The following is a 57,923-nucleotide window of genomic DNA, read 5'->3' as shown; positions in this document are numbered from 1 at the left end:
CATGACCATATTTTCATTGGGTTCCTATTGAATTTTAATGAGAAATGAAACATTACATTTAGAGTTGAAGGCCCTGTGCCCTCCCTCATCCCATCACCCTGCTATCCTTCTGAGGTGACCACTGTCAGCGTTTGGTGTTTATCACTTCCAGACATGTTTCCATACTTTTAAAATACATGGCAGTATACGCAATATGTAATGTTATTTTGCATATCTGGAAATTTTATTCAAATGATATGTTGTACTTGTCCTTCAGCAACTTCCTTTTATTCACTCATGATAGATATTTGGATCTTCCCATATTGATCCAATGTGTACAAGTACCCAAGTATCTTTATTCTAGTTTTTAACAGTGGAGCTTGTTGCCAATTTGATCAGTGCTACGAAGAATGTTCTCATAGGTGAGAGTTTCTCTAGGATGAGGTGCAGGAGGTGAATTTCTGGACCTCAGAATTGGGTATCTTTACTTGGATGAGATATTGGTAAATTGCTCACTACTGACACTTCAGTTGAGAGAGGCTGCTGGGTGTTTGTGTTTCCTCTGTGAGTCTGCCTGATCATATCCTTTGCCCATTTTCCTACTGCATTGTTTACCTTTTTTTTTTTTAAGATCAATTTGAAGGAGTTATTTATTCTTGATACAAATCCTTTTTCAGTTATATTTGTGGAAAATACCTTAGATTAGTCTGTGGCTTTCCACTCTCTTCAGAAGAATGTTTTGTTGTACAGAAGTTTACAACTGTAATGTAGTTATTTGGGCTAAATGACTAATAAGATCATTACATTTAATAATCATTTCCATTATGGTTTTACTTTTTGTATCTTGCCTATAAAATTTTGAAGAGCCTGAGATAATAAAGATATGCTAAATATTTTCTATAAGTTTTATTTTTATTTTTAATATTTAGATCTTTACTCCATAGGAATTGGTTTTTGTGTATGGTATGAAATAGAGATGCCATTATATATTTTTCATATGGATAAACAATTGGTCCAGCACCATTTATTAAGTATGACATCCTTTCTTTTTTTTGTTTTGTTTTGTTCTTATTTTATTTTTTATTTTTTTTGACATCCTTTCTTGACTGATATCCAATGTCATTGCCTTTGTACATTTTCAAATATACATAGATCTATTTCTAGACTCTCTATACTGTCCCACATTTAGAAAGAATTTAAAAAATTTTTTTTGATATTTTATCCCAAAATAAAAGGCTAAATTTTTTTAAAGTCCCAAAAAGAAACAGTTAAAATTATTAATATACTAGGGGCCCAGTGCATGAATTCATGCACCTTAGAAGAAACTGTGAGTCACGAGGCTGCAGTAGGCACAAAGGCGAGTCTCGGCCCATCCTCCGTGCCCCCACGTGGCCTCTCCCGCTGCAGTCCCCGGTCCCCTGTCTGCCAGCAGCCCCACTTCCACCACCACTGCTCTCACACGCTGACAGCACCAGCCCTGCTCTCACCCACTGATGGCATGGAGTGATTGGGGCCAGCGCCAGCAGTGAGTGTGAGCGACAACTGCTGCCCCAATTGCCCCTCAGGAGCGGGGGAAGGTGGAGAAGCCCTCAAGGGCGATCAGGGCTGGCAGCCACCACTTGCACCTACCAATGGTGCCAAGTGTTTGGGGCTGGCACCAGGCACAGGCAGTGGGTGCAAGTGGGGCTGGCGCCAACAGCAGGTACAAGCACCGGGCGGGACTGTGGTGCACAGGAGCAAAGATTTTTCAGTAACCACCAGAGGCTTGCCCTGATGACAGCGACCTGTGCCGGCCTTAGTCTGGCACCCCCTCTCACTTGCTCCACCATCCAACTGTGGCCAACGCCCACCATGTTCCGTGTGCACCTCCTGGTGGTCAGTGCATGTCATAGTGACAGGTTGTTTGGTTGTTCCAATGTTTGATCTATTTGCATATTAGGGTTTTATATATATAGCTATAGCTATAGATATAGATATAGATATAGATATAGATATAGATATAGATTGTATTTAACCCACTAAATTTAAAATGTTATCATTTCAACATCTGCTCAATAAAAATAGAGATATTTTTCATTCTTTTTTTATACTAGATCTTTATAATTCGATGTGTGTTTTGCACTGTTAGCAAATCTCAATTTGAAGTAGCCACAAATCAAATGTTCAATGGCCACTGCACTGTACAGTAGTTACCATATTGCAGTTATAGCTTCATATATTGTAGAGCATGTCCTCCTCATAGTTGTTCCTTAACATCATCATGGCCATTCTCTCTGCTTATTCATATACATTTTAGGGTGAGGTTGAACAGAGGAGAACCAGGTTTGGAGATCAATGGCATATTTATCTCCTCCACTGTATTTCAATAAAGTCATCTACTCTTGTTATTTGCCAACTGGCTTTGTCTGCTTAGGTTTTTAACTGGAATGTCATTGAATTTATTGATCAATTTAGGAAGAATTGACATCTCTACCTAGTGAATCCTTCTGCTATGAAAATAATACATTTATATAGGTCTGCTTTTACGTTTTTCAATAAAGTTTGGTAATATTTTGTTAGGTTAATTTCCAGATAAGTTATAATTCTTATTGCTGGCATGGCTTTTTAATTGCATCTTCTCATTTGTTAATGTTAGTGGATACAAATCAAATGCTTTTAACACGTTAAGCACCAAGCCTGTTTTGTCTTCCTTTCTGTTTAGCCCGCGATATCCAATTTCACTGATATGCTGGTGGCACCAGTGACTGACCAGTCCAGATGGAAAGTATAGTGTCAGTCACTGGTGACTGACATGGCACTTAAAGTGTTAATATATTGAAAATGTACTCAACAACCTGGCTAAATTATCTTTAGTAGATTTATTTTTATTTTCTTGTCTTATTGCATTGAGAGGGCCTCCAGTCAAATGTCAAATAGAGGCAGTAATAATGGGTTTAGTTTGTCTGTGAGTAGCTGAGACACAAAAATAGCAAGAACTTAAGACAGAAGCTTATTCTTCGTTATGTAAAAGTCCAGCATGGCCAGACTAAGGTTAGTGTGGCTGCTCTTCCTCATAGCAGTCCTCAGGAGCCCAGGCTCCTTCCAGCTACTGCTTTTCAATCCCATGAGGTTTTCATCCTTTGGTCTAATATAGCTGCCAGAGCTCTAGCCATCCACCCATGTTAGAGGCAGAAAGATGAACAAGGGACAAAGAAAAAAAGGGAGCAAAAGTCATGTTCCAGTTGTCTTTTGAGGAAAATTCCTGGAAACTGCCAATAGCTCACAGGGCTATTGTGAAAGTCAAGTGAGATTAATATGTACTTGGTGAGAAACCAAGATGGCGGCATAGGTAAACACCTGAACTGCTGCCTCACATAACAATTTCAAAACTATAAATAAAAGACAAAACAAACATCATCCAGAACCACAGGTAGGCTGGCTAAGTGGAAATTCTACAACTACCCTGTTTCCCCGAAAATAAGACAGTGTCTTATATTAATTTTTGCTCCCAAAGATGCGCTGGGTCTTATTTTCAGGGGATGTCTTATTTTTCCACGAAGAAGAATACGGTACACATTTATTGTTAAATGAAAATAGAGGAAATTTATTACCTGTATACGGTATGGTAGTACGGTAGTTGTCAACACAAACCAGACAAACTGTGAATCCTACAGTATCAAGAATTTACTCATTTATTCAATGACAATCATGTCATCATCTTCTGGAATATCATCATAACAATCCAATTCCTGAATTTCCTGGTGAATTTCTTGTGACTTCATTTCTTTCAGAATCAGTGGACCAAATCTCTCATGTTTAGCCTAGGGGGGGCCTTATTTTTGGGGGATGCCTTATATTTCACTCAGAAGGAAACCTGTAAGTAGGTCTTATTTTTGGAGGATGTCTTATTTTTGGGGAAACACAGTATATTTCTGATTATATTTTACTAGAGGCCTGGTGCACAAATTGGTGCATGGGTGGGGTCTCTCAGCCTGGCCGGCAATGGGGGACCAATGGGGTTGGCTGGCCAGTGCAGGGGAGGAACCATGGGAGGTTAGTTTTGGGAGCACGCTGACCACTAGGCGGTAGCTCCTGTGTTGAGCATCTGCCCCCTGGTGGTCAGCGTATGTCATAGCTACCAGCCAGTCACTTAGGTTTATATATATATATATATATATATATATATATATATATATATATATATATATATATATATATATATATATATATGACAGAACATATTTTCATGCCTGATCTCACTTCAAAGGCTTGAGATAAGTCTTTTTAGAGGTGTCCATAGAAACAGAGATTTTAATATAAGGAATACAGGAAACTAGATAATATAGAATAACTGACAGCTTCTGTCACAGTGAGCAACTTTATTCTTGAATCTAAAGGGATACTTTAAGCTTAGGGTTTTGGTAGGTAATATTATTGAGTTTTTAAAAGTTTCTTCTAAGTAAGCTAGAATTTTTGTTTGTTTTAAAATCATAATTAATGCTGAGTGGTTATAACTGCTTTTTCTGTATCTATTGAGATAATCCCTTTTTTTTTCCCCTTCATCTACTAATAGATTTTCTAATATTAAACCACTTTTTGCATTCCTGGATTAAACCAAACTTAGCCATGATGCAGTATAAACATTTTATGCATTACTGACATTTTAAAAATTTTTAATAAGATATGGTTAGCCATTTCAAGGGTATAATTCAGAGGCTTTAAGTACATTCATTGTTATACAACCACCACCACCATCCTTCTCTTGAATTTCTAAAATCTTCCCATACTGAATCTCTGTCTTTAGTAGAAATTACCTCTTCATTCCTCCCTACATCCAGTCCCTAGCAACCACCATTTTATTAATACTTTCTGTCTCAATGAATTAGACTACTCTGCATACAGTATGTAAGTGGAATCATAAAATATTCACTTTTTTGTGACTAGTCTATTTCACTTAGCAGAAAGTTCTCAAGGTTCATCTATATTGTAGCAATTATCAGAACTTCCTTTCTTTTTTAAGACTGAATAATATTCCATTGTATATTTATATCACATCTGTCATTTGACACTTGGCTTGCTTCTAACTTTTGGCTCTTATGAATAATGTTGCTATGAAAGAAATGTAAAAAATATGTATTTCAGACCCTGCTTTCAATTCTTTTGAATATACTAGTTATGTGTATAGTAAATACATGAATTATATTTTTAAGGAACTGACAGACTATTTTCCATTTCTCACCACAGTGCAAATCAGTTTCAATTTCTCAACATCCTTGCCAACACTTGTTTTTATCTTTTAAAAAAAAAATATTCATCTTAATGAGTGTGATGTGGTATCTCATTGTGGTTTTGACTTGTATTTCTTAGTGATTAGTGACATTGAGCATCTTTTTATGTCCGTCCTAGTCATTTGTATATTTTCCTTGAAGAAATCTCTGTTCAAACCCTTTGCTGAGTTGAAAATTGGGTTTTTTATTTTTTGTTGTTTGTGAGTTATAGGAACTTTTATATATTCTTGATATTAACCCCTTATCACATATATGATTTGCAAATATTTTCTCCCATTCCATGGTTGCCCTTTCACTCTGTTGATAATATACTTTGGTGCACAAAAGTTTTAAATTTATATGTACTTTAGTGTATCTATTTTTTTTTCTTTTGTTGGTTGTACTTTTGGTGTCATATCCAAGAAATTATTGCCAAATCTAATGTCATGAATATTTCCCCCTATGTTTTCTTCTAAAAATTTTATAGTTTTAGCTCTTATGTTTAGGTCTTTATTCCATTTTGTATTAATTTTTGTATATGGTATAAACTAAGAGTCCAACTTCATTCTTTTGCCTGTGGATAAGCCAGTTTTTCCAACCATGAATTTGGTTCTGATTGTATTTTATTTAAGACTTTTGCACCTTGCCCTAGCCGACTTGGCTCAGTGGAAAGAGTGTCAGCCTGCGGACTGAAGGGACCCAGGTTCGATTCCAGCCAAGGGCACATTCCTGGGTTGCAGGCTCAATCCCCAGTGGGGGAGTGGGGTGCAGGAGGCAGCTGATAGATGATTCTGATTCTTTCTCATTATTGGTGTTTCTATTTCTCTCTCCTCCCTTCCTCTCTGAAATCAATAAAGAAATATATATATATATATATATATATATATATATATATATATATGTATATATATATATATATATAATTTTTTAAAGACTTTTGCACCTGGGAGATACTACTTTGGTTCAACCTCTGGTCCTTTGCTGGAATTTTGTCACCTTCCTCCCTGACATTTAGCTTGGGCCTGATACTCCGATGACAGGATGCTCATTACTTAATAAAGCAGCTTTTCCCCTGGTAAGAACCATTGTTTCTGGTAGAAAAATTCTCTCCCTTTTGAGTACAAACCTTGTAGCATCCATTTGTTGGTCCTGGATTGTCTTCTGGGGCTGTAAGAATAGGTCAGCACTCTTTTAAAGGAAAGTACTTTGAATTCAGTAAATAACACAACTACATGGTGGGCAACTGCATGCTGGGTTTCTAAGGTTCATCACATTCACTCCACAATGCAACCTATAAAAAGCTCCCATTATTAATTCCTATTTTGCAGATGAAGCAAATAAGGCTTGAAGGGTTATAATTTTCACAAGGTCAAACAGTTATGTAAATGGTGCCACTGAAGTTTCAAAGGCAGTGGCTTTGACCACTCTGCACACTGCCCGCTCCTCTTCCCCAATAGACAGCTCAGAACTCTTCTGGATCTTCAATTATTCTCACCCTGTCCCATTTGAGGAAGATTTTAAGTGTTCCGATTAAAGTTGATATCAAGCACAGTTGTTCTTGTTTGGTGCTGTAAGGGTAGAGAACAGAAGGCTCTTTCGCTCCTTTGACCTGAGCACACGTCCCACTAATGGCACATGTGATCGGGTTAGCAGTTCGGGCAGCTGCCACCAAAGAAAACTTCTAAAACTTTATCATGTCTCCTGCTGCTAAAGCAGCTCTCCCCATCCACAATGTCCAGGTGATTTATTTCTAATCAATGTGAAGGACTTTTCTTTCCTCCTCCCTGAGTTCAAACATCTCTCCAAATCCACCTGGATCTTGATTCTGCCGTTATTTTATAGCTGACATCTGTATAATACTCACTCCGTGCCAGCACAGACCTTTCTGTATATTAACACAAATAATCTTCACAACCCAATGACATCCACACATCAGCCCCATCTTGCAAAGTAATAGAGCAGTTAAGTAACTCACCGAAGGTCACACAGCTTGTTTATGGCAGAACCAGAATTCAAGCCTAGAAAGTCAGGTTCCAGAATCTGTGCTCTCACCTCTATAACTGTGCTGCCACCAAACATCTGACAATCTCAGACACTTTTCTGGAGCCCAAAAGATTGACACACTTAGGAACCTCCTTTTTTGTTGTTTTTGTTTTTTAACAAAGAGAGAACAGATCAAGGACACAGAGGCTTTGAAAGATAACAATATTAAGTCAGGATATACTATAGCAGTTTATTTCACTCTGTTTATTTTCCCTTTGGCTTCTACTTATAATACTGGTGTTTCATTTGGTAGTAATAACATTTCCTTCTAAAATAGGTCTAAGTTAAAATAAGTGAGTTGATGTTAAGGAGAGTGTTAATGGCATGAGTGGTTTTCAGATATGACAAATCGTAATGGTCATAGGAATATCTGTGAAGCTTTGGAAAGAATGTGTTCAGTAAAGACAGGTGAGGCTATGCCACAGCGACCAAAACAAGCACATGCCTCCGTGGCTAACGCAGCGGATACTTATTGCTCACGTGTGGCACACATCCTCCGGCATGGGCTGGCAGGGCGCTCTTCTCTCCCTGCTGACTCCACATCTGTATGTGCTCCCACAACAACCTCAGCACTGGCTCCTAACCCTTCCACTCAGGTGTGACACAGACGGTCTCTGTTCACGCTTCATTGGTCGAGACCAGTCCCATGGTCACATCCAACTTCGAAGGAGGCGAGAAAGGGTAATCCTGCCATGTGCCTGAAAGGAGAGAGGTGGAGTTGAGAACAGCTCACAGAGACCCCGAGCAAAAGAGCCTGAAAAATGGGTCTAGAAAGGTAGGCCAAGTCATGGCTCCTTGGATTGTCCTGTCCCAGCACCTGTTCCCAGAGGAGGTGGTCCAGGAGGGGACAGGCTGACACCACCATCTGTGAAGCTGACACTTCTCCCGGGCAGCAGCACCTCAGGATTCATTTTGATTTTCTAAGTGGATTCAGCTGAGCTGTGTGGTCAGTTTTCGTTTCTTCCCTGAAGGTAAATGAGGCAGTGTGGGCTTTGGCTGAGCTAGGATTTGGTTCTGTCACTGTTGTGAAGAGATGGCCAAGGATGGGTAATTAGAAAGGAGAGCATTCAAGGATGGGGCTGGGGAGGAGTTCAAGGGAGAAGGGAGCATCACCCAGTGCTCGGTTATCTGATTATTGGGAGGCTTGCTGGAGGCATTTGCAAAGTGAGTTCTGAGGGCTCCATGCACTGGAAGCATCTGGAAGCTCATCACACAGGTGATGCCTGGGCCCACTGGGGAGCCTTGAGGTGGGACCTGAGGCATCTGATTTTTTTTTTTTTTAAGATATCCTAAATATATTTTTATTGATTTGGGATAGGAAGGGAGAGGGAGAGAGAGATAGAAACATCAATGATGAAAGAGAATCATTGATCAGATGCCTCCTGCACGCCCCCTACTGGGGCTTGAGCCCGCAACCCAGGCATGTGCCCTTGACCAGAATCAAACCTGGGACCCCTTAATCTGCAGGCCAATGGTCTATCCTCTGAGCCAAACCAGCCAGGGCCTGAATTTTTAATAATTGACCACAAATGATTCCAATGGACACTGAAAACCAAGACACACTGAATTTAGGGGAGAAAATTTCCTGTAAGTCCAGAGGTCTAACACAGTGGTTCTCAATCAGAGGTTATTTTGAACTCCAAAGGCCATATGGCAATGTCTGGAGATAATTCTGGTGGGCATACCTTGGGGGAGCGAGTGCCACAGGCATCCCGTGGGTAGAGGCCAGAGATGCTGCCAAGCATCCTGCCATGCCCAGGACAGTCCAGGCCCCATAACAAAGAATTATTTAGCCCAAAATGTCAGTAGTGCCAAGGTCAAGAAACCCTGCTTAACAAGAGTTGGAGCCTTCCAAATGAAAAGGCACAGATGATTTTTAATCTTCTCTCTTAATTTTACTTTCCAAAATTTCTACTCTAAGCACAGAATCCTTTTCATTGAAAATATAGTATGCACCAAGCATTTCATGTACATTATATCAGTTTTTCCTAAAAAATCTTTTCAGTCATTCATCCAACAAATATCTATTAAGCACCAATTATTTAATTTTTTAAAAAAAATTTATGCTTTTAATTTTAAACTGTTCAAGGTGTGGGGTGCACCCTGGGGAATACAGTAGACAAGAATCTTCTCCTTAATGGCAGAAGAGACGTATAAAAGCCCTGAGACAGGAAAGAAAAAACAAAAGCTAGTGTGGCTGCTAGTGTAGGGTGGGGTGCGTGAAGTGAAATTGGGTTGGAGATGTAGAGATACAGGAACAAGGTGAGGTAGGCCTCAGTCCATGGAAGACTTGGATTTTCTGAGTTTTGTTATAAATGCATAGGAAGCTGTAATCATTTAAGAGAGGGACCTGATCCAATCTGTTTTATAAGATCATCCGCCTGGACTCTGGGAAAAGAATGGGCACGGGGCCCAGAGGGGAGGAAAAAGAGAAGTGAACAGACTTTTACAGACCTGGAGAGATGATGGTGTTGTGGGCAAGGCTGGCTGTGGTGGAGATGAAAATTTGAGATACTGTTAGAGGTGGTAAGAACTGGATTTCTGATGGGTTGAGAGGGATGGGAGGAAAGAACCAAAAGTAGTGACTCCAGGAGTTGGGCTTGAATAACTGAGATGGGGTGGGGTGATGGAATATGACAGTTAATGTAGATATTATTATTATTATTATCTTTTTAAAATATATTTTTATTTTAGAGAAGGAGAGGGAGAGAGAAATAGAAACATCCATGATGAGAGAGAATCATCATCGATCAGCTGCCTCCTGCACGCCCCACGCTGGAGATTGGGCCCCAGACCCAGGCATATGCCATGACCAGGAATGGAACCGTGACCTTCTGGTTCATAGGTCGATGCTCAACCATTGAGCCACACTGGCCCGTCTTTAATATTATCTTTTTAAGACTAAGGAAGAGAAGTGAATTGTGCTACTTTACGAAACTAATAAGTGGACTCAGATTCAGTTGTCTCTAACTCCAAAGATCATACTTTTCCCAGTCTTCCGGACCCACACATTAATTTTTATAATAGTAATATGAAAATTTAAGATGCATAAATATCCCTAAATGCAAACGAGGGATTCCACAGGGAGCCAGCACAAAACCTGGGGCCCTCTTTTAAAGGCACTTGCACGTTGCAAACGGGTGTGGGGAATATAAATTTCGTAGATGGTGGAATGCAGCGTGGTACCGCCACAGGGAACCGGTTTTAAACTCTTGCCTCTTATAGGGGCAGTGGCCAGGTGTTGGTGTGTGACAGGAGATAAATTGGCTTTCGCTAACTAAACCCAGTGAGTTGTGTTGACCTGTCTTTCGCTGAGTTTGGAGTGAGTTGTCTGTCTGTGGTTGGTGGGATTGTAATGCAACTTTCACTGTGAATGGTGAAGCTCCTGTGACTATTTGTTTCTGAGAGCCAGTTCCTGTGTTGGCCACTAGGAGGAGCCTAAGACGCTCAAAGCGCGACGCTGCGGTGCCTCTGGGCTGCTTTCTGATGGACGCCCTTGGGCTTTGCGCGGTGTCCCAGGGCCACTGTGAGACAGGTGGCCACGCTTCTTTGCACAGCCCCTATGGCCCCTTCGTCTGGCTCAGCCCCGCACAGGACATTGGCTGACCGAGGGTTGGGGCCGCGAGCTCGCGAAGGTTTGTGAAGATCCAAATTACGTACAAAATTGTGGAGTCTTGTCAGGTGAGACTCAGCAGCTCCCCTGAGAGAGCTCAGACACCACTGACTCAGCAGTCTGAGCCTCCATTTCCTCACCTGGGAAGGGGGTAAGAATCCTTCCTCAAAGCTTGCTCACAAATGCTGTGGGAGAATCTGCAAGCTCTCCTGTTAAATGAGCGAGAAAGGTACAGAACCGTGTAAGGGGCGCGGGTGATGATAGATGACCTTCTATGCTGCCTCAAGAAAACCTGGAGAATCACAGGAGAGGAAGAGAAGGGTTACCTCTGTGAAGAGGGGAGGGGACTGGAGGACAGGACACGGGGGAGGAAGCAAGACTTCGCGAAGTGCATCTTTGATATTGTTGTGATTTTTGAACCACCTGGAGGTAGTACAGATTTAACAAATTAGGTAAACTATCAAATCGTCATCATCGCACATACCTCATTAAGATGACAGGCGTGTGGCCAGGATGAAGACCCATGCACTAGGATTTGATTAAAGGAACAGAGAAAGCCTAACTCCGAGTCTCTGGATTCTTGTGCCCTTTTCAGTCAGTCTCATGTTGCCAGTAGCAAAATAATGGCCATGGGTACTGTGGACCAGAGCTTCCTACTTGCTGGCCACAGTGCCAGGCACTGTCTGAACGTCCTCTCACTGAACTGGCAGAGGAATCTGCTGTCATTCCCATTTTGCAGATGGGCAAACTGAGACTCACTGAAGTTGCAACCAGTAAGTTGTTGAACTTGAATGCCCAACGAGGCCTTTTCTGCTCCAAATTTCAAGCCCTCCTACAGTGGGTCTCAATCTTGGCTGCATATCAGAATCACATGAAAGCTTTAAAAAATACTGATACCTCAAGCCCACCCACCCCATCCCAAGATTTGATCATTGGTCTGTGGTGGAGCTTGCACATCGGTATTTTTTAAAGGCCCCAGGCAATTCTAATTTACTGTCAGGGTTGAATCTCTGCTTTATGCTAGACAACTTTTCAAATGGGAAACCAAGACCAGGGAGGGAAATAACCTAGTCCAAGGTCACATAGTGGCTGGAAATAGAGCCGGGGCAGGCCTGACATGGAGCCCCTGGGCAGGCAAATCCCCCTGGGCACTTGGCTTGGTAAGTGGCAGAAGGGCTGGATTTCACCTCCATTTGCCACCTTAGCCAGAGAACCTTTGTGCAGTGAGCAACCGGTACCCTGTATGCAGTGACCCTGCTCTGCGTCTCAGGATTCACAACCACTTCACTCCAGCCACCTCCTGGAGCCCTTCAGAATAAGGGTGCAGGGAGACCAACGGTGTTGTGTGGGATGTGAGTTCATCCCTCACCCCAAGAGCCAGGCAGGGACTTCCCATCATCCTTCAGGGCCCACAGAGGTTGGGCAGGCCCCATCTAACTCCCAAGGTCACTTCTGCAGATAAAGTCAGGATCATAACCAGGAGAGAGAAACATAAACAGGATAGCAACAGCCTCAGCTCAGAAGTCACAAGCCACCTGGCAGGAGACCGCCTGTGGGGAGGCCCCGCCCACACAGATCCAAGTCCTCCTGGCTTCCTTCCTGACCATTTTCCAGACCACATTCTCTACCCTGTGTCTCCCACAATGCCCTGCTCTCTGGCCGCGGCAGCCCCCATGCCCTCCCACCATCACCCACTGTGTCCTCCACTTCTAGACATTTTCTCTGCCCAGGATGCTGCCTTCTGCAGGACCCCATCCCCAACCACCCCAGCACAGAGACTGTCTTTCTCCTCCCGCCTTCCAGCCCAGGCATAAAGCCCACACGTGTCTTGGGATGGAGATTCTCTTATCCTCACACTGGACACTCGTCACTGAGCACTTGCTGTGAACCAGCCCTGGAAGGGTGGGGTGGCCTTGGAGCTAGGAACACAGACTCTGGAGCCACACTGTTCGGGTTGGAACTCCAGCTCATAAGTGGTGTGAGCTTGGCATAGGACTCAACCTCTCTGTGCCTCCGGTCTGGGTGATAGAAACATTACCCATCTCACAGAGCGGCTGTGAAGATTAACGAGTTAAACACATATGTCAAACACAAGGCCCGCGGGCCAAATCCAGCCCGCCAGGCCTTGCAATGTGGCCCGCACCGCGCTGTCATCACTGCACTCCGCTGACAGTTTATGAAATTGTCAGTTTATGACTGTTCAGTAAACCATTCGGCCTGCGATTTAGGCTGGATTTTAGATTTTGGCCCCTTCTCTGATTGAGTTCGACACCCCTAAGTTAACACGTGGAAAGCACTCCCGCTCTTTCCCCCACTAAAGGCTTTATGAACATCGGCATGATTATCATTGCCTACGTCTCAGTCGACTTTATCCTCACAACAACCCAAGGAGTTAGGGACGGTTATGCCCAGCCTACAGGTGAGGAAACTGAGGCACAGAGGGGCTGTCAGGGTGGCGCTCTGCATCTTCCTCTGTGGCCGATGCCTGCAGAGAGAGGACGTGGCTAAACGAGTTGTAACTCGGAGCCCCCGGTTTCAGCTCATGGCTGCTCCTTGAGGACCCACAGGACATAAAGCCAGGTGAGTCCCCTTGACACAGGCCTTCTGGTTGCTCTCAGGCACACCCTGACCCCAGCCAGCCCTGGGAGGGAGGGTGAATGGTGGAGGAGGGCCTTTTAGTACCGTTTGTTCACTAATATCCAGATTGCATCACTGCGTCCCTGTCTTCCCTATCCTAGCTGGAGACCCAGGACACCTGGGGTGACCTGTCCTTGCACGAGTCGCTTCCCCGCTCTGGCCTCCAGCTCCCCATCTGTACAATGGCCGAGGGGATGAGTCTGGACCAGCCGTCTTCCAGTTCTCATTACATAGCCAGCTCAACCCTTCAGATGGGTTCCTGAGGCCCAGCACCCCCGAGAGGCAGGCACTGGGTGAAGCAGGGCCTGTGCACTCGCTCCCTGGGCTCCTGGGGACCTCAGAGCCCACTGTGAAAGGCCCAGGCCACCTCCTCCTGCAGGCTCTCCTGGCTCTGACGCTGCAGGATTCTCGAATCCCAAGCTCAAAAGCTGCCGCTCGCATGGACAGTGTCCCCCCCCAGCTGCCTTTATCTCTCTTTGGTAACAGAGCAAATTTGCTCAGGACCCAGAACAGGGGAACAAGCAAACTGTTGACTCTGAAGCAAAACCTCCCCTTTGGAGGGCAGGCAGAGGATGTGCGTGGGGAGGCCGGCGGCCTCTTGCATAACCGGGGCGGCCTCCTGCCCACCCCGATCTTTTCAGGGTTAGGGGTGAAGCAAACCGCAAACTCATGCCCAGTTAATTTTTTAAGGCAAAATCAACAGGCCCAGCAATGATTAGCAGGCAGGTAAGTTCGTCTTAATTGTGCTGAGGACAGGGAGGAAGGAGGCTCCTGGAGGCCCAAGGATGGGGCTCAGTTATCAGTTAACCACATGAATGTTGTTTCCTTCCAAACCCACTGGCCTTCAGCCCCGAGCTCCCTCATCCTCCTCTCGTGGCGACCCAGTGGCCACCAGTCACTGAGTGAACACTCACTGCCATTCCTGGTCTGCAAGAGGTAGACCCTTGAGGGCTGTGATGGATAAAAGGAGTCCTCCTAGAGCTTGTGGATTCTTGTTAAGGCAAAGCTCCCCCACTACCGCTGTGTGGCCTTGAGCATGTTTCCCTCCACCCTGTGGGGCTTAGCGAGGGGCCGGGTCTGTGGCTCAACCTGCAGCCACTCCCCTGGGGCTCAGTGTCCCCGTCCACCAAATGTCTCCAAGTTCTGCGAGGTCATAATTAGATTAAGTCCACGTGGCCTGTCCCCGGGGGTGAGGAGGGTGGTCTGAGCAGTGTTTTAGGAGTCTAGGGGGCAGAAAAGATGCCCAGGAGAGGGAAGGTGCCTACCTGAAATCTGCTGTCGGTGCCAACAAGCATCAGATCCCAGCTCCAGGCCGAGAGCTCCTCTCAGGTGCGAGGCAGGGGTCCCTCTGGGGTGGGATGGAGCCGCAGGAATGGCCTGTCGGGCCCCCTGGGGCAGGATCTCTTCCCCTCCAGACCTTGGGAGCTGCCAAAGGAAGCAGCCCCGGGCCTGCTGGCTGCCTGGACTGGAGTTTGGTCAGTGGTTGGGGACCTATATTGTGAGAAACTTAGGACTTTGTCCACAAACTGGAATTTGAAATTTCAAAGGGGCGAAACTGAAGGGCCCTACCCCAGAGTGGAGATGGCTCTTGGCTTCTTTCCCCCACGACTTTTGTTCTTTGTCTTGATAAGTCCCTGGTTCCTGCACCACGAGCGGGGGGCGGGGAGAAGAAACGGGAGAGAGCAGGTGGTGAGCACCCAGAGGACGCAAAGGTGCCCGGCGGCCCGGGACATGGGGTCGGGAGGATGCACCTGAGCTTGTACATGTCCAGACGGGCTCCTTGGCTTCTCAGGTCTCTGGGCTCCTGGCAGGGACCGGACAGTGGGCCCGCCAGCCCAGTGCGCCAGAATTCTGAGGTTATTTTGTGGAGCCCCAGGACAGAGGTGGCAGGTAAGGGTCTGAGCCCTCAGCTCCGGAGTCATACTAGAGCTCAAATCACGGCCTCTCTTGTCATGACCTGTATGGCCTTCGGCTAGTCACATCACCTCTCAGAGTCTCTGTTTTATCATCTGTGAATGGAGAACAGTGTAAGGTTCTCAGCTCCGGGCCTAGCACAGACTCCCCAGAAACATCAGCCATTATTATAATTTAAAAGAAAAATACTGAGCCCTGAGCCACTGTCCACACCAGATGCCTGAGCACCCTGCCCACAGCTGGGTCTCAGCAGTCCTTCCCCAACACCCGGCCACCCAGGGAGACACTAAGAGCCCCCCCCCCCACCTCCTTCCCAAGGCCTTAGTTTCTCCTCTGCTGTTACATGTTGAGCTGGGGTCTGATGGCCCGAGGGGGCAGGGCAGAGGTAAAGAGGGCTGCTGAGGAGCATTTGAGATCTTGATCCCTGGCATATGTCAGCAGTTTGGCTCAAATAAACTCTTATAAAAAATGTTAATAAAAGAAGGGCTGCTGAGTTGATGGCGTGGAGGCCAGGGTTTGTTTAGGGCTGGGCATGCCATCGCTAGCAGCGCTTCTGTGCAGGGGACCTCGTTATGTGACCAGTGGGTCAAGAGTCAACCACCAATGGCAGCACTTGCTACTGTCGCACTATAGGCCTACACTTGGCCATTATAGCCCAACTGTCACTGTGAAGAATGTATCAACCTACTCATCGAATGCCAAAACGAAGGCTGAGTGAGGTGGATGGAACCTGACGTCACAACGTTTGGGAAGCTGGCAGTGCCTGGATTTTGACCCAGGTCTTTCTGGTTTTAAGATCTGTGATTAAGGTTTGGGCGGGGCCCGAAGGTGGGACTAGCAACCTTATAGTAGTATCTCATTTAATTGTCACAGCAAACTACAAGTTAGGCCCATTTTACAGAAGGAGAAAATAAGGCGTCAAAAGAATAACTTGCCTGAGACCACAGAGCCAGTAGATCTTATAGGTGGTGGGTTGTTCATATGAGGAACATGTATGAAGAGTACGTTGTTTGGCATCAGCTAAGGGTGGGGTACATCATCTATGCAATAGGTTATGTAAGTTATATGGTTCAGGAGTGGGTAGATTTACTTTTTGGGTATGTTGTGATGGGTAGGATATGTTTGGGACATGAAATAGGTTTCAGGAATGACCCTCATAGACAGTAGGTCATATGTTGTCCATTTGGGAGAGTGTGTATGCCATGGTTTGTATACTTAGCTGCTTGTCATGTGCAGGTTATCTACCTGGTAGTTCTTGTATGCAACCAGTCATGTAAGTGGCATGACATGGCTTACCCTAGTTGATCATAGACCTTATTGAATTTGATCTAAGATGTCAAGTATAGAGACTGAAAGGCGGTTATGTTTGTTACCAATTAAACTCTGACATGCCGACGATCACAGTCCACTTTTGGAAATGTGGAATGTGCCTCTTTTTTTTTTTTATGACAGTTTCATAACTTTATTCAACAAACAGCGGTTAGTTCTCAGCCACAGTAACTGTAGGTTTTTGAAAATGGTGAAGGTACATAGGTGACCAGGGTATGCAGCTAGTTTGGTGAATCTTCATCCTCATTACGTTTCCTTGACAAACGTACCCAGATAACAATATGGGCATTCCTTATTCCTTTGGCCCGGACAGAATTGTTCAGCCCAGCGTCCATGCAAACGTCTGGGGTCCCCATCCCCTTCATGGCAAAATTCCGGGCCTCCTTGAGTGCCCGAGGGGCAGGCCTCCTGAAACCCATGTGGCGGATGCGCTTGTGGATGTGGATGATGTGCTCTCTGGTCACCACCGCATGGATGGCGGAGCGGCCCTTCTCGGCACCCTTCTTTGCGGGAGCCTTTGTGCCTGGCAAGTTGGAAAGACTGGAATGTGCCTCTTGTGTGTAGCATGTGCTGCTAGATTATGAGAGGAGTCACTGTGGGTGGCTTGTCACAGGTGCCAGACAGGTGGCAGGACCTGGAGTCAGCCCTTGGAGGCCCCCCCCCCCCAGAGCTGCCCCTCCTCTCCTTTGTGCTTATCCCTCAGTCAGGTCTCCAGCCCAGCTCAGCACTGCCCCGAGGCCACTGGAGTCAGGATCAGATGTCCCCGGTGGGACCCATCAGTAGTTGAAATTTTCTTCAGGCCCTGATGGACCCTCAAAGTGTGGGATGTGGTGGGGGCACGCTCTCTCTCTCCCTTGGGTTCTTACCCCGTTATAACAAGTGGGCCAGAATCCGCTCCCATTCTGCAGTTCGGGAAATTGAGACCCTGAGAGAGAAGTGACTTAAACAAAGTTATCTGAATAGTGACAGAGCTCCTTCCTACACTCAGGTCTCTCCACCGCAAACCCAGCCTCTCTTCTCCTTCTAAACAATTGCTCTCCCCACCTCCCACCCCAGTTATCTCAGCTCCGAGAGAACAAAGCTACGCAGGGCAGAGAGAAGGCTTTTAATAATTGAAAGAATATGAGGAGGGTTCCTCCACACCCCCTCAAACATGCACCGCCTCACCCACTGATTTGCCTGCGCATTAATTCATCCATTTATTTACTCATTTACTCATTAGTTCCCTCTTTCACTAATTCACCCACTCAGTAATTCACTCATTCACACATGAATTCACCCTGTCTGTAATTCACTCGCTCTTTCCCCCCTCCCTTTTTTAATTTATTTCAGAAAGAGGAAAGGAGAGAGAGAAATAGCAATGATGAGAGAGAATCATTGATAGCTGCCTCCTGCATGCTCCCTACTGGGAGTGAGCCTGAAACCCAGGCACCTGTCCTGACTTGGAATTGAACCTTGACCTCCTGGTTCATGGCAAGATGCTCAACCACTGAGCCACACTGGCTGGGCAAATTCACTCACTCATTAGTTCACTCACCAATTCACCCACTCTCACTAATTGGCTCTCTCACTAATTCACCCTCTCTTAATTACAGTTTTAACAAATCCCTCCACCTTAGTCCTTTCTGCTGAAAGAGGGTAGGCTCCCAGGCCTCCCTCCTTCTACCTCTGCCCAGTGATTTCCACCTTCCACTTTGCAACCTTGCCTCCCAAGCTAGATTGGGAGCTCATGGAAGTGTCTGTGGAGAGGGCAGTGAGGAGTGGAGGTGTGAGGAGAAATGGATGAGCCATGAGCTGAAGGCAGGCAGGTGCAGCTGCACCATGTTCAGGGCCCAGTCCAAAATGAGAAGGCAGGGCCCTGTGGTCAGAAATTATTAATAATTTCAGCAACAGCAGAGCATTAAACCAAGCCCAAGACCCAAGTGTGCAGCGGCTCAGGTGGCATTCCCACAATGCCCACTCCAAAGGCAGGAGATGGGTGGAGAGGAACGAGGAAGACAAGAAGGGGAGTCAGGGAGCAGAAGGCAAAGACACTTGCTGGTCTCCGTTTGGTGCTTTATGAATGCCATCTCAACACTCACACCACGCTCGTGGTTGATTGAGCCTCAGTTTCCTCCCCTATAAAATGCATTTTACCCAAAATCATTCACCCAAGGTCACAATTAATAGGTGGTAGGTGTCTGACTGTAAATCCAGGTCTGTAGGCTGCAAACCTTGTCTCCGCCTGTTCCTGGGGGGAGGAAGGGAACCAGGAGGATGTGACAGGGAAATGGGAGATGGAGTGGGTCTGGGCCTGAGCAGCTGGGCGCTGTGGGGCAATGGTGGCCAGAGTGGGGTCATGAGGAGCAGGGGAGGGGAGTCGGCGGTGAGTCCGCCCCTACCAAACTGCCTATCCATTCTGCCCCTAAAGGAAGTAGGAAATGGGAAAGGAGCTCCCAGGATGAGGATCCAGAAGACTCGTGTCGGGAGCCATGAGGCAGCTTTATCTGAAAGAGCATGAAGGGTGAAAGTCATTGATTTGGGAAGTCATTGAATGTGGGCACCTTGGTGGTGGGCTCTCCGCCCCAGCGTATCAGCTAGCATGTCCGAGTGGCAATGGCTTGGAGGGTGGCCGAGTCAGAGGGTCAAATAAGAGCCGATGAGCCAGCCTCTCTCCATCTTGCAGAATCAATAACTGAATATTGGTAAGGCCCCACCAGTTGTAACAGCAACCCTGGTGTCAGCCAGAAGCCAACAAACAGCCAAATCCCTGCGGCCCCGCCCAGACTATCCACCGGTGGGGGAGCCGATTAACCATTAACCCCCACCCCTCCCTGGCAGAGCCTCCACCCCTTCTCCGAGGCTAGGCCCAGACTCCAGGAGATCCTCCCAGAGGACAGTCTGAAAGGCAGGAAGGCAGAGAGCGCACCTGGGAGGAGCAGGGGGAGGGTGAAGGGCGGGGCCGGCTCGGCCTGCAGCCTTCCCGGTGGGCATCCTGGGCAGGGCAGGCGGCTGAGGCGCGGAGAGGGAGGATGCGCCTCTCCAAAACCCTGGCCGACATGGACATGGCCGACTACAGTGCCGCGCTGGACCCAGCCTACACCACCCTGGAGTTTGAGAACGTGCAGGTGCTGACGATGGGCAATGGTAGGTGGAGGCACGTCTGCATAGGAATGCCTGTTGGCTAGGTACGCCCAGGTGTGGGGGCAGGTCTCCAGCGTTCCGTTTTGGGCTGGGAGGAGAAGGACAGAGGATGGCCAGGTTGGTCCGATAGGCCAGTGCAGGTAAAGGAAATGTGCCCAGGTACAGAGACCAGAGGCATTCTGGGCCAGGGGAGGCCTGCACGAGCTTATCTCCAGCAAAAAGCAGGCCCAGGAATCCCTGTCAGGCTCTTGCAGTCCCTCAAAGCCATCCTGCTCAGCGTGTCACCGGGAGCGGGGACGGGCCGGTGAGCTCCTCCTTCCCATGCAGCTCCAGTAATTGTGACCAACAGGGCCCCTTCCTGAATCCCTTGGGCCTCGGTCCAGGGAGACGGGAAGGCACGTCTGGTCCCTGGAGGTGATAGATGGAGGATCCAGAAGATTGGTGTTTCGGGTGTCTTTGAGAATTTCCTGGGCTGAATGCCCCACTTAGAGAAACTGCAGTTCTCAGGGAAGTTTTGCTAAATGAGACACCAGTCAGTAGTGTGTGTGTGTGTGTGTGTGTGTGTGTGTGTGTGTGTGTGTGGTCATGGCCTCTTCTTGGTGTGGTGTGCACGTATAAGTTCCCCTGTAAGTGGGTGGGTGATCATATACTGAGTTGGCAACTGTGTGCCCATGGAAACCATTAGCATCTTTTTGCACATTTGCCTGTGTGCTCCTGTTCTGTGCCCGTTTTCATTTGTGTTTGTTCACTGAGTGGGTTTGTGTTGGTTGGTGTTTCTAGAGGTGCCTGTGTTTGTCTTATGTATATAAGCAGTGGTGAGTGTGTACATGTGTCTGTGGATGTTTGCACACATATACCATGGATGTGGATTTGTTTGTGTGCCCTGTGCTTCCTGCATGGGCATTCTGACTCGTGCCCTGTATGTACCTGCTTGTGGATATGGGCACATCCTTGCACTGGGGGCCGGTGCTGTCTGTGGGCCATGGTTATGCAGACATGATGTGCAGGATTTTGACCTTGCCATTCACCAAGTGAGATTCTCATCAGCAACATGTCCATTTGTCTTTGAGCAGATTTTGTTGCTTGTACCTGTCTCTCTATGTTTATAATCACCGAGATCCCATCTGGTTCTCCTTCACAAGAAGGTTGGGAGAGGAAAGGGACTTGAAAGCCAGGAAGTTTCTCGAAAGAAAGGTCCCTAACTGGTGGCCAGTCAGCCTCAGTGGAGAAGTGAGTGGCAGCCAGCTGAGGTCAGCCTGCCACCTGCCTTACTGCCCTGGCTCTGTGGCTTCAGCCCAGGCCTCTAAGGCTTGTGGTCAGTTTGGCTCAGCTGGAAAAAGGTGATTCCCTGCCTGTGGTCAGTGGGCACTGTCCATAGTCAGTCTCACCAACTGCTCACCTATCCCTGCCATCCACCCACTGTGTGACCTACATGTCACCTCTCCTCTCTTGGTCTCTTCTACAAAATGGGCTTAATCACCCCAAGTCTGCTTGCTGGCCAGCTTTTAGGAATATCCAAGGGTCACCTGAGGAACTGAGGGACAAACATGCAGGCAATGGTAAACAGGGAGCTGCTGCCCTAGGTGGGGTGCCATGTGACCCCACAAGGACAATGTGTGCTGTCACACTCCTGGCCACCACCCAGCCCCAGGCTGCTCCCTGGAGCTGGCGCCATCTACCCTGCAGAGCGCATGCCTCCAGCTCCCAGGAGCCCTGTGCTCCCGAGGCAGAGCCAAGCCCCTTGATTGGGTGACCTGAAGACAGGACAACTTCCTGCCCTGGGGCCAGAAAAATTAGGGCTCAAATTCTGGCATAGATTCTTTCCTGTTGCAACCTCAGTTCTTCATCTCTAAATGGGAATAAATAATAGCACCCACCCCAGGGCTTACCAGAGGATGAAATAAGATAGGGTGCTTAATATCTTAGCACTGGTAACTGGTCCTGGCCCCACCTGAGTCATCTCAGGAACTCCAAACGCCTGTCAGGAGGGTTTACATTCTTTACTGGAGTTTGAAGTGGTCTGAGAGTTGAGGTTATGTTTGGCAAACATCCTGAGCTGGTAGCTCAAAGGCTCCAAGGATAGCTCCCCATCTGACCCCATCTTGGACTCAGAACCAAAAGTTACAGGGGTTCCTTGCTTCAGAGACCCCAGTAGACACCCCAAAAAGGGCAACAATGGCCAGAATCACCCCTCAGCCATATATCTGGCTCCTCTACTTCCCAGCGGTGTGATGACCCTGAACTAGCCACTTGTCCTCTCTGGGCCTTGGTGTTCTCACCTGGAGAATGGGGCTGATCAGCTGACCCCAGGGATGAGATTATATACTTGGCAGCACCCAGCCCATCCTGAATGTGGACACTCCTTCCCCTAGCCTCATCCTGAATGGCCGGGAATTGTGGGGTCAGCTCTTCCCAGGGGTCTGGGGAGCAAGGCTGAGGGAGAAAGGGCACCAGCACGGCTTAACAATTATCCCCATCTCCAGGAATAATTCACCAAGTGGAGGGGGCCGCACTCTTGGGCACCCTGGGGAGAGCAGGAGATGTTCAGCCAGGTGACGGCAGGATGAACGCAGCGGAGTCTGCTTGCACACAGAGGCTGGAAATCTTGTGCTCTGAGAGTTTTCTTCTGCAGGAAAGTCATTTCACAAATGCCGATATAATGCTTATTCTGTGACAAGCACTTCACTGAAACACCACAACACCCTAGGGCATTTTCCTCCTATTTTAAAAGTGAGGAAAGTAAGGTGAGAAGTTAATTCAGCCAAGGTCACAGGGCAAAGAGGTGGGCTACTGGAATTCTAACTGGGCAAAAGGGCTCCAGACTTTGTGGTCTTAGTACAGCTCCATGCCCCTCTCCAGTGTTTAACTGGTTGTTCCCTAGGAATTCAAGGTCGGCCTCAGGGTTCTAGGAGAACAGTGTGTTATGACTTGGTGTGCTGTGCACATGTATGCATTCTTCTGGGGAGATGGAACCTAGTGTTTATCATCTTCTCCGAGAGGTCTATCCTTGGTGGGAGATTTACTTATAAAAAGAGGGGTCGGCTACTGATTAAAAAAATAAAATTGAATATCACTCATCTAGGGGAAATGGTGAACAACATAGACTGATGAATAAGAACAGACCCAGAGATAAGGAGCCATGGGTCAGACCTCAAAAGGAGGGTGAGGATAAAAGGAAGAGATCAACCAAAGGACTTGTGTGCATACATATGAGTCTAACCAGTGGTCAAGAACAATAGGGGGGTGAGGGCATAAATGGGGAGGGGTGGGGGATTGGAATGGGGGGTTGAGGACAAATATGTGATACCTTAATCAATAAAGAAATTTTTTTTAAAAAAATTGAAAACCACTAGAACAGTAGAACTGCCCTATTTATATTTAGGGAAACCGAGGCCCAGGGGAAATTGAAGCAATGAAACAAACTTGCCCCAAGGTCACAGGCGAATTAGTGGCAGCATCAGTACTAGCACCCGAGACCCCAGCATCCAATCCAAGATCTTTGTCACCTGCCTAAAAATACCCCTCCTCTCCTCACATTTATGTGGATGCAGTAGCTTTTGCCTCTGGGAAAAGAGGTATTTGAAGAGTGCACATTTTCTTGTCATGTCCCTCCCAGGAGGACAAATGAGCCACAGTCCTTGGTGCATGTCTTCTCATTTCCCAGGAGAGTTGTCAGGGCCCCTGGGCACTAAGCTGAGACCCACTCACCCAAGGTCACTCAGTAAGAAATAAATGGCAAGGCCTGGTTCCGGGCAGATGCTGCAGTATTTGTCCCTTCCACAGCCCTCTGCTTATGATCAATCAGGATCATAAGGTTGGAAGCATTCTAGGGTGTGGCCAAGTCTTCATTCCTTCCCAGAGAAAGCTGGGCTAGTCGTCTCCATCGCAGAGGAACAGACTCTCACCAACAACTCTGTGAAGTCACCGTCACAGTGATACCGAAGTTAGAGATGCCAAACAGGGGCTCCAAAAGGCCAAGGGGTTTGCCCAAGGTCACTGAGGGAGTGGGGACAACATGGCCTTCTGGCTGAGGCTGGAGCCCTGAGGAGATCCCCACAACATTCATATTGGTTTGTAAATTTAAACCACCAGAAAAACAGGCCTCCAGGAGGTAACTTTCTGCCCTTCTGAGTCCTCACTCTTTTTTTCTTCTCGTGCAGACACATCCCCATCAGAAGGTGCTAACCTCAACGCGACCAACAACCTGGGTGTCAGTGCCCTGTGCGCCATCTGTGGAGACCGGGCCACAGGCAAACACTACGGCGCCTCGAGCTGCGATGGCTGCAAGGGCTTCTTCCGGAGGAGCGTGAGAAAGAACCACATGTACTCCTGCAGGTGCGGAGCCCCCTCGGGGTCTTGGGAAATAGGCACACTTGGACTAATGTTCCCCAGGGTCTGTCATCTCCTACTACTTCCCAGCGGCATCTACCCTTCAAGGTCTTCAAGCCTCCTCTGGGTTCCTAGGCCTTGTGGCTTCAGATGGGAACAGCCATCCTAGGAAACTCATTCACGGATCAGAAAGTGACCGGCTGCCCTTTATGGAGCCCTTACTATATGCAGGCAACATCCTAAGCCCACACCCCCACTGTTATTTTCCCCACTTAGCAAATAAGGACCCGTGAGGCTTAGGATCAAGCCTCTGAGGATGGGACCCAACCCCCAAGCTGGTGCTTTTTCTAGGGCAGATAGGAGATTGGCCCCAGGCCTTCCCAAAGCCTCAGAGATCCCTCCTTTATAAGCATCTGCCATTCTGAGTGACAGCAATAATAAAGTAACAGCCATCGGTTAGGAGCCTTTGCCATGTATGGATACTGTGCCAGGCTCCATCCATGTATAATTTTCCCCTGCCAATGCCCCTCTGAGGTGGTTACTATTATTATTCCTATTTTATAGAGGAGGAAGCTGTGGCGTGGAGAGGGCTTGGAATTTGTCCAAAGTCACCCAGCTCACATCAATGACAGAGCCCAGGCTGATACTCAGGGCCCCACCCTTAGCCACTGTGGGGTACTGCCTCTACTTATATTCTATCCAGAGAGTGGCTTATGTGGACCATGTACTGACCATTAACCATAGCCAGGAGCCTGCTCTGGACTAGTAGGATGTGGTGGAAATAGCGGTGTTTTGATATTCAAGAGGCTAGGGTTCCCAACCTGGCTCTACCCCAGGCTGAGCGATCCAGTTGCCTCTCCGAGCCTCAGTTTTCCTACATTTAATAAACCAGGCTTGGACTCCATTGAGCTTTTCTCATGGTTCACATGAGAACTTCTGGGATGAAGGGTTAGTTACAGCAAAGAGGAGTTCTGGGGATCAACCAGATGGCCAGGATTCTAGTTCAATCTCGGGGGCGGGAGGACTGTCCCTTTTCCATCCAACCATCCAAAGCCCTCCCCAGATTTAGTCGGCAGTGCGTGGTGGACAAAGACAAGAGGAACCAGTGCCGCTACTGCAGGCTCAAGAAGTGCTTCCGGGCTGGCATGAAGAAGGAAGGTGAGCTTCGGGGGGGCCCCCCTGCCACACTGCCCCACCCGCACCACAGCTCCCCACAGTCATTTACAACTGGGGACACAACTTTATGACTCAGTAACAGGCCCCAGGGTGACTGACTAATGGCTGAGAGAAGGAAGGGCCTAGAAATCTGACCACAGGGAGGGGCTGGGCTTGGTCTTGAGAACGATTCAAAGAGATAAGTTCCCACTGTGGCTGTGCAGGTTCCCAGCCATCAACACCCCTGCCAGCCGTCTCCACCACCACGCAGCCAAGTCCAGTCTTTTTTCTTTATGTGCTATTTTAAACATTAAGAAAGGCATAGAGCCGAAACCGGTTTGGCTCAGTGGATAGAGCATCAGCCTGCAGACTGAAAGGTCCCAGGTTTGATTCTGGTCAAGGGCATGTACCTTGGTTGCGGGCACATCCCAGTAGAGGATGTGCAAGAGGCAGCTGATCAATGATTCTCTTTCATCGATGTTTCTAACTCTCTATCCCTCTCTCTTCCTCTCTGTAAAAAATAAATAAAATATATTTTTTTAAAAAACGAAGAAGAAAGAAAGGCATAGAGAATGATATTACAAATGTCCATGTACTACCTAGACTCAGCAAATATGGGGCGGGGGTGGGGGGGGGGAGGCGGAGAGGCGTGGGAAGGTGCTCTGTTCCTGAGCTTCCTGTCCCAGGAACAAGTGCCCCAGTTCCTTAGTCGTCATGGTTGAGTATCAGGTGAGTCAAAGTGTTCCCATATTAGGGAATGGGAACAGGACACTGGACTTGTCCTGGGGAGTGGAGAAGGGAAAGACGCAGTGCATTGATTACGGTCTCTCCAGGCCTCCTGATACCAGCAGACACCAGTCATTGGGCTGGGCTTTTCCATGATGGATAGTTCCTTTTGTTCTTATGACAACTGTGTGTGGTGGCACTATTGTTATGGATGAGGGAATGGAGGCCAGAATGGCTCAGCAACTTGCCGAAGGCCCCACAGCTGGTCAATGCAGAATCTGGGGTTTGAATCCAGAGCTTTGAACTCAAGCCCAGTGCTGTTTGGACAGCACCTCCATGTTGCTTGCTTTATGCCCTCCATGCCTCAGGGACATTCAGCCCAAGCTCAGGAAGCAAAAATCTTTTAACTGCTTCTAAAAATAACTTTCCATTACCAAACCTCTTCATCTTTTTCTCCTCTCAACTCACACTTCCCAGCTCTAGGACTACCTTCCAGGTCTTCCTTTCTAGCCCGCAGTTGTGGTACCCAAGCCAAACATCTGGTCTAGTCCTGCACACCCCCTACCCCCATCCCACCCCACAGCGGGAACCTGGGACCCAGCCTGCTGAGCCTAATGAGGAGAGGAGCTCAGCTATGGTCGCCTCCTCTCCCCGTCTTTGCCTCTGAGACACTATTTTCTCTGCTCCTGCCCTAGGAGTTATTTCTGAGCCTCATCCTAATAGGGCCTTGGCGTGAGCTCATGGGTCCGGTGGCAAACCTGGGCCTGCTCACCCTGATGAAGGAGTAGTCCCCTCCCGCTTTCAACATAATTCTACCCTCCAGACCTCAGCGGTTCTCAATGTGGGGAAGGGACTTTTGCAGAGGGCAAATGACCCCACCTCTCCCGGCCTGGTGTTCAGTGGTGAGGAGCCTCGCTCACCCACTCTCACCTCCCAGTTGGGAACCACTCTGTGGGATAGGAAATGCTAAAGATGGGGATGGGTCACTTCAGGGTCCAGCTTTGATCTGCCATTATATGTGTCCCTTGTAAAGCATTCAGAGTCATTTCCCCACGTGTCACTTCAGGGGAGTTTCTGCCTCTTCTGGACTCAATAAAATGAGGGGGTTGGTAGTGGTCCCTCCCAGCCTTGTGAGCCTCACCACAGACACTGGGACTTGTGTGTTTGTTTCCTTCTAGGAGCCACATCTTGGCTCCTAGAAGGGGAGAGGGAGCACCAGGCAATTCTGCACTTGCTTAGCCTTGAAAATTGCTTGTTGGCTCGGGAAAGGTGGCATCATGTCAGGAGGATAGAGAATTGGCTGATGGCAAGTCAGCGTAGGCGAGTAAATGTTGGTGCTTATTTACACACCTGGGTTAAGATTGTGACATGTGCTCATGTCCCTTGGTTGCTTTGAGAATAGGCCAGGGTAGCAGAGTGTTCAGTCACCACTGTGGTCAAGCTCTGGGAAGTAAGGGTATTACTAGTTCTAAGTTTTATAGCCTGGTAAGAACTTCCCAAAGCCAAGAGAAATTCTTGGAAGCCACGGGGATCAGAAGAGCTGGGACAAGTTTTCATTTTTCTATCTTGATGGTCTTAGCAGAATTCAGTCACTTAAACCCAAAAGTAGCCGTGAAGGGTGAATTGTATGGTGATGGATAGTCAGTATAAACTTCTGAGGATGCTCACTTTGCAGAGTATCAGATGTCAAAGTATAAGGCTGGGTACTTGACATATATTTTTAAAAATGGGCTGCAAACAAAATTTATAGACTTGGCAGGAAGGCATGGGCTGCAAACAAAATTTATAGACAAGACAGGTGTATTTGAGGCTATTAAATCTACTTCTTCATACACTTTACAGATGGGTAAATTGAAGCAAGAAAAGTGACATGATTGACTCAAGGGTGGAGTCAGGGCTAGAACTCAGGCTCCCAGAGCTGGGCAGGTACCAAGCTCCCAGGATTGAAGCTGGGAGGGACCAGCGTGGGAACCATCTTGGGTCTAGATTCCTGAAAGTTCCTCTTGACCGCAGGGAAGGGCTCTAAATCTCATAGACCCGTAAGTCTTGGCCAGAGGTTATTCCATGGAGGCCATCAGTGAGTTTCCTGAAGTGACAAGTTTTCCTGGGGAGAAACCTGGGGATCAGTGGGCCTGACAGTAGGTTGAGAATTCTTCCCTATAACCCGACACTTACTGGGTGATCCTAGGACAAATGCAGGCTCCTGGAATTAGACACCTAGAACCAGGAAGTGGGGCCAAGGGTGCAGGAGGTGTGGGGTGGTGGTGGGCCCTTTCTTGGAACCTCAGCTGAGCCCCACTAGGCCCCCATCAAGGAGTTCTCTGAGAAGACAAGCTCATCCTCCTCACTGCCTCTGCCCAGGTTGGTTAATATTCAATAGAAGTTACATTAGGTCCCCGACCCTGCTAATACTGAGCAAACATTTGGAAAACATCATTCCGTGACTGAGCTCGCGCCGGGCACTGATAAGGCCGGCCTAACCTTGAGGAGCCCAATCCGCAGCTGCTGACAGCAGCCCTTTTATTCAGCCTGCCTCCTCCTGGCGCCCTGGTGGGTGCGGGCAGCCTCTGTGGGAGGGTGTGGGCAGGGCAGGTGGGGCAGGACTAAGGCTGGGGAGCGGTTCTGGGAGCTGGCCCCATGCAGGGTGGTGGGTCTCCAGAAAGATTTCTTATCTTGGGACTTCTATTTTATCCCCCCTGACTCCTGGTTTCGTTTAAATAGTCTGACTTTCATTCTCTGATTTCAACAATGTGTGAAATCCCGAGACAGTTGAATAGGTGGGATGTCAATGTTCCACCGAGACACAGGGCCTAGGGCGCTCCCAGGAAAAACAGCTTGTCTCCTCCAGCGCCTTCTATTATTCACTCGGCAAATATTGATTGAGCACCTACTGTGTGCCAGGCTCTGTTCTAGTCGCTGGGGCCACAGAAGTGAACAAGAGGGAGTTCTTTCGGGAGCTTCCCTTCTCAGAGAGAGACAGAGAGGAAAAAAATGAGCGTGTGATTCTACAATAAGTGCCAAGAGGAAGAAGGAAGCAGGATGCAGGGCAGAGTGTGAGGAGGGAATGCCACTCAGACAGGTGGTCAGAGAGGGTACCTCTGAGAAGGTGACATTTGCACAGGGACAGGAGTGACATGAAGATGCAGCGAATTCAGTCATTTATACCCAAAAGTAGTCCTGAAGGGTGAATTGTGTGGTGATGGGTGGACACTAGACTTTTGAGGATGCTCACTTTGCGGAGTGTACAGATGTCAAATTATAATGTTGGGTACTTGACATATATAGGGTAGAGAATCCCAGGCAGTGGGGAGAGCAGCGCCAGAGTGTGTCGGAGCAGTGAAGCACATTTGTGGACAGAGAGAAAGGGCGACAGGGAAGGGGTGTGACCTGAGAGGTGCATGTAGGGGCAAGGCTAGGAGCAAAGGGACCAGCGAGGAGGTCCCGGGCTACCCCAGGGCTGAGAAGTCAGGGCCCAGGCAGAGTGGGAGCCAAGATGGATTCTGTAAAGACCGCTCACACATGTGGGGCATGAGTAGAGCTGGTATGTGAAGAGAAAGATTCCCAGGCTGGACGTGGGAGAATAAACTTCCTGTTTCTGAGATGGGAGAGACAATTTGGGAAGCAAAAGCTGATAGATGGGGCAACTGAGGCCCAGAGAGAGGAAGTGATTTCTACTGGCACAGGGAGAGCGAGTGGCAATTCCGAACAGGAACTGGTCCCCTCCCACCGCGTCCTCCCTCCTCCCAGCTTCAGCCAAGCCTCATTGCACAGGAAGGCTTCTCAGAGTCCAAGGGACAGGGCCAAGGCATCAGGTCCCTCTTATATCTCCGGCCAGGACTGGCCCGGAAGGGGACACCCAGTGGGGTGCGGGGTCCTGATGGACACAGGCCCCGGATCTCTGAGTTCCTGGGAGAGAGCCCAGCAATGGGCAGGGTGAGGACAGCGTGCCTTTGCTGTCTCTGAGAAGGGCAGCCTGGATCCCTTGCAGCTCCTGCTGACGATGAGACCCCCAGGGCAGCCAGGGCCTCCAGATCCCCATGTCCAGGCCTTCTGCCTCCGAGTTCAGGGATCCCTGGGCCGTCTCCTGTCCCCCAGAGGAATTCATTTTGCTTGTTTTGCACACTTTCATCTGGAAAGAAAGGGACCCTTTTTCAAAGCAGAGCTTGCAAATCTGTTATCTAGACAGATCCCCTCTTCAATGCTCAAGACTCCCTTAAGCCCTCTGCCAAGTCACCATTATCTTGCATGCCTCCAGGGATGGGTGGGTCACTCCTGCAGTCACCGCACTGGGTGGGGGCAGTTTTGGCATTTGGAAAGTTCTAACAAGCAGGGTTAGAATCTGTCTCCCTTTCTTCCCACAAGTTGATCTGGGTTCTGTCTCCTGGACACACCCCTCCTACTCCCACCTCCAACTGTGCCTCCTTCCCTGCAGGATAGCCCTGCAGAAACTCTGTCAGGGTGAACTCTTTCCCCTTGCACCTCATCCATTCCTCATCAGTCGCGCGACAGCCCTCCCCTCCTCCATATCCCTGCCCGCCCTCCTCACTCCTCTCTGCTGTCCTCACAGCCGTCCAAAATGAGCGGGACCGGATCAGCACTCGGAGGTCAAGCTACGAGGACAGCAGTCTGCCCTCCATCAATGCGCTCCTGCAGGCGGAGGTCCTGTCCCAGCAGGTACTGGGGTGACTGCTCCACCCACCTGGGTCCCACACACTGAAGAGGAGTCTCACCTCCACCCCGCCCTCCCCAGCCAAGCCTTGGAGCTAGAAGGACCCCCAGATGTCACAGAAGGGAAGCTGAGTCCAGTGTCACGCGGCCAGTTTAGTAGCAAAGACAAAACCGAACGCAGGCCTGGCACTCTTTCTAGTTCATCCCACTGCCCACATTGTGCAGGCCAAGCAGATCTCTGCCTTCACTGAGGGCCTGAGATCAGCTTAGCCCCGGGACAACAGAGCAGCGAACGAGTGGACAGAGTAGCAAACTGGGGCCTAGTCAGCCTCTTGCTGTTGGCCTTGGGCCAATCACAGCACCTCCCTGGGCTGTGGTTTCTTCATCTACCAGATGGGGAGGAGGATTTTTGCTCTGCTTCTGCCCTAGGGCTGAGGGCTTCCTTGGGATTCTGAGGAGGAGGCAGGGGAAGGCAGCAGGGCTTCTTCAGCATCCTTCCTTCTGTCCATTTCCCCTTAAACTTCCTCCGAGCCAAGACAGCACCCACAGTCCATCTCCCCTTTTCCACACGACACTATCTGAGGAGGGGCCTCTGCAGGGTTCAGAGCGTGTGGGGCAGTCCAGCCATCCCCGGCATTTTCCTTCATCTCCCCCCAGATCACCTCCCCTGTCTCTGGGATCAACGGAGACATCCGGGCAAAGAAGATCGCCAGCATTGCTGACGTGTGCGAGTCCATGAAGGAGCAGCTGCTGGTGCTCGTTGAGTGGGCCAAGTACATCCCAGCTTTCTGCGAACTCCCCCTGGACGACCAGGTGCGGGCCGAGGTGGACTGTGGGCAGTGGGGGCCACTGGGCAGGAGGGACCTGCTGGCCCACCGGGGATATAGCCTTGGACTGGTCTGAATTTATTTAACAAAACATACATAGTGCTCACGTGTCCTGGAGTTGTTTAAATCACTTTGCAAATGTTAACTCATTTAATCCTTCAACAACCCTATGAGGTAGTGCTATTATTAGTTCCATCTTACAGGTGGGGAAACTGGGGCACAGAGAGGTTAAGTAACTTGCTCACGGTCACGCAGCTGGGATTAGAATTGGGCAGGCTAGCTCCAAAGTCCAGGCTTCTATCCACTGTACCTCTGCACCAGGCCCCTCTCCCAAGGAGATATTGACAGGGGCCCAAAGCCAAGGATCAGGAGATTTGGGCTTGCGCCCTGGTTCTCTGTGTGATCTAAGTCAGACGACTTCCTGTCTGAGTCTCAGTTTTCTTATGTATAGAGTGGAAATTATAATACCTGCCTCAGAACATTGTTGGAAGGATTGAGGACATTACCATTTGAAAAGTGTAAATCATGTAATGAGCGCTACACAGTGCCAGGCCCACAGCTGGCCTCCCTAAATGTGAGCTTCTTCCTGTATCCCACCAACATGGTAGAGCTCGGCATTTTATTTCCCAAAGTACATTCTTTGACATACCAAAAATGTCCCAGGGGAACAGGGCACTGTGTGTGTGTGTGTGTGTGTGTGTGTGTGTGTGTGTGTGTTGGGGGAGGGGGATGGGGCGGGGGGAGGGGCGGGGTGGTGTCTGAGGACAGATGAGTTTCTGAAATACCACAAGTGACAGCTCCTGCACCCTGTGGACCTCTGCAGACATTGGGAAAGGAGAGCCGGGCTGGACCACCTTCTCAGCTCTGAGGGAAGCTCGGAGTCCCAGTGGACAGGGCCTAGATGTCCATCGGGGCATTTATTCTCCGTTTTGCACGTTTGCATGAAAGACTGGCAACGCATGCCAGTCTGTTCAAGTTTCTGAGAAGCCCTGCAGGCAAGGCATCTATAGAACTTTATGGACAGACCCGGGGCTCCCAGGACTCCTTTTACACCCACCCGCTCCTGGAACACCTATTAGTGTCCCGCAATGGCTCACGTTGTACAAACGGGTTTGGCTGGTCCTGGGCCTCGCACGGGGGCTGGATCAGATGCCCTCTCACACGGATTCCTCCCGCTTTGGGAGGGACGACAGGGCAGGGATCTTGGCAGAGCCCTTGGCTTCTCCCCTGCTCCTCGTGTTCTGGCCCTGGTCCCCTCTGCTGGAGAATCTACATTAATGTTTAATCCCTCCTGTTCCTTCCCAGGGGCTCAGCAGGGCAACGAGATACCCCCAAGCTGAACAATTGTTAACCTCGATTTCCCACTCAAACCTCCCTGGCTAGGGCTCAGAGCATTCTCAGAGAGCAGTGATGGGTGGCCAATAACACGGGACAATCATTAACACCCCCCTGCCTGCTCACCCCCAGAACAGTTGCCATGTCAGGGGGTTGGACCCGGATCATGAGGGTTCCCAGCTCCCTATTCACGGTGTACAAGAAGCCCATTTGCTCTAGACAGGGGTGGAGGAGGAGGAGACACACCTGGGAGATGGGGATCATTGTCTTCCAAAGAACACCTCAAATCTATAGACATTGTTCAGGAACCACTTTCCAAGTTGTTTGCTTCTTGTTTTGTCTGGAATATCAATCCATTGAAACCTGGAAGGCTAGGGTAGCATTGGGTAAGGGGAATGAGGCCTAAAGAGGGAAGGTGATTTGCCCCAAGTCACAGAGCAAGGCAGCCACAGAGCTGGGACTTGATGCCAGGTCTTCTCCCTGTCAATCAGAACCACGGGGTAAGTGACAAGACCCTGCCCTGTGTACAGTGTAGGAAGTGCTCAATAATAAGCATCTTTGTCCTGGTCATTGAAAGTGTACTCTCACCTCCTGTTGGCCATTTCTCCTATTTTCCTGGCATCCTCACCAGGTTTAACTATAGGGGAATAAACTAGGTAAGGACAGGTGGCTGCCCAGGAGGCTGCTTCTGGAGAGGAAGTTAACTACAGTGTTTCCCTGAAAATAAGACATCCTCCGAAAATAAGACCTAGCGCAAGGAAAGATAAGACATCCCCTGAAAATAAGACCTAGGGCAACTTTGGGAGAAAAAAATTAATATAAGACACTGTCTTATTTTCGGGGAAACAGGGTAGTTTACTCATTCGTTAATTCACTCATTTCTTCCTTTCTTCATTCAAACAAATATTTATTGAATGTTTACTGTGCCTTAGAACAATTCCACCTCCTTAGATGGATCTTTTCTGACCTCCCATTTACGTAGCTATTGCCCTATGCTCTTATCTCATGCCCTCACCTTCCTTCTTCTCTTCCTCCCTCCCTTCCTTCCTTGCTCCCCTCTTCTCTTCTTTCTCTTCTCACTTTCCCTCCCAGCACCTTCTTTTCTTCTCCTCTCCCCTCCCCTTTTCTCCCCTCCCCTCCCCTCCCCTCCCCTCTCCTCTTCTCTCCTCTTCTCTCCTCTCCTCTCCTCTCCTTTCCTTTCCTTTCACTATTGTGTCCCTATTGCCAAAAACATGTTTGTCACTTAGTAGGCACTTAACATTTGATAACTGGAAGAATGAACAAGCAAATGAATTAATGAACAAAAGCATTTTACTTAATAATTTAGCTAAAACCCTCTGAGCTCCCTAAACCAACCTTGCAGATAAGACCCTGGAGGCTACCAGCCTGATACTATTTTTCCAGCCCATCTTTGATTCTCATGCTAGTACTGAAGCAGAAGGTTCTGAAAGGACAGGCAGTGTCCTCCTGTGAGCTGGCTGGGCTCCTACCTCCAACTTCAGACTTGTCTTCTCTGCAGGGAAGGTGTCTGTCAAGTTCATCCACTAGAATCCTGCAATGTCAGTGGGCAGATGCCTGGAAATCTGAGCAGTGATTTTCCAAACACAATTGCACATCAGAATCCACTTGGAAGCATGTTTAACACAGATCCTTGGGCCCATCCCCATACATACAGAATCAGAATCTGGAAGTAGGGCCTGAGAATCTGCATTCTTGTGAACCACTCTTCATAATCTTTCATAGCTGGCCCATGAGTAGGAATTGGGGACCCGCAGTTTTAGAACTTTCGGGGTAGTAGACCCTCTCTAGAGTCTGATGAAAGCCTTTGCACCTCTAATGAAAAATATATATATACCCAGAATATTATCACAGTTTCACCAGGCACATAAAATAGGCCCTGAGGGAAGCAGCAACTTGCCCAAGGACACAGAAATTCAAGGTCAAAGTCAGTGTTTGGTCGCCCTGCTCCTACGGCGTGTTCTTTCCCCTCCTGGATTCCTGCTGAATCTTCTCCAGATCCCCAGTTGATCAGTTATGGGAAGAAGGCAGCAGTTTTCTGATGCCTGTTTTATAATTCAGGCAGGTAAAGGCGAGGGAAGCATGAGGCTGACTTGCCCAGTGTCGGCGGATTGGCTAGGAGCAGCCCTCCCAGGTGTACAGGCACCAGAAGCTGTCCCTTCTCTCTTCCAGGTGGCCCTTCTCAGAGCCCACGCCGGCGAGCACCTGCTTCTCGGAGCCACCAAGCGCTCTATGGTGTTCAAGGACGTTCTATTACTAGGTGAGGAGGTGGCCTGCTCAGCCAGGGTTCTGTGGAGGGCATGTCCAGTGTGGAACCCACCTGGGCACAGGAGATGTCCATACCAGCATGCTGGGGCAAGGGAGACCAATCAGAAATAGCCCTCTGCCCTTGAACGCAAGGAAATATGGACCCAAGGAATTAAAGTTCAAATACACTCAAAGCCAGATTCTAGGCTCAGTTTGATGATTTCAAGCAACTCATTCCTTTAATCTGGGTCTTAACTTTCTCATCTGTAAAATGGGCACTCCTCCATGGGCATCCACTTCATTGCCACTGCAAAGGACAGGGCCTGTTCAAAGCGAGGGGTGAGGGTACACCCAAGGCAGCCTCTCCATCCCCTCTCCTTCCCAACTCATCCAGGAAACGACTACATCATCCCCCGGCACTGCCCGGAGCTGGCAGAGATGAGCCGGGTGTCCATGCGCATCCTGGATGAGCTGGTGCTGCCTTTCCAGGAGCTGCAGATCGATGACAATGAGTATGCCTGCCTCAAAGCCATCATCTTCTTTGACCCAGGTATCGTCCACACCTCCCACCCACCCCCGGTGCTCTGTCAGACTTCTCCCACTGGGTTATAGACCCCAAGATCACAGCCTCATCTCTTTAGTACAACACCCGGGAGAGGGTGTTTTCCTTAGCTGTGTTTCGGAGATAAGGAGAAATCAAAGTTCGAAGGGATGACATGACTTGTCAGGGCACACTGAGTCCAGAGGCTGGGGTTTTCTCTTTCCTTTCCCTTCCTCCCTCCTTCTTTCTCTTTCATCTCCCGTCTATCCTTCGTTCCTTTCCTTTTATCTTCTTTTCCTCAAGAGGGGATGGGGGAGCTACCTTGGTGTACCCTTACCCCTAGCAAAATAATATCCGCACATCCTTAAAATGCAAATGTTCCTCCCTCCTCCACTTTTCCTGCTAAAGCCTACTCCCCAGAGGGAGCCATTTCTGATTCTTTATCGTTTCTTCTGGCCATAACCTCGAGCTCAAAATAAAATGCTACGCCTGCTCTCTCTTGCTTTATCTTTTTTAGGTCGTATTTTTCCTCCTAGGCTAGTGGAGGGTTTCACTTCTTTTATCACCATTCCTATTCTCCTCCATTCTCTTAATATATTTTTCTGGCTATTTTAGTGTCTCCATTGATCACCTTTATAATGTTTATTATGTGCTTATGCCTTTATTTCTTGTCCTATCAACTATGGAGAGTATTTTCCAACCCTTCGTGTAGCATATAGTCCCCCTTATCCATAGTTTTGTGTTTTGTGTGTTTGTTTTTTGTGGTTTCAGTTACATGTGGTCAAATTCCAGAAAGAAACAATTCATAAATTTACAATTGCAGGGTGTTCTGAGTAGTGTGATGAGATCTTGCACCCTCCTGCTCTGTCCCACCTGGGATGTGAATCATCCCTTTTTCCAGCGTATTCACTCTGCGTGTGCTATCTGCCTGTTAGTCACTTGGTAACCAATGCGGTTATCAGATCAACTATCCCAGTATTGCAGTCCTTGTGGTCAAGTCACCCTAGTTTACTAAATAATGGCCATAAAGTGCAAGAGTAGCAATGCTGGCAATTTGGACAATCCAAAGAGAAGCTGTAAAAGTACTTCCTTTAAGTGAAAAGGTGAGTACAGTTTAGTAAGATATCTTGAGATAAAAAGAGAGAGACCATATTCATATAACTTTTATTACAATGTATTGTTATAATTGTTCAATTTTAGTATTTATTAGTTATTAGTAGTAATCTCTTACTGTGCCTAATTTATCAATTAAACTTTATGATAGGTATGTATGTGTAGGGGGAAAAAAATAGTCTCTAAATGGTATATAAAGCGTTCAATTCTGTTTGTGGTTTTAGGCATCCACTGGGGACCTTGGACTGTATCTCCTGCAGATAGTGGGGGCTACTGTACCGCATCCCCACCCTGTCCTTCAGTTCTGACTCTCCTATCCCCATTCTATCTACTGACTTTCCACCTGCACTTGTAGCTTGTAGTTATGTCTGTGCAAAGCCTGATTTTATTTTACAATGTCAAGATTCCTGGGCCCCCAAAGGCTTGCTTGCTTCCTTTCCTCCTTACATGTTAGAGAGCACCTATTGCGTGCCAGGCACTGTCTTAGGTCCCACCTGCATGAAGATCATCTCTAGTAATAATAGTAATGAAGAGGGAGGTGTCACCATTTATGGAATGCTCTTTAAGACACCATTCTAAACACTCCATGTGGATCATCTCATTTACCATTTGCAACATGGCACCTGTGAGGTGGGAATTACTATCTCCATTTTACAGATTAGAAAACTGAGCACAGGGAAATCAATTAATGTGACCAAGGTCACCCAACCAGGAAATGGCAGACCTCGGATTTGAACTTCAAACTATTCAGACCTCAAGCCCATGTTCTTACCTAGCCACATGCTAGTCTCCATTTCCTAAAGGGTAAGAGTGCTAGTTCTAGTTTCCTTGATAGTCTGGCCCAGGTTATATCCCCTGAAGCACTCATCACAGAGATAGACAGAGTAAATAGCTCAATGTGCAGGTTTACTGACCCTGAGTCAGGGTCAGTAACCTGGCTTGGAGGGGTAGGTGACCTATATAATAGGGCCTGGCCTGTAGGTGGTGTTCAATAAAGTTTGTTGACTGAGTAAAAGAATGCACAAACATGGTTAGTGGAGAGCATCTTGGACTGGATGTGTGGGTGAAATTCTCTTTTCTGCTACTTACATTAGGAAATAAATGCATTACCGCCATGAAATTTGACTTATCCATTGGAGGACTGCTTGAGTCCCCTTCTTGACATTGAGGATCTAAAATTTATCCATTGATTTTTTTTCATTCAATTATCCTTCTATCCATCTACCTATCCTTTAATCTATTCAACAAGTACTGACAGTGCATGGTACTGGGTGGTGGGTTTAAAATGACAAATGACATATATGCCTTCCTGCCCAGAGCACACATCTAGAGGAAGAGACAGTTGTCTCCTGTGCAGTCAGGAGAGCCACAGAAATTTGGGAAATAATGGACACGTAATGCGGACTTGGGGAGGGTAGAATGGAGAAGGCTTCTTGGTGAAGGTGAAACCTAAGCTGAGACCCTAAGATGATGCAGTAAAGGGAGCAGAGAAGTGGGGGATACAGCTCTAAGGCAGCAGAAGCAGTGTGTGCTGAGATCTGGATAGTGGGAACTCAACCGGGAATCAGGAGCCCCAAGTCCACATCATGGATTGCCAATACTGGATGTGTGACCTGGGCCAGTCCTTTCCCTGCTCTGTGCCTCAGTTTCTCCATGTGTAATGAGGAAGTTGCTAAGTGCCCTCTTGGGTATGTTCCTGAAGTCCCATCCCCCATCCCTCAATCCTCTCTCCCAGTTCTGCATCTTAGGAAATGTGACAGAAATACTTTTCCACCTGAATCCAGGAAGCTACAATTTGCATTAGTGCGCTCTGCTTCTTTCGGACCCTGAATCTTCATCCCAGCACTGCTGAGGATTCCCTGTGTGACCTTGAGCCACTAGATCCCCTATGAGGGCCCCATGAGTCAGGGGAAGTCTGGGTCCTGACTCCCCAGGTGCTCTAACTGGGCCCCCTGCCTTCCCTTGCAGATGCTAAAGGTTTGAGTGACCCGGGTAAGATCAAGAGGCTGCGGTCCCAGGTGCAGGTGAGCCTGGAGGACTACATCAATGACCGCCAGTATGACTCACGTGGCCGCTTCGGCGAGCTGCTGCTGCTGCTGCCCACCCTGCAGAGCATCACCTGGCAGATGATTGAGCAGATCCAGTTCATCAAGCTCTTCGGCATGGCCAAGATCGACAACCTGCTGCAGGAGATGCTGCTGGGAGGTCCGTGCCCCGCTCCGGAGGGGCAGAGAGGTGGGCGGGGCAGGGGTCTCTCCAAGAGAAGGGGTCTCTTTTGACAGGTTGGCCAAGGGAGACTTCTCTGAAGTGGTGACTTTTGTGCTTAGACCAGATAGATTAAAAAAAAAAAATTGAGTATTTAAAAGTCAAGAGAAAAACATTCTAGACAGAAGTAATTAATACAGAAGACCTGAAGCAGGAGAGGGTAGTGTGTTCGAGAAGGAGGATAAGGTGGTGAGCTGGGGGAGTTGTATGAGATGAAGATGGAGAGCGGGCAGAAACCAAATGATAAGTATGCTGTGTCTGAATGTTGCGTAGAAAGTGAACTTAGGGAGGGGGAGGTGCAAAATGGAGACAGGAGACCCCTGAGAATGTTATTGTCTTTGATCAGGGAAAAGACAATAGAGGCTTGGACTAAAGCATGACTGGGAATTTAGCAGCAGAGAAAAACTTGATCATCTATTTGGAGGAAGAACCTGCAGGACTTGCTGATTGATCAAGATGTGGGGAGAGAGAGGGAGGAGGAGAGTCCAGGATAAAACCTGTGTTTTTGCTCTGAGTAACAGGAATGCTGGTGGATCAATTTGCTAAAATGGGAAGACTGAGAGAGAACAGTTGGAGGCTGGGTGTGGTGGTGATGGTGAGGGATCCATTTTACACTTGAGTTAAGCTTGAGATGACTGTTAGACATCCAGGTTGAATTATCATGGAGGCAGCTGGATGTCTTAGTCTGTTGCTAAAATACAATCCCAAAGCTCAGGGTGAAAGGCAACTCCATGGTATTCCAGCAATTAGTTGCCATGGGAGGAGGTTGGAGGAAGGGGAGCCAGGGGTTAAGAGCAAAACCAGGGAAGTTCCAGAATCCAAGAGAAGAGCATGTTTTAAGGAGGACAGGGCATTTAATGGTATTAAGTTCACAGGAAAGGGATGGAGGTGTTCATTGGATTGGCACAATAGAGGCTCTTGGCGATTGTGAAAAGAACCCTTTGAAAATGTTTTACTCTGAAGGGGAGCTATGGGGGAGTTGATGATGAATGCAAGGGAAGGAGGGATTATAATACTAAGTTATGGAATCTTGGCTGCACTAAAAGAGAAATAAAGATGGGGTGACAGTGAAAAATGGGGATCAGTGAGTTGACAGCCTCAATAGGGTTGAAGAGTTTTTGCAGTGGTGGTACTAAATGAAGTGAGCTGGAAGGATAGGAGGCAGGATCTAAGCAAGGAAGCCTGGGCTGATTGTAAAATGCTCACGGACAGGAGAAGTGGTTATTTCTAAAGATGGTTACAGATAAAGTAATTACTCTGGGCATTACAAGGAAGGAGAAGTTGACTTCCTACTGGAGTAGAAAGAACCAGGAGAGGCTTCCCTTAGGAGGAAATATCTGAACTGGAATTTGGACGTGTGAACATGGAGGGGTGGGGAAGGCATCTCTAGTGGAGCCAGACCATGAGCAAAAGCAGAGATTGGAAATTACAGGAAAGTACAAAGAAGCACATAGATGACAGCTTGGCTGAAAAGTGAGTTGGGACCAAATGGTTGAAGAACTTCCATGCCAAGGAATTTCAAAAGCCATTGATTAAATCCATTATATTAATATGCAATCAATACTCATGATAATATTTAAATTATCTCAATGCTTCCTTATACACTTCTTTTTTGTTTAAATCACTTTTGTTCTCTTGGTGACCTGGGTCCTCTTAATACCCTCATAAAGTCCATGGGTGGGAATGATAAACCCCAGTTTACTAGCCCAGGAATAGGAACCCAATAGGCATCATCTATAATGGATGGGTAGGTTGATTGGCCACACCTGAGGAAGATGGTGTCTCAAGGCCTATGGTCCTTATCCCAAACTCTTCATCTTCATGCAGGATCCGCCAGTGATGCAACTCATGCCCATCATCCCCTGCACCCTCACCTGATGCAGGAACACATGGGCACCAACGTCATTGTTGCCAACACGATGCCTACTCACCTCAGCAACGGACAAATGTGTGAGTGGCCCCGACCCAAGGGGCAGGCAGGTGGGCAACTTGGGTTCTATTCAGGAAGGGGTGAGGTTGGGGCCTAAGAGGGAGCCAGGGTAGGGACAAGGGATGAGATTGTGTATTTGTTAAGGCTGCTATTCAGTAAGGTGATTGATAGCCTCTACTGAATGAAGCTGTCCTTGGGATGGGGTAATCCACTAGATGAAGTTGCCCATTGGGTGAGGCTATCTATTAGGGTGAAAATTCCATTAAGTGTCATGCATTAGGCAAAATTGTTCATTAAATAAGGCTTCTGAATTGGGTAAGGCTATCCACTAGACAATTGAGTGAGATTCTTTATTAGGTTGGGATGCCCATTGAACTAGGCTCTCCTCTGAGGTAAAATCTCACAAGAGTGAGTTTGTCATTGGCAACATTCTTTAAAGAGTAAAACCATCATTGGGATGAGGCAGTCCACTAAAATGAGATTTCATTTCATTGAGATTATTCTTTGGGAAAGTTGTCCATTGACTGAAATTAGCCAACTGGGTCATCATCGAAGTTACTTTCCATTTTTTTCTGTTTTTGTTGATTTCAGAAAGAGGAAGAGAGAGGGAAAGATAGAAACATCAATAATGAGAGAGAATTATGCATGCCCCTTACTGGGGATCGAGCCCACAACCCGGTTATGTGCCCTGACAGAGAATCAAACCATGACCTCCAGGTTCATAGGTTGATGCTCAAACATTGAGCCACACCAAAGTTACTTTCTGAACCTGTTATGGGGGTGAGGCCAATTAGTTTCTGTTACTCATCTACCTAAATATCAGAATCTTTTAAGCCAAATAGGTTTTCATCAATTGTTGCTCCTTCTCTCCAAGAATGGGTATTCCTGTTGTTCTTGGGTAGAGTCAGACTTGGGCCTTGGTTTGGGAGAAGCTGCACATGACTCCATGTCAAACAGTGAAGGAGATGGAGGTTGGTAGGAACTGGATGTTACCTGGCCCAGCCATAGCCTTCCAGACCTCATAGAACATAAGACTGATCTGGGATCCGAAGATTTAAACCATAAGAGACTTCAGAGATTATTTGGTTAATTCTCTCATTTGGTTGAAGAGGACACTGAGCCCCAGAGAAGGGGGAGAACTTTCTAGGGCGCTGCTTTTACTCCCCAAAGGGCTAGGATTCTGAACAGCCTGTCTGTCTCTCTGTCCCTCCAGCCACCCCTGAGACTCCACAGCCCTCACCACCAGGTGGCTCAGGGTCTGAGCCCTACAAACTCCTGCCAGGAGCCATCACCACAATTGTCAAGCCCCCCTCTGCCATCCCCCAGCTGACTATCACCAAGCAAGAAGTCATCTAACAAGTCGCCGGGGGTCGGGGGCTCTGCTGGCCCTCCAGTCCCCTTAGACAGCCCTTGGTGGTCACTTGGTCACGGGGCTGGAAGCTGTGACAATAGGGCCAGTCCCAGAGCAGTAGTGAAAAGGGCAAAGGGCCCAAGAACTTGGGCTGTGGGCCACGTCACATTGCCACCTCCTCTGCTCTGGATGATGGGGCCTTGACTTGGGGAGATCCCAGCTGGAGAATCCTCTGCTGCCTTGGACAACGTCTCTCTCGCCGAAGCCACTGTCTTCCCCTTCATCCATAACTTCACCTGCTGCCTAAAGATGACATGGGACCTCACTCAAGCACAGCTTTCTTCCCCTCAGGCTGGTACTTCTCCCCGAGTGCTGTCATTGTGCCCAGGCCCTTTATCTCTCTATGCTCCCCAACTCTGAGGGAAGAGTGTCAGAATTCTGCCATTCCAGGAGTGGGCCAGTTTTGTTTTTTTTTGTGTTTTGTTTTTTTTTTTGGGGGGGGGGTCTGGGTTTGAGACTTGCTCTGGGGAGCATCACTCAGGGTACATTCTGGAGCCATTAAACTCCAGGATGAAACAGCCAGTTGCCTTGTCCATGCAGAATCTTGGTGGCTTTGGAGAATTCTGAAAAAATGTCACTTCCCATAGCAATTAAAGCTGAGACCAGACCTGGGACCAGAGCTGTGCTTTGTAGAAGGATAAATAGTTAGATGGGTTATCTACCCCCCCAGCCAAGGCTGACCCTTCCAGGTAGATGGGGCAGTACCCCAGTGCCCCCCAATTCCATCGTTAGTGATCGTTCCTTTTGGCAAAGGAGGCATGAAGGGTACAGTATGTCCAAGAGAAATCTCTGCATCTCCAGTGCTGTGAGGATTGTCCTTCCCCACTCCAGCAAGCCTAACCCCAATCCCAGGAGAAAGTGTTCCCTGCTCTGAGCTCTCCAGGCTTCCTTAGCCACGTCTCACTTCATTTCCCCAGAAATCCCAGCCAGGGGGCTCTGGCTGGTGCAGGGTGAGGTAGGGAATCTGGAGCCATTCTGCTCATCATGGTCATTCCTACTGTTTGCTCTTCCAACCCCCCCCCCCCCCCAATGTCCTGGGAGCAAAGCTGAGGTAAGAATTTCCCATGAGGTGGAGTGGGGCAACAATGGCTTTTAATGGTAGCAATTTTCTGGGGCAGGGGTCAGTCCTCTGCCCAAGTCAACTCTTCCTGGAGGAGAAATCCATTCCACTTTACCAATTTTACTGCAATTATAGGAAACAAAGTAAAGACAAGTTTACTTTCCTGATTCTAAACTGAGGACACCACATTGGAATTTTTGTCTACCTGAGTTGTAGTCCTAAAACAAAAATCTGATGGACTAAAAAAAAAATGGTGGGAAGGGCATCCATGGACCCTGTAATTCCTCCGCTGAGACAACTCCTCTAGGCAGCTCTCAGAAGCTTCCAGAGGCCCCGTGGCTCTGCTAGAAGGGGCAGGGAGGACAGGAAAGGGTTGTACAGGGATGTTCCTAGATTTCTTGTGATGATCAAGCCAATTGCTTTTGCCAGATTGCTCTGTGATTTGCCCTGATTGGGATGAAGTGTGAAATTCACATCCAGCAGTTCTGAAAGTGGGTTGGGTTCTGGCAGATCCTCCAGCTTCTTCCAGGGGGCGTGAATGTCATTGGGTCCTGTGCTGATACCTGAGCCCCTGTCACTGCCACCCAATGGGGCAAACAAACAAACAAGAAACATTTATTGTGTGTTTTAACAGAAGTTTATAAAGCTAAATAAATGGCATGTATGTTTTCTAAGTCCTTGGATGGGTATCTTTTCTTCCTTTCAGGTGTTAGAAATAAGAATGAAAATAGTCTCCTACAGTGTGCAAAGTGCTCTCAAAGCCATTATTGTTTAATCTTCACATCAAGAGGTAAGCAGGTTAGACACTGTTACCACCACCACCCACTTTATAGATGGGGAAACTGAGGCTCAGGGAAAGTGATTTTCCTTAAAGAAAGAAGCAGAAGTGGGAATCTCACTCTGGTCCCTTGATTTTGAGTATCAGTAAGTGGAGACATGAAAGCCGATCAGGCAGGCGGTGATGGAAAGACCTGAAAGGATGGCAAGAGGGTCTAAGGGTCTGTCATCTACCATCAGGATCCAAGATGAACCCTGTTCTGGGTCTTGGACCAACCTGCCAGCAATAAGAGACAAGTAGGCATGGGGAAATTTCATCAAAGAAAGTGTTGTTTTGAAAAAGAATAAAAGCAAGGGAGCCCTAGCCAGTTTGGCTTAGTGGATAGAGTGTTGGTCTGTGGACTGGAGGGTGCTGGGTTCGATTCCGGTCAAGGGCACATGCTGGGTTGCAGGCTCGATCCCGGTAGGGGGTATGCAGGAGGTAAGCAATCAATGATTCTCAGCATTGATGTTTCTATCTTTCTCTCCCTCTCTCATCCTCTCTGAAATCAATAAAAATATTTCTTTATTTAAAAAAACAACAACAAGGAATGCCAGGTTCCAGCCAGGTTCATAGCCACCTTGGTCTTGTCTCTGATAAACTAACCACCGAGGACCACAGCCTCACATTCACTCAGAGGTGTGCTGGAGCTGGCGTGTGAGAGCTGATTGTTAACTACTCTTCCCAACTCTCTGTTGGGCAATGTCGCAATGATAGCAGCGGCGGAAGCATTTATACCACAGGAACTGGCAAACACTGTAAATCAAGGCTTTCCCCCGGAGAGCAGGTTGTTAAACGTTCACCAGCACACCATGGCATTCAGTGATGGGTGAAGGGGAGATTGATGATGGGGTGCCTAGGTGTGATGTCACCTTTGGTGTGATGTCGCTCAAAGATGAGAGTGGAGCATAGTGACCCTTTAGTTCTTTCCCAACAGAGGGATAGGCAGTTCCAGTCTGGGAGTCACACATCTGGGTGATTCATTGTAACCTTGGTCTGGTCACTCCATCCCTCTGAGCTGCATCTGTAAATGGGAATGATCCCTCCCTGCAGGGGTGTCGTCAGGATTAATGGGATGAGATCTTAGTAACTATAAGAGCTGTGTGTGCATGAGGTGCCCAAAGTGTCCACCACCAGGGACTCCGGGAGTGTGACTTCCTCAGCCAGTCCTTTCTAGTAGAGGCTGGCCATTAAGTTCTCCCGCCTCAAGAGCACCATTAGCTGCCTGCCTCCTCCCTTCCCCTGTCCCTTCCCACTCATGAGTACCAGGAAATGTTTTCCTCAATGTTGCAACAGAAGCCCCATCCATGCTGCTGCCAACATGGACATGGGGGCGGGGCAGAGGAGGCGATTGCAGCCCTAGAGTGTGCTTAATAAGTCCATATCAACACCATAAACCCTGCCATAAATTTCTCTGGCCTTGGTTCCTCCACCTCATCAACCCTTTGCCCCAGTTAATCTCCAATCTCAGTGCTGGTGGCCAGAGCTTGGTTTCCATTTCAGTTGCAAAACATCAGCTTGGGAGACAAACAGCAAACCCTATTCTCCCCATTTTAGAGGTGATGAAACCAAGGTTCAGAGAGGCGAAGGCACTTGTCCAAGGTGCATAGCTAGAGAGCAACTGAGCCAGGACTTGAACCTGTGCTTCTCCCAACCCACGTGGCCTCGCTGAGAATCGGGGAAGGTTGCTTCCCCAGCCATGGTACTGGAAGCTTTTCATCCCCTATTCCAAATGGAACCCCACTACTCAAAGAGCAGGGATGAGACATGAAAGGGACTCTGGGGGACAGACTGGCTGGGTGAGGAACCAGGGGAAGTTCCGTGCAGTGTGAATGGCCTGTCATCCCAAATCGGTGGCATGGTCGTCCTTCCTCTTTTGTGAAACCCCGGTCACCTTTGAACTACCGTACATTTCTGGCATCAGTGTGTCATATGTAAATCCCAAGATGTGACCTCACAGACCTGAATCCCGGGACCCCATGCAGCTGTTTGATGATGGTGGAGCGAAAAACCAAATCCTGATGCCAAGGGCAACATTTATTGACCTCTGTGTCAAGCATTACTGGACGTAAATTAATCCCCACAGCAACCCCCTGCATCCGCGATTCTTGTTCTACTTTATGAACGAGGAAGCCGAGGCTCAGAAGAAGGGATTTGTCTCTTCATACATTTATGCACAGCCAGTGCAACAGCTAAACTTTAAACACCCGCCATCCGGCTCCAGGGGCCACTGCGGCAGGATTGAGGAGAACATGGATGCGTTAGTCACTGCGTGGTGGGCCTGCCCTAATCAGGTGGGCCCTTAAAAGGGGTTGGGCTCTTCCTGGCAAATGAAATTCGATGCATGAGAGAGATTTGATATGAGGGAGAGTCTCTGGCTAGCTTTGAAGATGGAGGTGGACACATGGCAAGGGATGCAGGCAGTCTCTCGAAGCTGAGAGCAACCTGCTGACGGACCACTAGGAAGTGGTGACCTCAGTCCTGCAACCACAAGAAACCGAATTCAGGCAACAACTTGAATGAGGCGGGAAATCAATCCTTCCCCAGAGCCATCAGGTAGGAGCACAGCTCAGCCGGTTCCTTGGTTTCAGTTGTGTGAGACTGGGCGGAGAACCCCATCCCGCCATGCCCATCTGACCAGACACGGTGAGATAACTAATGGGTGTTGTCTTAAGCCACTACATTTGGGGTAGTTTCTTATACAACATCGGGAATTAATGCAGGTGGTGGTGGGGAGGGGTGGTCAGTTTGGGATGTTTTAGAAGTAGCACAGCCAAGAATTTGCTACTGGGTCGGATGTATGAAGAAAAGTAACTGTTGGGCTATGGGTACTGATTCTTGCAATGAGGAAGATTAGAGGAGCTGTAGATTTGGGTTAGAACAGTGGTTGGCAAACTCATTAGTCAACAGAGCCAAATATCAACAGTACAACGATTGAAATTTCTTTTGAAAGCCAAATTTTTTTAAACTTAAACTTCTTCTAAAGCCACTTCTTCAAAATAGACTCGCCCAGGCTGTGGTGTTTTGTGGAAGAGCCACACTCAAGGGGCCAAAGAGCCGCATATGGCTCACGAGCCACAGTTTGCTGATTATGGAGTTAGAACGTTCCATTGAGATGTTTTGTTTGAGATGCTAATTAAGTATCCAAGGAATCACTGGCTATACACACCTAGAACTCACAGAGGAGTGGGCTGGAGAGATAAAGGCCAAGCCGTGAGCGCAAATGTGATTGAAAAGCCAAATGCGCGGTAAAATAAACTACTGATACAAGCACCTGGACCTCAGGTGCGTCATTCTAGGTGCAAGAAACCAAAGGCCACCCCCCATACAATGCCATCTACACGATATTCTGCAAAAGGACCACTCTGGGGACAGATGCCGTGGTTGCCGGGCTGAGATGGGGTGGGAGCCTGGGGGGAGCGGTTGTCCTCTGCATCTTGACTGTGTGGTGGTTACCCAACCGGATACATTTGCCAAAACTTGGAGAGCCATACTCTGTGAAAGGTGCGTATTCGTGTATGGAAATTATACCTTAATAAAAACATGAAAGAAAAAGGCCAAATAGTTTCGTGAGCTCTTTGCAAGAGGGAGGGAGTGTCGCCAGCAGAGAGATGTGGGTGAGGACCACATCTGGGCCACTCCACCATCCGGTGGGAAGAGAAAGAGAGCAACGCACACACGTCAGATGATTGAGAGGCATCTGATGGGAGGAAAGGGGTTCGAACGGAGTCGGTTGCAGGTGTGCTAAGTGTGCCAGGCCCTCCCGGTGTGCGGCCACCGCAGGGCGACTATGAGGGGGGTTAAACGGAATGCCCTTGTTTTGCAGGCGAGAGAAAGTGAGTTGCCCTGACCACACAGACCATAACAGTGGCAACGTGAGGAGGTCCCTGCTGTGTGCCCCGCATGGTTCCGAGGTTTCACAGGCAGGTTCAAGCTGAGGATATGAGAACCTGGCAGTTCCAGAGAAGTTGGGCCATAAAACTTTTCCATACCACCCCCGCCCCCTTATGCAATGCCCAGCCGCTCCCCCTGTGGCTCTGAAATTGCTCCCGGCCTTGGGAAGGGTTCCCCAAGCTTATCTCAGGGGAGAGGGAAACTGTAAAAGCCTTTATGGCTTTGAGATCATGTCTGGCAGGGGCAGTGATTGTCGCCATAAACCGGAGTGGGCCCTGCGAGGGCGATGGCCTGGGCCATGGGAGCCAGGGGGCAGTTGGGCAATGCCAAGGGGCCGCTACTGCCGAGCCAGGCACTCGAGGGCCTGTGGCCAGGCCGGCCACAGATTTACTTCATCCTCACACAATCCCCAGAGGCAGCAACGATCTTGATGTTCTAAAAATTCTATGCTGCACCCTTTTTCACATTAAGATATCTCTGAAGTTAGGGTGTGTCTTTAAATCAATGGCATCGCATCATTGTTGTCAGTTAGAGGGGGGTGGCAGTCTTTTTAAAAAAAATATGTTTTTTGCCCTGGCCGGTTTGGCTCAGTGGATAGAGCGTCAGCCTGTGGATTGAAGGGTCCCAGGTTTGATTCCATTCAAGGGCATGTACCTTGGTTGTGGGCACATCCCCCGTAGGGAGTGTGCAAGAGACAGCTGATCAATGTTTCTCTCAATCAATGTTTCAAACTCTCTATCCCTCTCCCTTCCTCTCTGTAAAAAAATCAATAATATATATAGGTTTCAGAGAGGAAGGGAAGGGAGAGAGAGGTAGAAACATCAATGATGAGAGAGAATCATCATGCCTCTTGCATGCCACCCACTGGGGATCGAGCCCACAACCCTGGCATGTGCCCTGCCAGGGAAGTGAACTGTGACCTCCTGGTCCATAGGTCAGCACTCAACCACTGAGTCATGTCGTCTGGGCCCAGGTGGCAGTCTTGACCTGCTTGGTTCTGGCCATTATTTCCGGTGGCCTCACTAAACAAATGCACCCTCCAGGACTTAAGGATCACCTCAAAGGACTTAAGGATCATTTGAGGGAGGAACCTGAGTCCTGGTTGCTTCCTGAGAACCTCCTGCTGATACCTTCTGATAAGAGGAGGTAAGTGTCAGGGTCAAACCTGCAGGTTAGGAGTAATAAGGTTGGAAGAAAATCCTGGAGGTCATTGTGGAGCAAAGCTTTTGGTGGTATAGAGGACAATATTACATAAAAAATATAGACAAGGAAGATTCTAAGTGGAAAAGGGATCTAGAGCATCTGGATGCTGACCGTGGCCAACTTAGCTAAATACAGGAGGCTGTGTAGCTATATGATCTTTGTTACATCTACTTAAAGGTACCCTTATAGAGTGAAAGCAACCATAAGCAAATGTAAGTGACTGGGCATGGCTGAGTTCCAATAAAACTTTATTTATAAAAACAGGCAGCAGGCCAGACTTGGCCAGTGACTGTAGTTTACTGATCCCTGATATAAGTTATTGTTGTGTTTGATTTTCTTCATTATGCTTACAGCTATCTGAAATTATCTCTATTTATTTGTATAATCGGTGTAAAGTTAGGAGGGGGTGCCAGAGAGAGGCAGAGTGACAAGATACTATGACTAGATGGTGGAGGATCTCATAAACCAGGTCAAGGGGTTTGAACTTCATCCTGAGGGCAAAGGGGAGCCAGTGAAGTGTTTTAAGGGGAAGAGTAACACAGTCCGCTTGACGTTTTAAAAGATGCCTCTGGATGTTGTGTGCAGGTTTGAAAGAGACACCAGAGGGGAGGCTGGAACAAGACCCCAGGTGAGAGAAGAAGAGGCGTGAATGGATGGGAGATGGGCTCAAGGGAGACATTCCATCCGTGGTGTGGGGAACAGGTGAAGGTGAATTATGCTATATTATAAAAGGCTAATATGCAAATTGACCAAATGGCTCCACAACCAGTTGCTATGATGTGCACTGACCACCAGGGGGCAGATGCTCAATGCAGGAGCCGGCCCCTGGTAGTCAGTGTGCTCCCACAGGGCTGCTCAGCCAGAAGCCAGGCTCACAGCGGCAAGTGCAACAGTGCTGGCAGGAGCCTCTCCCGCCTCTGTGGCAGGACTAAGGATGTCCAACTGACTCCCAGACGATGAGAGGGCGCAGGCTGGGCGGAGGGGCTCCCCTCCCCCAAGTGCAAGAATTTCATGCACTGGGCCTCTAGTACTGCTAATATACAGGTTCATGAGCCCTGGGCTTCATGTTTCTAAGGTTCTCTGATTCTGTGTTCAGCACTCCATAATTTTTTTATACAAAATGCCCATTGATATCACTGTACCTTATAATCCCAACCTCACACTGCCCTGCATCCCTCCTTTCTTTTCTCTTTCGTTTTTTAAAATATTGATTTCAAAGAGAAAGAAGAGGGAGAGAGAGACAGAAAGGTCAATGATGACAGAGAATCATTGACTGGCTGCCTCCTGCACACCCCCTACTGGGGATCAAGCCCCCAACCCAGGCATGTGCCCTGACCGGGAATTGAGCCATGATCTCCTGGTTCCTAGGTCAACACTCAACCACTGAGCCACACTGGCCAGCACATCCCTCCTTTCTGAGCTTCAGGTTTCCTTGTTTGCAAAAGTAGGGATCTTTGTCCTAACCAGTTTGGTTCAGTGAATAGAGTGTTGGCCTGCAGACTGAAGGGTCCCAGGTTTGATTCCGGTCAAGGGCATGTAACTTGGCTGCGGGCACATCTCCAGTAGGGGGTGTGCAGGAGGCAGCTGATCAATGTTTCTCTCTCAGCGATGATTCTAACTCTCCATTTCCCTATCTTCCTCTCCGTAAAAAATTAATAAAATATAAATATTTTTTTTAAGTGGGGATCTTCGACATCTTCCTTGCAGAGCAGCTGGGGGGCGGGGCGGGGAGTAAGAGCTGGTGTGTGGTCAGCACCTGCACAAAGCAGGTGGTCCGACCCTGGTAGGCACGTTTTGGGGCACACAGGCATGGTCAGGAAGGAACTGGGTCTCGGAAGAATGAGAGAGGTTAGAATGGAAGACCTGGTGACCTGGGTTGCTCTGGCCTCTGGGCTTCGGACTGGGCATCCGGGGCCCAGATTTGGTTGTTTTCTTTCAGGCACTGGCAAGTTGGCTGTGGGGGTTGGCTGTAGGGATTCCCACATCTCTAGCCTGCTGGCCCTCCCAGCTCCCCATTCTGGCCTTAAACTCCATGAGGGTTGTAGACACCAGCTAGGGGTAATCAGGGAAGATCTGTCCTTCCCAGTTAGTTAGTTAGTTGGACCCAACTGTCTCCCCTAGGGCCCCCCCCCCCCCCGCCACCCCCGAAGCCAAACCATAGACAGCTGACCTGGTGCCTCAGAGAAGAGTAGGTCTTGGGAGACAGAAACCCCACTAGTCTCCCCAGAACAACATGTGGTCCCCAGAACCACACGCAAGGCTTCTGCGTGCTCCTGTGTTACAATTTGCTTCTTGCCAGTGATTCAGCTTTAATTTAGTTTAATCCACAAAGCATCCATTGGACAACACAATGGTAGGCACACCTCAAAGAGCTGGCTAGACCCTGGAACACGCACCCCTTGACTGGGCCCTGGGGGAGGACATGAGAAGCAGAGTGTGGTGAGTCTAACACTGCACAGTGCTTAGCCAAGGGCTGGGCTTAGGGTCCAAGGCCAGAATTCTCAGCCGACTTCTTTGCATGCAGTAGGAGCTCTACCAATGTCACTCACATTAAGTCAACTTAGGAGTTCCGAGTGATGCATATCACACACTTCACTAGCATTTACTGTCATTTGAATTGATTGTTTCTAGAAGGTGATAAGAGACTGGAGAGAAAGATGGCCTCTGGGGAGGTGAGCTCAGTAGCTGGGTCAGAGGATGGAGGAAGACCTACTTTTCCTTTCATGGCCTTTTGTACCTTTTGAATGTTTTATTTTCACCAAGTGCACATAGAGCAGAGTCAATCAATCAAACAAACAATCCTAATTAAATAAACAATTAAGCAGGCCAGGCATTTTGTAACTCCTTAGTACCTGCTGTTCCCTCTCCTGGAAACACCCGTTCCCGGTTTCCCCATCCGGGAAACTCCTACGCAAGTTACAAGACTGAACTCAAATGTGCCTCGGTGGTGATTCTCTCGTGGCCTTGTCTGCCCTGCTCTGTGGTCCAGGAGGCACCCAGGCCTCCTGACTGCGGTTGGATTTCGTCAAAAGAAGGAGCCAATGGGAGATGAGAGGACAGGATGAGAGAGAGGCAGCCATGCACCCCAGTTTTTCCTTAATCGTGTCAGGGCCTGATTTCTCCACAGCCTCTCTTCCTGTCTTGGCCTCACTTCCGCAGGATCAGCTAAGCCCAGGAGCAGAGATGAAAAGACCAAATCTTTGCCATCAAGTCACCCACCGTGTGGTGAGGAAGATCCTGGTGAACTGGGTCCCCCACCAGACTCGAGTCCTGTGTCATTTACCACATGCTCCCAGTAGTAGGTCAATAGGCACCTGCTGATGGAGCTAAAAAATAAGTAAAAAATAGAAAGAAAAAAAAAATCCTTCAACAATGGCTTAAAACAGGCTGTAGCCCAGCTGGGTGGTTGAGCATCGACCCATGCACAAGAGGTCACCAATTTTATTTCTGGTCAGGGTGCGTGCCCAGGTTATGGGCTTGATCCCCAGTAGGGTGTATGTAGGAAGCAAAACATTGATGTTCCTCTCTCATAAATGTTTCTCTCTCTCTACCTCTCCCTTCCTTTCTCTCTAAAAAAAAATAAATAAAAAATAAGTAAGACATTTTTTAAAAAACAACAACAGCCCAGCCAGTGCAGCTTAGTGGTTGAGCATTGACTGATGAACCAAGAGGTCAGGGTTTGATTCCTGGTCAGGGCACATGACTGGGTTGTGGACTTGATCTCCAGTAAGGGGCATGCAGGGGAGAGCCAATCAATGATTCTCATTATTGATGTTTCTATCTATCTCTCGCTTCCTCTCTGAAATCAATAAAAATGTAATAAATAAATAAATAAATAAATAAACAAACTAAAAAACAAAAACAGGCTGCAGAAGATGAAGACTAGACTCAGTGGCTAAACAGGCCTCAGGGAACCTGGGCGATTTTCCCTGTGGCAGAAGTTCCAAGGAAACCACATCAGTCAAATATATACAGAACTAGAGGCCCGATGCACAAAATTCATGCAAGAGTGGGCCTTCCTACCTCCTGCTGCCGGCACTGGCTCCCCTCTGGCACCCAGGATCCTGGCTTCCCTCAAAGCCCCGGCTTCGTAGGTCATCCAGAAGGATGTACGGTCTAATTAGCATATTACGCTTATACCGTGTTTCCCCAAAAATAAGACATCCTCCGAAAATAAGACCTACTTACAGGTTTCCTTCTGAGTAAAATATAAGGCATCCCCCCGAAAATAAGGCCCCCTTCAGGCTAAACATGAAAGATTTGGTCCACTGATTCTGAAAGAAATGGAGTCACAAGAAATTCACCAGGAAATTCAGGAATTGGATTGTTATGATGATGTTCCAGAAGATGATGACATGATTGTCATTGAATAAATGAGTAAATTCTTGATACTGTAGGATTCACAGTTTGCCTGGTTTGTGTTGACAACTACCGTACTACCGTACCGTATACAGGTAATAGATTTCCTTTATTTTCACTTAACAATAAATGTGTACCGTATTCTTCTTCATGGAAAAATAAGACATCCCCTGAAAATAAGACCTAGCGCATCTTTGGGAGCAAACATTAATATAAGACACTGTCTTATTTTCGGGGAAACAGGGTATTATTATAGATGAATGAGAGCCTCCAGGACATGGGTGGGAGGCAGGATAGAAGGCAAGAAGAAGGTGTCTCATCTCTCAAATGGGTATCATAGTAGAACCCACCTCCTAATACTATTATGAGAATAAAATTAGTGGAAAGTACTTTGTGTGTTACCTTGGATTTGCCTAATACAATATAAACCGGAGCCATCCGCCATCCGGAGGAAGTGGTGGAGGAGGGGCATCCAGGTCGCGTCTGGGAGGAAACTCTGCCACTAACCTGGGGCTGCCTTGCACCCCTGGACTCGGTTTCCCAGACTGTGTCGGGCTTTCATGGGGAAAGGGTTTCACTGCCAAGAATATATGAGAATCCTAAGGTTGAGGCTTAAAAATTCTCGGGTCAGAAGCTGGCTCCAAGTGACAGCGTGGGCTTGGGGGTGATTCTCCCCGCAAGGTTGGGTGGGAGGGGAGTGTCCATGGGGGAGCAGGGGCCCCTCAGGGCCGGGGCTGGTTGCAGCCTTTTCCCAAAGGGTGTGTCTCCGTTCACAAAGGGCCTTTTCATTCTCAGTCATCCCTTCAGCAAACACGTCCCCAGGGCCCGCTCAGCGCCAGGTTCCTGGTGCAATGCTAATCTAATTATCACAGACAGCCTCCTAACAACAACGTGCCCCGGGTCCGGAGAGTATAAGGCCAGGAACCCCTCGCTGGTCTCCACCCCACCTCCCAAATAGCCCAGGTCACCCCCTACTCAACACCCCCTCCTTCCATCCCGGCCCCCGTCTCCACCATCATCAGCTGCACAGTGTTTATCCCAGTGGTCTCCCTGCTCCGCACAGATTCATAAATCCATTCTCCGCGGTGTTTTTATAGAACACACACCAGAAGGCACTCATCCTGACCCCGTTCCAGCCCCCAACCATCGGATCCATAAATCCATTCTCCGCGGTGTTTTTATAGAACACACACCAGAAGACACTCATCCTGACCCCGTTCCAGCCCCCAACCTGAAAGCTTTGTCCAGGCCACAGAGAGGAAGGTCCAGATCCCTTCCTTTGGCTCCCTGGCCCCACATCGCCCACCCGATCGCCCCTGCGTGCCCGTCTCTGCCCCCGGGAACGCCCCAGGGCCTTTGCACGTGGACCCCTCTTCTCCCACGTCTGCAAATGGCTGCCACGTCTTGTGATTTGGATGCCTGAGGGCACCCACCCTAAGAAGCTGGCCACACAGGGGCCTCTCTGGAGGAAGGCTGCACATCTGGGAAAGGGGGGAGCAGGCAGGGAGGAGCATTTGAGACGGCGAGGCGTGGTGCGTCGCCTGAATTCTATGCCATGTACATCAGCCAGATAAATTATTAATGTGAACAGAAGATGTGATACCTTCATCAATAAAGAATTTAAAAATAAATAATAAAACTGGGGGTGGGGAAAACAAAAATAAAATAAAAATAAAAAATAAAAAGATTTTTAAACAGAAGAGTCCCTCGAAGAGGACGTTCTAGAAAGCAACCTTCTTCGTTTACTTCCTCTTGTGATGTTTTAACTTTTCCTTATGACGTCCTTAGTACAGTTTTTAATGGCCTTGAGTTTTTGTTTTTTCATCTCTTTTGGTTTATGGTCTACCTTCCCTTCGTGAGGACAGGGGCTTTGTCTAGCCTGTCTACCACCCAGCACAGGTCCGGCACACAGTAGGTGTTCAATAAGTACTTATTGAATAAATGAAGGAAAAAAGGGAGGGAGAGAAGGAAGGGCACCTGAGATGATAATGGAGAGTTAACCAGGCGAAGCTGGGGGTGGGCTGGTTGGGGTTAGTACGCAGCAGAGTTGGAGGTGGGAGGACTTGAAGACCAGGCTGATGAGACTGGAGATACAAGAGCCAAGGCGGGAGGCAGGCAGGATTACGCCTATTTTACATATGAGAAATCTAAGGCTTAGAGAGGGCAAGAGACTTGCCCAAGTCATCCAGTAAGCCAGGGTCCGAGTTTAGAATTCAGATCCCGATTTAGGTTATAGAGAACTTCACGGTTACTGAGCATCTGTATGTACTAACTTATGAAGTAGGTACTATTCTCACTTCCTCATTTGTCTGACAAAGAAACCAAGGCACAGAGAGGTTGAGTGACTTGCCCTAGGTCACACAGCTCAGATCTTTCCCTACTTACCAATGGCTCCCTGTTTCCACCTCCTGATTCTCCCACAGCCTTTGGCCTCACACAAAGCCCCAACCTGGACCTCAAAAAGGCTGTGAGTCAAACAAACCCTGACCCTCTCTAAAGTTTTGGGTAAATTTTTTTTAAAATTCCCTGAAATCCTCTGGGGCCTGGAATCCCCCAACTCCAAATCGAAAGAGAGCAAAACCAGCCATGTTTGCAAGGCTGCTGTGAGAAAAAAGTGAGAAAAAATAATTATGGAACTCGTAAGTGATAAAAGGAACTGTAGCACTCCCGGCAAACAGCCGGAGCTGTAGAGATACTGACTAATGATAGCAGGGATTTATGGCCCTGTGGGCCCAGCCTTTCGGAGGCTACGGTGACAGGAGCTGCGGTCACAAGTGGGGTCACAGGTAGAGAACTCCCATCAGCCCATTCCGGGGGGAGGTCTGAGCCTGGGGCTGGATTTCCTGTTTCCAGGGCTCTCAGAGGGCCATGGCCCTCCAGGCCGATGGGCCCCTGGGAGGCATCCATCTGGTTGCCTTGGGCTTGTGTCTGTGCCTGCATGTCTTTCTAGGAACCTGTGTATTACTAGCGCTTCATAGTGCTTTGGTTCATTCCCGAGTCCTCAGGGCCCAGGGGTAGGCAGGGAGCAGAGGGCACAGTGGTTCATTCCTCCTGAGGCCAGTGGACATTGACTGAGGGACTACTCGGGGCCAGGGCCTTGCTGGGAGGAAGGTGATGACTGGACACCTTAACTTGCCCAGAGTCACAGAGTGCCCTGGGATGGGGTGACATCAGGGCTGGGCCCTGGGTCCCCAACTCCAAGGGCCATGATCTCATCACCACAGAAAAGACTGGGCCTGGTAGGTGGTTCAGTTGGTGGGAATGTCATCCTGTACACCAAAGGATTGTGGGTTTGATTCCTGGTCAAGGCACATACCTAGGTTGTAGGTTTGATTTCTTGGTTGTGGTGTGTATAGAAAGCAACCGATCATTGTTTCTCTCACATTAGGTTTCTCTCTCTCTCTCTCTCTCTCTCTCTCTCTCTCTCTCTCTCTCTCTCTCTCTCTTTCTCTCTTTTCCTCCCTCACTCTCTCTCTCTAAAAATTGAAAAACATATCCTCAGGTGAGAATAAAAAATAAAAGTCTGGGAGTGGCTTGTCCCTATAAGTAGTCACAACTAATTATTAAATGCATCAAAACCCTACCTTAGGCCCAGATGGTGTGGCCCAATGGTAGAGTGTCAATCTATGTATGAACCAGGAGGTCACAGTTCGATTCCCAGTCAGGGCACATGCCCGGGTTGTGGGTCAATCCCCAGTAGGGGGAGTGCAGGAGGCAGCTGATTAATGATTCTCTTTCACAGATGTTTCTATCTCTTTCTCCCTCTCTCTTCCTCTCTGAATCAATAAAAATATATTATATGTGCTGCTGAAGCGAGCACTCAATAAAAATATATTAAAAATATTTTTAGCCCTAACTGGTTTAGCTCAGTGGATAGAGCATTGGCCTGCAGGTTGAAAAGTCCCAGGTTCCATTCCGGTCAAGGGCAAGTACCTTGGTTGTGGGTACATCCCCAGTAGGAGGTGTGCGGGAGGCAGCTAATCGATGTTTCTCTCTCATCAATGTTTCTAACTTTCTATCCCTCTCCCTTCCTCTCTGTAAAAAATCAATAAAATATATCTTAAAATATATATTTTGAAATGTTATATATCTTCAAAACCCCAAATGCATAGCTACGGACAACAGAACAGTGACTACCAGA

General features: G+C 48.2%; 2 protein-coding genes across 6 annotated transcripts; one reads left to right on the top strand and one right to left on the bottom strand.

Annotated features, from left to right (window-relative positions):
* Positions 1-16,875: 16,875 nt before the first annotated feature.
* Positions 16,876-19,344, bottom strand: LOC311625136 (large ribosomal subunit protein eL31-like; the record flags this gene model as incomplete). The annotated part of the gene is given in 4 exon segments (XM_084889070.1): positions 16,876-16,955; positions 16,958-16,982; positions 16,986-17,284; positions 19,305-19,344. Coding segments are annotated over 4 exon segments (444 nt in total).
* A 270-nt stretch (positions 19,345-19,614) lies between these two features.
* HNF4A (hepatocyte nuclear factor 4 alpha) lies at positions 19,615-44,183 on the top strand. Of its 5 annotated transcripts, none has more exons than XM_084888726.1 (10): positions 19,615-19,887; positions 24,045-24,219; positions 25,277-25,371; positions 30,662-30,768; positions 31,420-31,575; positions 35,115-35,202; positions 35,584-35,739; positions 38,812-39,048; positions 40,936-41,058; positions 42,252-44,183. In XM_084888726.1, exons 1-10 carry the CDS (start codon positions 19,773-19,775, stop codon positions 42,392-42,394), a joined length of 1,395 nt encoding a protein of 464 aa, XP_084744852.1. In that variant the 5' UTR covers positions 19,615-19,772; the 3' UTR covers positions 42,395-44,183. The 5 variants fall into 5 exon arrangements, with proteins under 5 accessions (XP_084744852.1, XP_084744851.1, XP_084744853.1 ...); XM_084888725.1 differs by having other exon boundaries at positions 38,812-39,078; XM_084888727.1 differs by having other exon boundaries at positions 38,812-39,078; positions 40,897-41,088.
* The last annotated feature ends 13,740 nt before the right edge of the window (positions 44,184-57,923 follow it).

This window comes from Pipistrellus hanaki (assembly GCF_964339955.1).
Source record: "Pipistrellus hanaki genome assembly, chromosome: 6".
NCBI lineage: Eukaryota > Metazoa > Chordata > Mammalia > Chiroptera > Vespertilionidae > Pipistrellus > Pipistrellus hanaki.
Note: the sequence above shows the minus strand (reverse complement) of the source record. Positions and strands in the feature narration are given on the sequence as shown.

What these genes read in the sequence shown, in the direction of transcription:
- HNF4A (XM_084888727.1), top strand. Translation starts at nt 19,773, where the DNA reads ATGCGCCTCTCCAAAACCCTGGCCGACATGGACATGGCCGACTACAGT. An exon ending in AACTCCCCCTGGACGACCAG is followed by an intron (nt 31,576 to 35,114) that starts GTGCGGGCCGAG and finishes TCTCTCTTCCAG; the next exon opens with GTGGCCCTTCTCAGAGCCCA. An exon ending in CGCTCCGGAGGGGCAGAGAG is followed by an intron (nt 39,079 to 40,896) that starts GTGGGCGGGGCA and finishes TGGTGTCTCAAG; the next exon opens with GCCTATGGTCCTTATCCCAA.